General features: G+C 40.8%; 1 protein-coding gene and 1 pseudogene across 1 annotated transcript; one reads left to right on the top strand and one right to left on the bottom strand.

Moving 5' to 3' along the window:
* Positions 1 to 3,641: 3,641 nt before the first annotated feature.
* On the bottom strand, positions 3,642 to 3,807 carry LOC134365680 (small nucleolar RNA SNORA70; annotated as a pseudogene).
* A 10,734-nt stretch (positions 3,808 to 14,541) lies between these two features.
* On the top strand, positions 14,542 to 25,454 carry MIS18A (MIS18 kinetochore protein A). Its single transcript, XM_063079200.1, has 5 exons — positions 14,542 to 14,872; positions 19,007 to 19,073; positions 22,142 to 22,264; positions 24,427 to 24,523; positions 25,342 to 25,454. Exons 1-5 carry the CDS (start codon positions 14,542 to 14,544, stop codon positions 25,420 to 25,422), a joined length of 699 nt encoding a protein of 232 aa, XP_062935270.1. The 3' UTR covers positions 25,423 to 25,454.
* Positions 25,455 to 60,948: the final 35,494 nt, after the last annotated feature.

Raw genomic sequence — 60,948 nt, 5'->3', positions numbered from 1 at the left:
CAAGGGTCCTCCACGATCCCTGTGTGGGCCAGCTACCACTGCAAAAAAAAAAAAAAAGGAAAGGAAGAAAATAGGCAAGCCACATACTAGAAGGAAATATTTTAAAAACTATGTATCTAATAAAGAATTTATATCCAGAATATTTAACTCAATAATGAAAAGAAAAATAATCCATTTAAAAAATTGGCAAAAGACTTGAGCAGATACTTCACAAAGTAGCCAATAAGCACTTGAAAAATTGTTCAACATCATTAGTCATCAGGAAAATGCAAATAAAATCAGGAGATACTTCTACACCTAACAGAAGGGGTAAAATTGAAAAGACTGATTATGCTAAATGTTGGTGAGTATGTAGAAAAACTGGAAATCTTTTTTTTTTTTTTTTTTTAAAGATGACCGGTAAGGGGATCTTAATCCTTGACTTGGTGTTGTCAGCACCACGCTCAGCCAGTGAGCGAACCGGCCATCCGTATATGGGATCTGAACCCGGGGCCTTGGTGTTATCAGCACCGCACTCTCCCGAGTGAGCCACGGGCCGGCCCAAAAAAACTGGAAATCTTAAAGATTGTTCATGGAAATGCAAAATGGTATAGCCACTTTGAAGGAAAGAAGCCAGACACATAATAGCATCATATATATCATCATATAGTATGATTCCATATATGACATGCTAGATCATGCAAAACTACGTGAAAAATATCTATTAAAAGTGGTTGCCTCTGGGTGTGGCAATTGGAAAGAGATTGGGAAGTGATGGAAATATTTTATATTTCAATACAGGTATAAGTTACATGGGTATATGCATTTTTCAAAACTCATCAAATTGTATACTTAATATTTACGGTTTTCACTATATGTAAATTTTATCTAAAAAATCTGTAAGCACCCCAAATAAATACTGTTTAAAAAGGAGCATTACAAAAAAAAAAAAAATCCCAAAATGTGAAGAAGCTTGGGTCAGTTGCCTCTTTCTATAGGAATTGCATTTGTAAATTACTGAAATTTACACTGCCGTTTTAAGGAATTATTCTTCAAGAGTACAATTCATCTTTTTTTTTTTTTTTTTTTTTTTTATCTTTTTCGTGACCGGCACTCAGCCAGTGAGTGCACCGGCCAGTCCTATATAGGATCCGAACCCGCGGCGGGAGCGTCGCCGCGCTCCCAGCGCTGCACTCTCCTGAGTGCGCCAAGGGCTCGGCCCTACAATTCATCTTTAAGGTGTGACAGAGCCCTGCCTGACGCTGACCTGGGGACATCACTGGGTGCCACCCATGTGGATGAGTCAGAACCTGGTCTCTTTCCTGCGGCCCACCTGTGGAGAAGTGAGGCTGGGCCATAGGACAAACCTTGGACCTAACTCTTAGGGTATAACACAGATTTGGCAAGGTGGGGAATGGCTCAAGTGCAGGTTTTCAGAAGTTTATAGACTTTCCTAAAAGTTGTCAAGTTTAGGTAACTGAGTAAGTCTATGATTGAAATTAGGAGGTTAGCTGGGATTTAGAGGAGGACTTTCACATCTTTATGTAACTTTTTTTAAAATTGAGGAATTATAGAAAAATTTGCCATTTTCTTCTTTCCTTCCTTTCCTCCTTTGTTCCTTGCTACATTTTCCAATTGAGCATAATTTAATTCATTTAGTTTGGAATTTTCACTTCTACCTGACAAAATACTGATTGTTAAAGTGAATTTATTGGTCTGGTAATAATCTTGATTTAAAAATATCCATGAAAGTACACTGGTAGAAAAACAATTTTAAAACATGTTTTCTACTTTGCCATTAGTAAGGACTAATACTCCCATCAAGGTCAGCTCTCTGAGATAATAATGACATACTTATATTACAAATACCTTGAAGACCTTGACCATTGTTTTTCTTCCCCCTTTAATTTATAACTCACAGCTTGAAGGTGAAATTGTTTTTTCTTGGGTGAATTATATTACAGGAAGTGTCCACACTCATTAGCTGTCACTGTGACTGTAGAATGAGTACAGGGGACAAGGTAAAAGGAAGAGATATAGAAAGGGAGGGGAACAAATGTTTGTTAAACAGTGACCCGAACAAGGTGCTTTACATGGTTTTCACAATACTATGCCTCAGATGCTGGGAACCCCATTTTCCAGGTAAAGAGCTGGTGTGAGGGTTAATTCTAGGTATCAACTTGATTAGATTAAGGAATGCCAAGAAACCTGGTAAAGCTATCTTTTTGGGTGTGTCCATGAGGGTGTTTCCAGAAGAGATTAGATTAGTATAAGAGCCTGAGTGGACTGGGTGGGAAAGACCCACCCTCAATGTGGGCAGGAACCATCTAGTTTGCTGGGGGCCCGGAGAGAACCCTGTCTTTTGTTCTCACACCTGAAAAGATAGCTTTACCTCTTTTCTCCTGTCCATTGACATCAGAGCTTTTCAGCTTTTGGGTTCCAGGACTTACACCAAGGACACCGTTGGCTTCCTTGGATTTGAGGCCTTTGGAGTTGGACTGAGCCATGCTACTGACATCCAGTTTGCAGATGGCCTATCGTGGGACTTTTCTTCACAATTGCGTGAGCTAATTCCCCTAATAAATCCCCCTCATGTATTTATAACATATCATGTTGATTCTGTCTCTCTGAAGAACCTTAATACAGCTGGGATATACAGCCAGATCCAGGTCACGCTATGTCCAGTTACACCTGGAATTTGCAAACTGGGGTGCATAGTGTCCTCTGGCTGCTGCAACAAATGACCACAACCTTGGTAGCTTAAACAACACAGATTTATTCTTTTACGCTGGGGGAGGCCAGAAGTCCGCAATGAATCTTATGGGGTTAAAATCAAGGAGTTGCTAAGACTGGTTCCTCCTGGAAGTCTTAGGGGAGAATCTGCTTCCTTGCCTTTTCCAGCCTCTGGAGGCTGTCTTCATGCCATGGCTCGTGGTCCCCCACCACATCGCCTTTTCCCCTGCTTCTGTCAGCACAGCACCTTCTTTTGTAGTCAAATCTCTCTTCTTCCAAATCTTCTCTTTTTTTTTGGCAGCTAGCCAACACAAGGATCTGAACCCTTGAGTGTGGTGCTGTAACACTGTGCTCTAAACACAGTGCTCTAATCAGGCAGCCCCCTAAATCTTCTCTTATAAGGACATGTGATTATGTTGGGCACACCCAGAGAATTAAGGATAATCTCCCCATCTCAAAATCCTTAACTTAAACACATCTGCAGAGTCCTTTTTGCCATATTAAAGTAAAATTCACAGGTTCCAGTGATTAGAATGTGGATATTTTGGGGGCCCATTAATGAGCCTACCACATGGGGCAAACTGTCATGTTGTGGGCACACAAATCTTCAAAATAAACACAGCACTTCTTTCTGGAATGAACCACTTCTCAGCCCACCTTGTCTTCAAATTCTTCTGCATTAAACTTGGGAAAGCCCTACTTCTTTGAGTTGCAGATCTTCTGGTGGCCAGGGAACTTGAACTTAGCCCTGCACAGGGCCTCAATCACATGCTCCTTGTTCTGCAGCTTGGTGCAGGTGGACAAGATGACTTGGCCAACGTGAATCCTAGCCACTGTGCCCTGAGGCTTTCCAAAAGCACCCCACATACTTGTCTGGAGCCTAGACTGGGGACAGCACTAGGTCAGAGACATGAACGTCCATTGGAAAGCACTGTCTCCAAGGTCCCTTAGGGCACCCCTTCCGTCAACAGGCTACGCACACTACAGGAGGCTGTTATTTGCAGCCATTGCACACTGGGAAAAGTTACATTTTAATATTGAGACAAACAAAGGAATATAACAGAGTAAATACAAAATTTGCATAACTTTTTGAAAAAGTGAATTTTTCTAATAGATAATTTCAAACATTTGCAAAAGCAATGGAAATAGCATAATAAACCCTATGTAACCATCTCTCAACTTCAACAATGATCAAATTGTGGCTAATTTAGTTTGGTCTGCACTCCCCCCACCCTGGACTACTGTGAAGCAAATTCTAAATATTTCATTTTATCTGTAAAATTTCAGTGTGTATCTCTGAAGGAGGACTCTATTTTTTTAAAAACAAGATCATAATACTATTATCTCACCAAAAAATTAATGATAGTTCTTTAACTGCATTAAATATTTAGTCAATGTTCAAATTTTCCCTATATGCCTCATAATTTCTTTTAGAGCTAATTTGCTCAATTCAGGAGCAAATAAGGTCCATGTGTTGCAACTGGTTGATAAAATCTTGTTAAATTTAAAGATTTCCTCTCCCTCCTCTCTCTCTCTTTTTATTTATTTATTCATTCTTCCTCTCTCTTTTTAATAGATTTTATTTTTTAGAGCAGTTTTAGGTTCACAGCAAAATTGAGAGGAAGGTACAGAGATTTCTCAAATACCCCCAGGCACACACATGCACAGCCTCTCCCACTATCAACATCTCCCACCAGAGGAGTCCATTTCTTTAAATTGATGAAGTTACTTTGGCATCATTATTATCTACACACTAAGTTGAGTCTTAGTGTTATACATACTATGGGTTTGAACAAATGTATAATGACAGGTATCCCCTGTATTATCAGAGTTTTAGTGCCCTAAAAATCTTCTGTGCTCCACCTATTCATTCCTCCTTCCCACAAAATCCTTGGCAACCATTGATTTCTTTTCTTTTCTTTTTTTTTTTGGCAGCTGGCCGGTACAAGTATCAAATCCTGGTCCTTGGTTTTATCAGCACCATGCTCTAACTAACTGAGCTAACCGGCCAGCCCAACCACTGATCTTTCTACTGTCTCCATAGTTTTGCTTTTTCCAGAACATCATGTAGTGGGAATCATGCAGTAAGTAGCCTTTTCAGATGGCTTCTTTCACTTAGTAATATGCACTTAAGTTTCCTCCATGTCTTTTTATGGCTCGATGGCTCATTTCTTTTTAGTGCTGAATAATATTCCATGGTATGAATGTATCACAGTTTATCCATTTACCTACTGAAGAACCTATTGGGTGCTTCCAAGTTTTGATAATTATGAATAAAGCTGCTGTAAATATCTATGTGCAGGTTTTTGCATGAACATAAGTTTTCAATTCCTTTGGGTAAATATTAAGCGTGATTGCTGGATCATATGGTAAGAGTATGTTTAGTTTTATAACAAACTGCCAAATTGTTTTCTAAAGTGGTTGTACCATTGTGCATTCTACCAGCAATAAAGAAGAGTTGATGTCGCACCAGGATTTGGTGTTGTCAGTATTCTGGATTTTGGCCATTCTAATAGGTGTGTAGTTATATCTCATTGTTGTTTTAATTTGCATTTCTCTAATGACACATAATGTGGAGCATCTTTTCATATGCTTATTTACAACCTGTATATCTTCTTTGGTGAAGTGTCTGTTAAGGTCTGTGGCCCATCCTTTGATTGGGTTGTTTGTTTTCTTATTGTTGAGTTTCAAGAGTTCTTTGCATATTTTGGATAACAGTCCTTTATCAGGCGTGTCTTTTGCAAATATTTTCTCCCAGCCTGTGGCTTCCTTTTTCATTCTTTTGACAGTGTCTTTTACAGAACAGAAATTGTTAATTTTAAAGTCTAGCTTGCCAATTCTTTCTTTCATGGCTATGTCTTTGCTATTGTATCTAAAGAGTCATGGCCAAACCCAGGGTCATCTAGATTTTCTCCTATATTATGCTCTAGGAGTTTTATAGTTTTGTGTTTTATATTATAAGTCTGTGACCCATTTTGAGTTAGTTTTTGTAAAGAGTGTGAGGTTTGTTCTAGATTTTTTTTTATGCATGTGGATATCCAGTTGTTTCAGCACCATTTGTTGAAAAGACTATCCTTTCTCCATCATATTGTCTCTGCTCCTTTGTCAAAGATTAGTTGACTATACTAGGGTAATTCAAAAAGTTCATGGAAAAATAGAGTTAAAAGAGAACATAAATCTTTCCATGGACTTTTTGAAGTACCCCATATTTATGTAGGTCTATCTCTGGGCTATCTATTCTGTTCCATTGATCTATTTGTGTGTTCTTTTGCCAATACCACACTGCCTTGATATCGTGGCGTTACAGTAAATCTTGAAGTTGGGTAGTGTCAATCCTCCAACTTTGTTCTTCTTCAATATTGTTTTGGCCATTCTGGGTCTTTTGTCTCTCCTTACAAACTTTACTTTTTTCTTTCTTTCTTCCTTCCTTTCTTTCTTCTTTTTCTTTGCACAATCATTTGCATAATCCATATAAACTTTAGAATTAATTTGTTGATATCCACAAAACAACTTGCTGGATTTTGACTGGGATTGCATTGAACCTATAGATCAAGTTGAGAAGAACTGACATCTTAACAATATTGAGTCTTCCTATCCATGAATATGGAATATCTCTCCATTTATTTAGTTCTTTGATTTCTTTCATCAGAGTTTTATAGTTTTCCTCATATAAGTCTTATACATATTTTGTAGATATATACCTAAATATTTCATTTTGAGGGATGCTAATGTAAATGGTATTGTGTCTTTAATTTCAAATTCCACTTGCTCATTGCTGGTATATAGGAAAGTGATTGACTTTCATATTAACCTTGTATCCTGAAACCTTGCTAAAATTGCTTATTCATTCCAGTAATTTTTTTGTCAATTTGTTCAGATTTTCTGCATAGACAGTTATGTCACTTGTGAGCAAAGACAGTTTTATTTCTTCCTCCTAATTAGTATACCTTTTATTTCTTTTTCTTGTTTTATTGCATCAGCTAGGACTTCCAGGTATGATGTTGAAAAGAAGTGGTGAGAGGGAATATCCTTGCCTTGTTCCTGATCTTAGTGGGACAATTTCTAGTTTTACTCTTTTTTTGAATTTGAAATTTGTTGAAGAAATAGCTTATTTTCCCTGAAGAGTTTGCCAATTGATCCCATGATGGTGTTAGTCATGTTTCCCCCTCCCTGTATTTCCTGGAAAGTGAAGTTAGATCTAAAAGCTGCATCAGATTTAGGCTCAATTTTTTGAGTGAGAATACCTGATAGGTGTTGTGGTGTCCTTTCCTCAGAAAGCTATGTATAGTCAAGTTCATGTTTTAAAGTTACTTGAAATAGTTCTTCTATATGGAGTTATGCCATCCACTAGATATATTCAATATTTCAGTATCTAAGATTGCATTTAAAATAATTATTTTGTTTTATAATTATGTAAAATAGTTACATGACTCCAAAGTCCAGTATACAAAACAGGTGTATTTGTTGATCTTTAGTTCTTATTTCTCTCTCTTCTTCCTGCACTTTCACTTAAGCACTTAAAAAAAAGTTTTTGGTGTATCCTTCAGTTTTAAAAAATATAAGTCAGTATTTACATATATTCATGTCTTTCCCTCTATCCTCTTTTTAAAAAATATATATTTTTAAAAGATGACCGGTAAGGGGATCTTAACCCTTGACTTGGTGTTGTCAGCACCACACTCTCCCAAGTGAGCCACAGGCCAACCCCCTCTATCCTCTTTTAGATGTGCATTAGCAAATTACATTTTTTAAAAAAACCTTGCATTTTTCACTTAACATAGGTTTGGACCCCCATACTGGCCAGCTGCCAAAAAAAAAAAAAAAAAAAAAAAAAGGAAAGGATGAGCAGAGGTCTCTCCTTCCAAGCTTCAGCATGAAAAGTTCTAGGGATGGACACAGACTGGCTCTAGTTCGGTCACCTGCTCACTTTGAACCAGTTGCTGTAATCAGGAAGGTGGTTGGTGGCTAAGACTGATTGTCAGGGCTAGGGCACAGCCCACCTCTGGGATAGGGCAGGAGTGAGGTAAGACCTTCAGGATGGGAGCCCCACCACACCCACACTGCTGGAGTGGGGGAAGGAACAGCTTTCCCAAGAGGGGAAGGGTGCTGGACATATATCAGCCCAGATGTCCACGAATCTAACATTAACTAGACCCGTGACTCTTAAACCACCCAGACTTCAGCTTTTCCATCTGTTGAATGAGACATGTGGATTAAGACGTGTGGATTCTTTCCCAGCTCAATTACTGTGATTTTGCTGAAAATCACATTCTTCTCTTTATTCTTTTTTAACTTGCATGAGAACCAAATATCTCTGTTAAAGACCAGAAAATCATGATTTCACACATTAAATAACAGAGAAAAACAGAACTATTTAAAGAGCTTCCTGCCTCTGAGGATTTTTAAGAAGGTAAAGCATATTCCTGTAGTTATTGTTTCACTCATGGAACAGAGATATAAATGTCTATCCCACTTTTCCCACAGTGTGTTTTATTCCCCTAAGGAGGGCTCTGACTGTGGCAGAAGGTCCCATGGGCTGAGTGTACAGCATGGCATCCTCCTGCTGCCAGCTGGTCGTGGAAGGCAGCCTCAGTGCCATTTGGCTCCCAGATATAGCTCTAGCATAAGAGTTGGATCAAATGGTACTCAAATGCAGCTGCAGCCAGCTCGCTAAATACTAAAGGAGCCAGCTTGTCATTCTTACATGTAAGTGTAAGAAGTGCATGCAATTAAAATCTAGTTCGCTACTGTAATCAGTAGCCATTAATTTCTCATTTTCCCCAATTGCCAGAGCACTTTTAAAAAGCCATAATTCTTCCAGCAAAATGTTCAAGATTTCATTCATTTCTTCTCCCCTTTCTCCTATTCCTTCTTTCCCTAGTTATATTTTCTCTCTCCCCTAGTACTTCTCTAGTACTAGGCATTGATATTAAATTAGATTACCTGGAGGGAGGGAAGAGAGTGAGGTGAGGGAATTTAGTCTCCTGCCTCCCTCCCTGTGAGGTCAGCTCAGCTGGCTGCAATGCATGAGAAAGGTGGTCCTCTCAAGGTGGTCTCCTTCCCCACTCTCTTTCCTTTGGGCTTCTAGTGGCATCCCTATGCGTCCAGGGAGGAGTGGTGTCGGCTCCAAGGCTGCTAACCCAGATTTTTGCACTATTCCTCACAGTTCTCTCCTACGTACTGTCTACACCTGTTATTTGACATTTTGTAAGAAACCCTCCCTATATTATCGGAATTTGAGTGTGCTTTCTTTGTTCTGCCTCCTTCTCCTAGGGAGTGGACAATTCTTTGTTTGTTTGTTTTTGGCAGTATGTGAATCCGAACCTGTGACCTTGGTGTTACCAGCACCACGCTCTCCCAAGTGAGCTAACCAGCAAGCCCGGGAGTAGACAATTCTGCAGCCATTGAATCTCAATGAAGAAATGAAGGTGTCCAGTCCAAGATACTAATGAACATTGCAATCTTCACTCCAGGATAAGAATAGTTTTCCCCCTGCCCCAGGTAAGGGGAAGAGGAGTGGCTGGCTTGCTTTTTCTCACCTCCACCCACCTTTCCATTCCTGCCTAGAGTGAAGTAGGAAAAGAAATTGGACAGTTTTCACTTGAACCTGTTCTGTCGTAACTTGGTTTTCACCCTCAGGCCTTGGTCATGGTTCAAACCAACTCTCTCTCAGTTCCTGGGAAACACCCTGCACCTTCCACCCCCAGCTGCATGCCCAAGACCAGGAAAGTCTCACCTTGGCTGATGCTTTCTCAGCCCTGGTTCTCCAGGGACCCTGTTCACACTTGAACTCACTGCTGGAGAGCCTTCACCCTTCCAGGTTATCTCCCTGGGCAGAACTTAATATTCCAGGTACCCTCAGCAGCAAAGTTCAAATCTGGATGACAACCTAACTGGCTCACCTTTGTTATGCCACTAAAACAGCTCAACATCCTGACTCCTGCTGGCCACTGTGTCCCCAAATGCCTGGGAAGCCATAGGCTCTGTAAATGCTTTCTCCAAGTTTCATTTTCTTTTAGCAGCTGGCCAATATGGGGATCCAAACCCTTAACTTTGCTGTTATAACACTGTGTTCTAACCAACTGAGCCAACTGGCCAGCCCTACTTCTAAGTTTCCTCGCAGTCAAATTGAGGCGAGGAGACAGATATCCTCCACTTTCTCTATTGGGGAGAAGGAGTGAAACTCACAACTCAGCCCATCTCCAAAGAAATCCTTCTTACAAAGTCATCTCGTTCACCATTTTCTCCAGTCTTTTATATCCTCACAGTGTGGAAGGAGGTTTAAAAGCAGGAGGGGATTAGTTCTCCAATATCTACTCCAAAGATTCCTCTAGGGAAGGAGGACAATCTGTTTCACTCATACTTTGGTATCTCATTTTCACCTTATCTTGGAGTTTCAGTCAAAACTTTTAACATACTGTTACAGATTGTTACATAGCTTTTCAATTGCTAGTAAAAACAAACAAACAACAGTTCAAACTAGCTTCCATAATAAAGAGAATTGGTTAGCTCACATAACTGAAAGAGTCAAGAGGTCTGGTGTTAGAGAACAAAATTACAACAAATTTAATTGAAAGATCTCAATTGGGGCCGGCCCATGGCTCACTCGGGAGAGTGCGGTGCTGATAACACCAAGGCCATGGGTTCAGATCCCATATAGGGATGGCCGGTTAGCTCACTGGCTGAGCATGGTGCTGACAACACCAAGTCAAGGGTTAGGATCCCCTTACCAGTCATCTTTAAAAAAAAAAAAAAAAATAATAATAATAAATAAATAAAGATCTCAATTAGCTTTATTGCATTTTAGAATTGGGCAACACTTTATTCCATAACATAGAATAAGTGTTCCAATGAGTTGAGCAAAAGAGGTTGGCTTTTGTACACAGAGAAGGGCTAAAGAAAGCAGAAGTGAAGAACAGTCACTTTTTTTTGTAAGGTTGGGATAGGGTACAGAACACAGGAAAATCACTCATTCCTGAACATCGGGTTACTACTTCAGGCTATCTCTTTTATGTACAGATTAAATCAGAGGGAACTTCATTATCTTGCCAATTAAGGACTTAAACTGGCCTGTTTGGGAAATTGTCTCCTGATTTCTTGGGAGGTCAGACAACAACTTGGTTTGGGTGTGGTGGAACTTTAGCATGGGTGACTCCATTTTGATTTTTAGTCTGGTCTGTTGGGGCCTACAGCAAAAACTGTGGAGTATACTAACATTTATAAAGCAAATGTATTTCATAGGGCCTAATTTCCAAAGCCCTGTAGTTTCAGGTATAACCCAACTTTTTAAAATTACATATAGAAATGTTAAGCTTGCAAAAGACAGGAAAATTTCCACAGGCTAAAGTCTCTGATGTAGATAAAGAATTGTTATACAGCAAAACTGCGGGCTCAAGGACAGACATCCTTGGAGCAGGTTAACCTAAAGTTGCTTTATTGTTATGTAAAAATACTGAGGAAACTGCTATAGGAAAAGACAATATTTGCTAAGAACAAGCTTTTGTTGGTGAATTGACTTAACCTTTTGCAAATTGCATTATGAAATGTCACTTTGTTATTTCACAGATGTTACCAGCCTCTATTGTTAAACTATACTTAGCCATAACTCCACCTATGTTCCTTTTCTGTAACTTTCTGGCCTGGAGAATAAATACTGAGACAGAACCCCAGTCCGGTGTTAATTTCCCGAGGAGGAATGCCTCTCTCTTGAAGGTTCCAGGAAATTAACCCTTTCGGGGTGTCTCACTACTCAGAAGAAATGGGCTTTGAGTAACCCTTTTGTCTCCGTCACCCAGGGGAGAGAGGTGACAAATACGTGTGAGGATGAAGGGAATGGAACACAAAACAATGACTTTCTACAATTTTTATTTAACCTCAATTTCTCTGTGATTCTCAGCTTTGTCCTTCCCCATGTTTACAAGATGCCTAAAGCAACCTGGGTGAGTGGGTCCTCATTCATATCTAGTGAACAAAGATCACATTTCTTCCCTCACCCACTAAACAAGTCTCCTGAGATTTACTCTGATTGGACAAAATTGGACAACTTAGATCAAGCTGTTACTCTGAGCCAATCTCAGAGGAGCACCAATCGCCAGGGGAGCACCACGCACTGACCAGCTTAAGCCTGGGGTAGGCTCATCCTTGCACAAATCACTATGGAAGACAGATAGGTTGTCCTGATTGGTCTAAACCTCTAGGTACCCATTCCTGGAATTGATGGAGTTGAATTCACCTTATCCAAATCTCCTAGTTGGATAACGAGGAGGAAATGGGAATGGCTGTTCAGGAGGCAGCTGCAAGCTACCCAGTCCAAGGTCAATTTGTCCCCACATAAAATATGATTTTGTGACTCCCTAAGTGTTTTATACTCATAATAAAAACATGCTTGTGCCTGTATAGGAGTTTATTTTGCATTGGGGCTGACTTCTCTGTGAGGCACAAGAGGCATAGTGCCTAGGGCTCATGATATATATATATATTTTTTTAAAGATGACTGGTAAGGGGATCTTAACCCTTGACTTGGTGTTGTCAGCACCACGCTCAGCCAGTTAGCGAACCGGCCATCCGTATATGGGATCCGAACCCGGGGCCTTGGTGTTATCAGCACCGCACTCTCCCGAGTGAGCCACGGGCCGGCCCCAGGCTCATGATATTTTTAAGGGCCCATGACAACGTTTTAATTTCTTTTAAAATTAAAAGAAAAAAATAAACTCTTAGGTTAAAAAAAAGTTTTACTATATAATCTTACTATATTTATCTTTATAGCAATACAACTGTGAAATATAACTTTTATAAACTTTTATGGAGGAAAAGGCCCTCCAAGGCAAAAGTGGCTGGGTCCCTGAATGTCATCATGTAGCCCTGCTTTGCGTCCCTTCTTTACTGGGACATCCCACCACACGATTTAAGTGTTGGCAGCAGGAAACCAAACTCTGAGGCAAAGAGATCTTACCTTGAATTCCAGAGTGACTACCCACATACTTAAAGATCTCATGCAGATTGTATCAACATTATACCAGAAAATATTGGGCTTGAAAACAACAGTCCAGGAAGGTCAGGATTGGCTCCACAAAAGAAGTGAAAGGATGGAAAGGAATTTTATGGGTTAAAAAAATAAAAACCCTGAAATACGTGAAGCATTTTCTTCCAGTTGGAAGCTAATTCACATGGGCCTGGTGCACCACAGTTAACAAAAATATTTTCATGCATTTTCTATCAGTTGATGCTCGCAAGAACCTGGTGCAGAACATCCATTTAATCCATGAAGAATCAGATACAGGGAAGGCAAACAGCCTTTCCGCGGTTTTCTACAGTTATTTCCTCGTGGAGGGAGAGGTAGGTCAGCCTAGGACTCCAAAGCTTGTTCTATTTACTAGTAGCCAGAGGTACTAAAACTGGAAGCAAATTTTATGCAAATAGTTTATCTAACTAAGCAAAGTGGGCATTGACTTGGGCAACTTCCAAACCCTAGTATGAACAGATGCAGGTCCTTGGGAGCAGCTTTCTTTCCAGATATGCCGCCAGGTTGTCTGTAGTGTGGCCAGTCGGTTCCACACCAGCTTCCCTTCTGAACTGTGATGTTTTAAACTCAGAGGCTGGCTTTCTGGGGTAGCTGAGGAAATGTGTCCTTACCATCCTGACCACATGCTCACTCCTGGCAAGGGCGAGTGGCTCCTTGATCTGGACAGCAGAGGCACTTTCACGTTTTCTAGCAGTACTGCTGCAGCCCACACCTGCTTCAACCTTTTCCGTGCAGCGCTAGTTTGAGTGATCTGGAACCCTTCCCCAGGGTTCCAGCGCGAGGCGGTGGCTCCCCAACTGCCCCTGCTTTCTCCACCTCAAGGAAAATAGGTCCCCAGGAGTTGACAAACTAGAGCAGTAGTAATCCAAAGTGGAGCTGCCTATACAACTATAATTTGTCAGTTTACAATTAAAAACTAAAAATAAAAATAGAAGTTTGGTTACTAATATTGACAGCATCAGTAGACCTCTCAGCTTGTTAGAAACGCAAAACCTCGGGCTAAACCCCTGCCCACTGACCCAGAGTCTGTGAAGGTGGCGCCCAGCAATCTGTTTAACCAGCTCCCCAGGTGATTCTTAGGCATGCTAAAGTTTCCCGGAGTTGTAGCATCATCTCTCCAGGGACAAGGCCATAGAAATCAGGAATGCGGGGGGGAGGGATTGTAGAAAGCAGGAGTGCGCTCCCACATCCTCTGTCTGGGAGGTGTGCGGCGGCAAATTCAGTGTCACTAACCATTGTGAGGGGCAAGGTGAGGGGTTGGTAATTTAATTTTGAGCCCATAACTTTCTTCAGTCTAACCTCTCCCAACTGAGCTATTCCGGCTGGCTCCTTATGCCCGTAACTTTCTTAACGACGCCGCCCCTCCCTCCCAACCCTTCTTCTTTTTTTTTAAGATGACCGGTAAGGGGATCTTAACCCTTGCCTTGGTGTTGTCAGCACCACGCTCACCCAGTGAGCTAACCGGCCATCCCTATATGGGATCCGAACCCATGGCCTTGGTGTTATCAGCACCACACTCGCCCAAGTGAGCCACCGGCCGGCGCCTCAACCCTTCTTAAGTAGACAAACCGCCGGAGCCGTAGCAGCCCCGACTCCCGTAGGAAGGAAAATCTGACGCAGGCGCAGTGACTACCAGGCCTGGCCCAACCCGACAGCAAGCATGCGCACTGGAGGCTCCTTGCCGTCCCTCCTCCCTCAGGCTCCGCTCTTCAGGCCTAGGCCAGTTGGCCTCTGCCGCATCGTCCCGCCCCGCGCATGCGGAGGGGCGTTTTCCCGTGACGCTCTGTGGCGCGGGCTGTTTGTCTGTCATGGCGGGCTCTTGGTCCACCGATTGTTGCTCTACTACTAGCTGTGCATGTGGCGACAAGGGCAGATGGAGTGACTCCTCTCTATTGGGCAAGCGGCTGTCCGAAGACTCTGGTCGCCACCAGCTGCTGCAGAAGTGGACGAGCATGTGTAGCTCCATGACCGGGGACGCGTCGGTGGCCGGCGAGGAGAAGGCGCGGCTCAGGGCGGCGGTGGAAGCGGCGGCGGCGGAGGAAAGGCCCATGGTGTTCCTGTGCTCGGGCTGCCGGCGGCCGCTGGGCGACTCGCTGAGCTGTGTGAACAGCGAGGACACCGACTGCATTTTGCTGCGCTGTCAGTTCGGGCCGGGGGGAGCTTGGGGGGTGCCTTCTTTCCAGGTGTGCCGCATCAGGGCGGCCTCGGAGCAGGCGGGGGGCTCTTTGGGGGTTGGCCAGGGGCTTTAAAGCAGAAAAATCTGAGGGTGAGCTGCCCCAGGAAAAAGGGAGGAGCAGGGTCACGCCTGCACTTGGGCTCACGAGTGACAGGTCCTTTTCTGGGGTCCCCCATCCTGGAAGAGCAGCGGTTGGATCAGCATCGTGAGCATTACTCAGAAACAAATGAACAACTACATTGTAAGCATTTGGGGTGCAGCCAGTACATATTACTCCCCACAGAAATTAGCAGGGTGTTAATTAGTAAATAATATTGTTCATGGCTTATTTGTTTATTTATTTATTTATTTGGTTATGAATATTCATGAGGTGCAAAGCTGATTGTCACCCCTCGTGCCCAAGATGTGAGGGCCAGATTCATACTGGCAGCATACCCATTACCACAAATTGAATTTGTACCCCGTGTTCCCCACCCGATTATCCCCGACCTCCCTCTCCCTCCCCCTTTCCTCCCCACTTCACTTTGTAGCTCAAGGAATGTTCTCTCGCTCTGCAAGTCCAGCGCACCACTGTGGTCTTTCCTTCCTTCTTTCTCTCTCAGCTCCCACATAGGAGTGAGTACATGCGATATTTATCCCTCTGTGCTTTGCTTATTTTACTCAACATGTTTCTCCAGTCTCATCCATGTTGTTGCAAATGGGAGAATTTCATTCTTTTTTATGGCGGAGTAGAATTCCATGTATATACCACAGTTTCCTTATCCAGTCATCCATCGATGGACATTTAGGTTGGTTCCATGTCTTGGCTATTGTAAACAGAGCTACAATGAAAATGGGAGTGCAGGTATCCCTTCAACGTGATGATTTCCATTCCTTTGGGTATATACCCAGAAGTGGGATTGCTGGATCATATGGAAGATCTATCTGTAGTTGTTTGAGAAACCTCCATGCTGTTTTCCATAATGGTTGTACTAATTTACAGTCCCACCAACAGTGCAGGAGCATTCCCTTCTTTCCACACCCTCGCTAGCATCTGTTATTCACCATCTTTTGATTATAGCCAGTCTAACTGGGGTGAGGTGGTATCTCAGTGTAGTTTTAATTTGCATTTCCCTGATGACTAGTGATGTTGAGCATTTTTTCATGTACCTATTGGCCATTTATATGTCCTTTGAAAAATGTCTATTCAGCTCCTTTGCCCATTTTTTAATTGGGTTATTTGTTTTTTTACTGTGTAATTGCTTGAGTTCCTGGTATATTATGGGTATTAATCCCTTGTCGGATGCATAGTTAGCAAAAATTTTCTCCCACTCTGTAGGTTGTTGTTCCACTCTGTCCATTGTTTCCTTTGCTGAGTGGAAGCTTTTTAGTTTGATATAGTCCCATTTGCTTATTTTTTCTTTTACTGCTTGTGCTTTCAGGCTCATGTTCAACAAGTGGTGCTGGGAAAACTGGATAACCATATGCAGGAGAATGAAACCAGATATACACCTCTCACCATACACTACAATCAACTCAAAATTGATTAAAGACTTAAGACCTGAAACTATAACATTACAAAGGGAAAATATAGGTGAAACACTTCAGCAGCTAGGTCTGGGCACAGACTTTATGAACATGAACCCGAAAGCACAAGCAGTTAATGGCTTATTTAAATGATTAAGCTTTTCAGTTACCTGCTTCCCGCCAAGATTGATTTCTCAGATCTTATCAGCTCTGTGAGTGGATGCCTTTACCGTGTCAAGTGTTAACAACCACAGAGTTGGCTGAACTCAGTGCTATGGGGTGGGAGGAGAGGAAACTTGGAATAAAAGCACCAAAAATCCTCATCGAAATTAGAGAGGAAGACGGATGTAGTAGAAGGGTTACAAAGGCAGGAGTTCTAGCTTTTAATCCTGGTTCTATTAGTTACCTCTGTGTTTTCCCACCGTTCCCTCATTTTGTTGTTTTTACAGTATAGTCATGTGTGGCTTAACTACGGGGATGTTTTCTGAGAAATGGGTAGTTAGGCGATTTCGTCCTTGTGTGAACATCATGGAGTGTACCTACATGAACCTAGGTGGCATAGTCTATTGCTCCTAGGCTGCAAACCTGTGCAGCATGTTACTGTACTGAATACTGTCGGCAGTTGTAACACAGTGATAAGCACTGCATGTGTAAGTATATCTAAACATGGACAAGGTACAGTAAAAATATGGTATAAAAGATAAATGGTTTCTCTACATAGGGCACTTAACACGAATGGAGCTTGCAGCACTGGAAGTTGCTCTGGGTAGTCAGTGAGTGGTGAGTGAATGTGAAGGCCTAGGACATTATGCTACTTTAGGCTTCATAAACACCGTATACTTGGGCTACACTAAATTTATAAAAAAAATACAGTTACTGCACTAGGATGTTACCTAAAGTTCCCTTATCTTATGGGACCACCAACATGTACACCGTTTGTTGTTGACCAAAACGTCATTAGGTGGCGCATGATTGTACCTTGGATTCATTTGCATTTCCCTCCTGACCCAATTTGAGTTAGTTTAATTTTTACTTTGTCAAGGTTTATAATACTTATGTTCTTTTCTGTAGCCATGACATGGTCATTTAGCCTTAATGTAATGTTTATATGAATTCATTTCTCAACTCCAATTCTCTTATTAACATAAGAAAACTTATTAATAGCTTTCCCATACTTGAGTTGTTTGATTGATAATCATCAGTGGTCTCCCATCTTTGAGAAAACTTCAAGTTTGAGTGCTTGAAAGTGTTTTTCTGTTTTTGTACACAAATGCCATATAGGCTGCATGTGTAATTCTTGGGTCATGCTTTTTTCTTTTTCTTTTTTTCTTTTTCTTTTTTTTTTTAAAAGATGACCGGTAAGGGGATCTTAACCCTTGACTTGGTGTCAGCACCACGCTCAGCCAATGAGCGAACCGGCCATCCGTATATGGGATCCGAACCCGGGGCCTTGGTGTTATCAGCACCGCACTCTCCCGAGTGAGCCACGGGCCGGCCCGCTTTTTGCTTTTTCCAGGCATGTAGCAGTTAGTGCAGAGGACTTGAGTCTAGTGTGGTGAAAGAGTAGAATAAAATGGGCTGGCCGGTTAGCTCAATTGGTTAGAGCACGCTGTTATAACACCAAGGTCAGGGGTTTGGATTCTCTTGCTGGCTAGCAAGCCATCAAAGAGTAGAATAAAGATCAGATTTAGGAAGGAAGGAAAGGGCTGGAAAATTCAGGGCCTTATAGCCTCTTCTAAAGAATAGTGGTCTATTCTAACTAGTGAGGAGTTTAAGCAGGGGAGTGATAAGACCTTGTTTTTTTTCTTTGAAGAAAAGATTGAAGTAGGAACAAGTGTGGAAGTGGGAGGTCAGTGAGGAACTGGTGCAGTAGCCCAGGCGAGAGGTGGTGCTGGTGGTTTGGTGGCTGAAGTGAGATTTGTGAGGTTGAATTGACTAGATGTACCAGTGAAGTGGATATGGGGGAACAGGTTGGGGAGGTGGAGAATAAAGGATGACACGCCAGTTTCTGATTTGAGCAACTGGGTAGATGGAGGCCCCACCCCTTCCTTTAGTGTGTCCAAACCTGTATTGTTTGGAAATGTTTCCTGTTGCTTCTGGGATCTAGCTGTGACCCCTGTCCATGTCATCGCCCAAGTAAAAGGTGTTCGTCTGGGATCCTGAGGACCCTCTCAATTACTTTTAGAGAAATGACCTATTTTTGAGATCTGGAGTTGTATGCACTGGCTTTTAGCACTTTCCTTTGTTTTTAATCCCAATTTCACTGTCTGGCAGATATTCTTTGTAGTCTGTGATTTGAGGTTCTAATGGTTCCAAATCTCACTCTTGATTGAATTTTCCCCTCTAATTTTATTCATTTTGTCAATGTTGGTGGTTTTCAGGGAAAGGAAGGAAATAACTTTTATTCGCCATCTTCTTCCATAAGACCCCAGTACATTTAGTTTGAACCACCGTTATGTGTGTGTGACATTGGGCTCTTATTTTTCCTCATCCTCTGAGTTCTCAAATAAAAGTTGTACTAGAAGTTCTCAAAATGTCTGCATGAGTATTATAGCAAACCTCATTAATAAATTTTGTTACTTTCTCTCTAGGTGTTTCCTGTAATGTTTCTGTTGATAAGAAACAGAAGCTATCCAAATGTACAAAGGAAAATGGTTGGTGAGTAAGGCTGTATCTGTGTGAATGCGTATATTGAGAAAATGTTTGTTTTTAAATTAAAAATCTTTAAAAAGGTCATTACTAGTTTGATTACTTGGGGTAAAACTGTTTTCATGGTAATCAGTATAAAATCAGGCATTTATGTATATTCTTTTTTCTTTTTTGGTGGCTGGTGGGTCAATAGGGATCGAACCCTTGACCTTGATGTTGTGAGCACCACACTCTTAAGCATCTGAGCTCATCTGCAGCCCACATATATGAATTCTTGAGTGGTTGTGGTTGCCTTTAGATACTGATATGTTAGAGTTTCTAGATTTCTAAAGACATACTGTGACATTCCCTTTGTGGGTTTTTGGGCTTGGTGTTGAAGAAAATTGAAAATAAAAATAGAAAAAGATATGTATCATAAAATCTCAGAGGGTGCCTTAGACCAATGCTACCCACCTTTTTCATGTCATGGCACACACAGAAAATGCTAGTATCATACACATTGCCTATTCAGTAAACAGACAAGGCTGCTTGGGCCAGATGGAAGCAATCCCAGGCACTGTGTGGCCACTTCAGGGGTTGAGGGGACAGATAATCTTGCTGTAGCTGCCACCCATGTGCTGCAAGTGGCATTCTCAGCAAACTGAATCGAGGCCCTGCCTTATATAATTGTTGCCCAGAATGTGAAATGTATCTTACTGACATATATGAAATAAGTTTAGGTGGTACACGAGCAGTTAAACAAAAATTAATAATTACATATATTAATGTGTTTTCGAAATACTGTTTTTTTTAATTTTTATTTTTAGTAATGCTAGAGTGCCCTATTCAAATAAAGTATGTTTCAAGTAAAAAAGGTTACTCCATAACCTCATAACCTAATCCTCTCCTAAAGAACCCACCTCCTAATACCATCACTTTAGGGATTAGGATTTCAACATATGGATTTTTGGGGTACACAAACATTTAATACATAGTAGCTCCTAAAATCCTTTTAATTTCTTGAGTGATAGGAGCATTTTTGTTACAATATTAGTTTTAGTCCTGGGCTCCTGATTTAGGAACTTAAGACTGTTGGAATCTCTGAAGTGATAGGAGTGTCCTTTTGAATGCTAATGAGAAGACTGGTACCTGGGGGTTCCAAGGTAGCTTCACAGTGGGGGTGGGGGAGGGGTCAGAAAGACTAAGGCATGATTAGAATGTGGGAACTTTCAACTCCACACCAACTGCCCCGCCCTGCCCCCAAACTCCAGGAAGGATAGAGGGGCTAGAGATCCTCTCCTGGCTGATGACACTTGCGTTAATGTTAGTTCACAATCTTGATTATTGTGTGAGGCCACCTCGTAGTGAGGTTTGATACGTAGTATGGAGATGTGCCTTTTCACTGTTGGTAATATAGGTGGGGTTCCCTGCTTGGGGTTTACTAAGATGCTTTTGTATTTCTTACATAAAAGCTTATACGTATTTTCAAATGTCCAGAAGATAGGAATGCAAATGTTCTCAGCACGAAACAATAATAAAAGTTTGTGGCAGTGGATATGCTGATTATCCTGATTTAATCATCACACATTGTATACAAGTATCAAATATCACTCCGTACCCCATAATATGTACAATTATTATGTACCAATTAAAAAAAAAGTCAGAAGATTGCTTTTTGGGGAAAAAAAAAACGTTTATAGAAGCTTATAAAAGCCCATAGAGCTTAATATATAATCAGTGACATATAATCTAGCTAATTATATCACCAGTGAGAACTTATAATTTATCAGGTGGTGATCCATTTTGTTCTTTGTTCCATACATTGCTGCAATAATTAAAAACATTTCGGTATCTGTATGTAAAAGTGATGTGATGTGTAATATACTGTTTGAGTTTTGGATCGCTCCCTTTTGCTTGATAGCAGGAGTAGATATTTAGTGATTGCAACTGGCTCACATGCTGAGTAGGAGTTACAAAACTTTTGAAATAATAATCTTTTGTAGTTTTTGTAGTGTATTTTTCACTACTGTGATCAATACTAGATTTAATCTCCAGTTATCAATTTGCTATGTGCTGGGATTGTAATTTTAGTATAGATATTTATACGACAGTAAATTGGGTGGGTCAATTTGACAAGGCTTTTGGGAGACACTGGATTCTAAGCTGGAATATATATATATATTTTGGGGGTTGGGTGGGGACAGCATCTGGCAGGTACAGGGTTCCAAACCCTTGACCTTGGTGTTACAGGGCCACTCTCTAACCAGTTGAGCTAACTGACCAGCCTCTAAGCCAGATAACCAAATTTAAAGAAGACATGAATTGGTATGGGATGAGAGTATATTCACACGCGTGGAACCTAAATTGAAAAGTAACTAGAATGAAAGAACAATTATGTGGAGAAACAATGATGGATCAGTCTTTCTGCAAGTCATCATTTAATTTTAAGAGAGTCTTTTCTTACTAAGCGAACAAAGTTACCTTCCACTAGAACAAGGATAGGCAAACTATGGCCTGTGGGCTGGGGACACCTTTTTTGTGAATATGTTTTTATTGGAACATAGGTTATGCACTTACGTATGGCCTGTGGTTATTTCCGTGCTACAGTAGCAGAGGTGAGTAGTTGCGACAAACACCATATGGCCTGCAAAGTCTAAAATATTTATTCTCCAGTTCATTACAGAAAGAAATTGCCTACCCCTGCCCTAGAGTGTAATGACCTTTGGTGGGCTTGTTGGACAATGTGACACTAAAAGGACATGTAGAATCTTTTTACCTTATTTCCAACTTTAGATATTTTTTTCTTACTACCAAATTGAGTTTACATTCTAGAAAAACAGAAAAACACCACCTCAATATCCTTTCTGCTCACTTTTGTATATGTCCCTTGTCATTTGATGCCTAAGGCAGTGTGACCTGGAGATGATTGTCTTTACATTTGTATTGTAAACATCTTCCTATCACTTTTTCCTCCCATATATATGTGACTTAATATGGTCACAATAACATACTTTAGAAACATTAAGTGGTTATGGATTGTAACAATTATAACGAGTTACTACTTTGTTTCCTAAAGCAGTGACGTTTCTTTATTGTAGCCTTCTTGAGACTTTGTACTGCACGGGGTGCTCACTCAATCTTGGCCGCGTATACAGATCCACTCCCAGGAATCTTGACTACAAGAGGGACTTGTTTTGCCTCAGTGTTAAAGCCATTGAAGTGTGAGTTTGATACTTAAATGATGATCTCGTAACTGATTTGTCAGAAAGTTAAATTTGCAGAGAAATTGGTATGAAAACATCAAAACTAAATCAATACTATTTGGTTAAAATATATTTTCAAGTAATACCTTCTGATAATAAAGCTAGTGATTTTTTTTGCTTTCACATTATTTATTTGAAATTGGGAAAGTCAGGTACTCTGAACTGTAGAAGAAAACACTGACAAATATTTTTGAAGTAAATTTTGTTCAGTTTTTAAAAATTGAATGTAGTTTAACTGGATTTTTTAAGCAATGTTTGAACCAATATATATTGTCCAGCCTCTCATCCCCTCAGTTTAGCCTCCTAGAATATCGTGAAGAAATAGAAATTTCAAAACTAGTTAGAAAAGAAGTCCCTTTAGTGTTCTGGAAAAACAGAAATAAAAAGTCCAACTGTTTCCTAAAGTAAAGTATTGTCTGCTTTTTTTGAGAAATGCAAGGAAATGCCTTCATTCTTCAAGATTTCTAAAAAGTATGTGTTAGAAACTGGTGACAGACACCAGTTGAAGAATTTCGGATATCTTAATGGTCTACCAATTCATTGGCCTTTTTTAATAGGAACACAAAATTAAATAAATCAGTTGACCCCTGATTTTTACTTATCCTGCAAAAGATATAACCCTCAAGACTTTAAGGATGCCTAAGAAACCTTATATATTAGGAAAAAAGAACAATTTAAGAAGAAAAGAAAGTGCCTACACTTTCATTATTTGAGGTATTTTATCACACCTGTCGATTTTCTTAGATTTTTCTCTTTAAAAATTTTAAAACAATACTCTTTTTACTATAATTTTTTATCCAGTTATTCCTTGGTAACTGCAGTTTTGCCACTTTTTTTGAAACTAGATGGGTTTAGATCAAAACTATAATCTGCAAACTTTTTATACCTCTTACACAAAAGAACACTCTAACAAGTCCTGTTCCATGTTATAAAGCATGTAAGTCTGTCTGGAGAGATATCCGTTTTGTTTTTAATGTACGAATAGAAGACCCAGGCCCAGACAAATGCTCCCTCAGTCTCCATGAGAATTTTACCAAGGTTTGTGAAAAGTAAGGGAGAGTGTAAGTATAAAAGACATGAACTCTTAACCCAGTAGAGTTGGTGCAAAACTTTTAAAAGTGATATTATCTGTAAAGAAGAAGATGTATGGAAGATTTTGCCCTAGGAGATAATAGTATTAAAGCTATTTTTCCTGAACCATTGAATTTAGAGTAAAAGTTACTTCTTGGAGGAGGGTTTCAATGCCAAGGGATCTGTTTTTGTTTTAGAAGTGGATGTCTTCTGTAATTTTTTTTCCCCGAAATGAAATATTAATCGCCGTTTTCAATTTTGCCTACCCTGCTGTTTTTCAGGAATGTAACCTATAGGGTTTCCAGGGAAGACTGTTCTGATTTGACAAAAAATGTGACATACTGAAGTTGCTACATGTGATAAAAGATTTCTACTAAAGAAATGCAAATGAATCAAGTTTTTTTTGAGAAATACATTTTCTTTCTTACTTTTTAGATTTATTTGGTTACCAATAGTGGGCCTGTTCTCTTTCTGTTGCCAGGCCAATTTTTATTGAATATTTCCTAAACCATAATATCTCATAACCCTAGAGAGTCCAGCAAAACATAACTCAGAGGAGAACTGTTGAAGTTGCCCAAATTTGGGTAATCAAGAGTTGGCTTCACAAATTATTTATTAAAAGTCAAATTCCAAAGCACATGTTTCTGAAAAGTTATGTAAAACAAGAAAGCAATGACTTCTTCAGGATCTTTAAACTTTCCCTTAGAATTTTGAGCTATGAGGAAAAATGTCTTGCCTCCCAGCTTACTAAAGAGCAAGTTTATTCCAATAAATTATAATATTAGTAAATATGTAAAATATTTGGACAAAACTGTTATGGAGAAAGACATGACTTTATGTAGTACAGCTTTCTAGGTAGGTTGCTATTAACAAAAATAAGGGTTTTATTCATATACTTGGTATTGCTATACAGTGTAATATACTTACAGTTTTAATGTTATTAACTGACACAAATTTTTTTGTTTGTTTTTGTTGGCTGGCTGGTAAGGGAAACTGACAAGTTTAGTTCTTGTTCCCTTTTCATATTTTAACTTTGTACTATATTTCAGTTATATTTTAGGGTCCTCTGAAAAGCAAATTGTGTCAGAAGATGAAGAGCTTTTTAATCTTGAAAGCAGAGTTGAAATAGAAAAGTCTCTGAAACAGGTAATTCCATTCTGTACATTTTAAATCATTGTATGAACAATTTCCTGGCAGTAAACAAGTGCTCCTGCACAAATACTGATTCTTATAATTGTCATCTGTTTTGATCATAGCACTTTTGTGGTAAGAGAGTATTTATTTCAGTTGTTAGTAAAGCTGATTTTTTTGAAACCAAACCATAAATTAAGCTAAAGCTTTATTAACAAAATAATAAGGAAGACATCTTTGGCCAAAATTAAAACAGTATATATTCTTTTTTTTTTTTTTTAAAGATGACTGGTAAGGGGATCTTAACCCTTGACTTGGTGTTGTCAGCACCATGCTCTCCTAAGTGAGCTAACCGGCCATCCCTATATAGGGATCCGAACCCATGGCCTTGGTGTTATCAGCACCACACTCTCCCGAGTGAGCCACGGGCCAGCCCAAAACAGTATATATTCTAAAACTGTTAAACTAGAAATATATCTTTGAATCAAATCAATATTTCATTCAATTCAATTATTATGGTATAAACAGCCTTATTATTGAATGTTAACATCTTCTCATGGCCAGATAGGCAAAATGGTGATGAGTGGATAAAAGAGCTATAGATTATATATTGAGAACTACTGTTAGTTAGAGTTATGTCTTATTTAAATAAAATTTACTTTATGCCTCTAAATAGTTTTGTTAAACAATCATTGAATATCTACATTACTATGTGTAACATTTAACATGTTCAAAATTACATTAACAATGTATTTTAATCATATTTAGCAATGTATAATTTCTAATCCTATTCATATGTGTGCTTCTTTATGTTCTTATTTTCAATTCAATAGATGGAAGATGTCTTGAAAGCATTACAAACGCAGCTATGGGAGACTGAATCAAAATTGTCCTTTACCAGTTGCAAAAGCTGAACTCTTTTCTGTGTCCCCAATCTGTCCCTCATCCCCCCCTTATTTGTTAAATAATTGTAGAATCATTTTTACAGCTATGTTTTATGATAAAGAAGTAATTGTTCTTCAAATCTGAATTTTAAAGCCATTTTATGATACTTGGTGGAATTGGAATTTAGGAATTTTTATTTTGATAAGAAACTGGGATAATTTTCTAAACTGTTTTCTCCCCTGTATCAAATTCATTATTCTTTGCTTTCTGTTTTTTTAAAACTTTATTTTGCCTTTAATACTTTGGACAATATTTAATATTGAATGGTAAGAAAATCTTAGAGATTTTCTACCCACTGTGTGGTTGAATCTTCTCTGAAAACTAATGCATTAAGCTGTCTGGAGAAACTGGTGAGTTGAATTATTTGTCAGAATTATTTGAAGACTTGCACAAGAGCAAAATAGCATGTATGTATAGTAGGCTTCCACTTTACCCTGTTTATTTACTACTATAAGCTTAAAAAATCTGAAAGAATACTTAACTGAAGAGAGTAGTTGTAGTCATCTCTGAGGGAAGGATTCTGGGGAATTTTTGGTTTTTCAGTTTTCTAGAATTTAAGACTTTTATAGTAAGCTTGTATTATTTTTATAATAAGGGAGAGAATAAAGATTAAAACAAAGTGCTTTAAGATTGATTTTTACAAACTGAGTTGTGGTATTTAACTGAGATCAGAAATCCTGGTACCATGAAATCCACACATTTAGTAAGCATGGCACTATGGTAGGCCTGCTCAGGAATAAAAAGGTAACCCCAAATTTTCCCAGGCCCCTTTGTGAGTACAGTTGAGGTCACATAACAGGACTCAGTATGTGTAAGTAGCTCACTCAGCTTCTGCTCAGAAGTTCCCTAATTATTTCTCAGAATACTAAAGTTACAGCAGAAGGTCCCAAGTCAAATTGACTTGATGATTTGTGATTATTTTGTTGATGATCTCTACTGATTGAAAATGAGTGAGCCCTCTAGGTCTTCTCTCTTACAAACTTGCTTTCAGGTAGAATATGTTACCATGGAAAGCAAGTGTCAACACCTGCTGGCAACAAGACAATTATCCTGCCTCCATAAGCTTGGTGACGTCCCAGGTGTCCGTTCTCTTAAGTGCTTTGGTGATACTTTATGTGAAAATTCATTCAGAACAGATGGGAGAGTATTTTAGCCACAAGATGCAGCTAAACTGGTTGCATAGGTAACTCCAACAATTGTGTTGGGTACCATTCCAAAGCCATAGGTAATCGGGCTCCCTAATTCCTTGTACCCTGTCCATCCTAGAGCAGGAGGGGCTGTACAATATTTGTAACCAGTCCACACATCTTGAAAGCTAATTTCACCAATGAGAAGTAATTTCTAATAGTCATGGTGCTAATTAACTAAGCCTCTATTGTGGATCAACAGGTAAATGTAGCTCACCTATACCCTGGCTACCTCTAGAGTGGAACTTTGAGTAGCTTTCCATCCCCACATTGGTATTCCCGGTTAGGATCCTTCAGTAAAGTTAACTGACCACACCCTAGGGTGCAGATGGAAACCAGCTACACATTTATATCACATAGTCTCTGCAAAAGCATCTAAAAGTCAATCCTGGGAAATATTGTGTCTCAAGGCACAGTCCTCATCTTTGGCCTGTCCCTGTGATGTCACTGAAGAAGTGGCTTTGTCACCATAGTGGGAGAGGGATCCCTGAGGCTCCCAAACTGCTCATCCTGAAGGGTCCAGGTTGGAGTGCTTTGCCCTCTCGGTGCTGCACAGTGACATTTGCAGGAGAGGGGCCTTTTCCCCACTTTGGGCCACCTTCTCCTAGGGCTGTTTCCTTGAAGCCTGGTGGCTTGGCTTTTTCTGGTTTTGCATGAGGTCTTATCAGAGTGCTGTTTTTCATTTGTTTGTTTTTAACTTGTATATATCCACACATTAAAATCTACTACTCGAGGCAATGTGCTGCTGTTTCTGGTTAACAAGCCCAGGTAAAGAACTTCCTGTGGGCTGGAAAGAGGACTCAGAAGCAGGAAGTAGACATTCCAGCCCAAACCACACAGGACCCAACAGAGGCTTCAAAGATCTTTCAAGAAATTGTTCCTTCAGCCATCCTCGTAAAGGCTACTCGGTAGGGAGAAGCTATGGAAACTGATATTAGAGCCTGTTACGTAGCCTTTAAAGATTGTTATAAATAGACGTGTAGAACATTGTTCATGGTTTTCATTCCAAAGTGGGGGTTCTGTGGTTCTGACCAAATTCTCCTGTCATGTTCATAAGTTACCAAGCTAAAGTCCACCATGGGCATCATTCTGTGTAGCATCAAGGCCTGGACATAGTGTGCCCTACCTGGATGATTCTGGTCAGGTTGGGGCATTTAAAATGGGCAAGACCAGGAGAATGCCTCCTTGTAGAATCAGGTCTAGGTGTTCAGTAGGAACTTGAATGAGCGAAGCTTCCCTCCGCTTGTTTTTGAGGGAAGGTCTCAGGGGTTATAGTCAGAAATCTGGGGTCAAAGTCCCAGTTTAACTGCTTTATCAGCCATGTGACCTGGGGCGAATCATTTAATCATTTTGAGCCTCTGTTTCCTCATCTGTAAAATAAGGCTATAATACCTGTCCTTTTTTGCAACAAGGATGATGAGATTAGATAATGCATATGACAGTACTTTGAAACCGGTAAAACATCACAGAAATAAATGATAAAGATCTACCATATGACCCAGCTATTCCACTGCTGGGAATATACCCAGAGGAATGGAAATCATCATGTTGAAGGGATACCTGTACTCCCATGTTTATTGCAGCACAATTTACAATAGCCAAGAGTTGGAACCAGCCCACATGTCTGTTATCAGATGAGTGGATAAATAAAATGTGGTATATCTACACAATGAAATTCTATACTCTGCTTTAAAAAAGAAATGAAATACTACCATTCACAGCAACATGGATGGACTTAGAAAAAATGATATTAAGTGAAATAAGTCACAGAAAGGGAAATACCATATATTCTCACTTATTTGTGGGAGCTAAAAATAAATATACAAACAAATGGGGGAGGCGGGGAAGAAGACACAATATTCACAATTCCTTGAACTCATTAAGACACGCGAACAGATATGATGTTGATGGGTGGGAGGGGGGAGAGGGGGGAAAGAGGAATCAGTAAAGGGACATGAAAATCAACTACATTGTCATTGATAAATTAAAATAAAAGATTTAGCTTTAAATAAAGTTGAGCTGATTCAGTCCTCTAGCCAGTTGTATGGGCATAAAAGAATCTGAAATGCCATATTTTTTACTTTTTAAAATATATACTATTTATTGATTTATTTTTTCCAACTGTAAATATAACAAACATTGCAGAAAATTTGAAAAATAGAAGAAAATAAAACCCACACATAACCATTCAAATAAAAGAATTAGTTTCACATTTTGGGGTTTATCCTTCTAGTCATTTTTATATGCAAATTTGGGATCATACTGGACATACTGTTCACTTAAAATATTTTCTAAATATATTTATGCATTATTAAAAATTCTTGTGTAAGCTTAGTTTTAAAAATTTATTTTAATTGACACGTTGTAATTGCACATTTATGGGGTACAATCTGATGTTTTGATACATATATGTGTTGTATAATGATAAGGTCAGGGTTGTTAATGTATGCATTTACCATTTCTTTGTGGCAAAAACATTCAAAAGCCTCTCCTCTGGCTATTATGTCATATACAAAACTTAACTGTTAACCATAGTAACCCTACTGTGCCATAGAACACAGAACTTATTCCTTCTGTCTAATTGTAATTTTGTACCCTTTGGCCAACTCTCTCTGTTTTCCCTTCCCTTCTCCCCTCCCCAGTCTCTGGTAACCACTGTTGTACTCTCTTTCTCTATAATACCGACTTTAAAAATAAAATTCCACATGTGAGTGAGATCATGTGGCATTTGTCTTTCTGTACCTGGCTTACTTCATTTAACATAATAACCTCTAAGCCCATCCATGTTACCACAAATGACAGGATTTCATTCTTTTTTTATGGCTGAGTAATATTCCATTGTGTATATATATTGTATTTTTAAAATCCATTCATCTGTTGTTGGATACTTAGGTTGATTTCATATCTTGGCTATTGTAAATTGTGTTACAGTAAACATGGGAGTGCAGATATCTCTTCAACATACTGACTTCATTTCTTTTGAGTATACATCCAGTAGTGGGATTGCTGGATCAAATGGTAGCTCTATTTTTAATTCGCTGAGGACCCTCCATTCTGTTTTCCATAATGGCTGTACTAGTTTACATTCCCATCAATAGCATACACGGGCTCCATTTTCTCCACATCCTTGCCAACACTTTTTTTCCTTTGTCTTTTAGATAATAGCCATCTAACCGGAGTGAAGTGGTGTCTCATTGTGGTTTTCATTTACATTTTCCTGATGATTAGTGATGTTGAGCATTTTTTCATATGTCTGTTGGCCATTTGTATGTCTTCTTTCGAGAAATATCTGTGAAGATCCTTTGCCCATTTCTCAATTGGGTTACTTGATTTTTTGGCTTTGAGTTGTTTAGGTTCCTTACATATCTTGATATAAATCTTGTCAGATTTATAGTTTGCAAATATTTCCTCCCATTCTGTAGATTGTCTCTTCACTCTGACAGTCTCCTTTGATGTGTAAACTGAGTTTTTTTTTTTTTTTTTTTTTGGTCTTTTTGTGACCGGTGTACCGTGCTCAGCCAGTGAGTGCACCGGCCATCCTTATATAGGATCCGAACCCGCGGCGGGAGCACTGCTGCACTCCCAGCGCCACACTCTCCCGAGTGTGCCACGGGGTCGGCCCATAAACTGAGTTTTAATGATTCCCTAGGATGAAGCACTATATTTAAAAGCTTGTTTAAGTGTGGTTATAGGTATGATCACTTTAGTCGTTTAACAACTGAGTTTACTTGTCAAATAAAAGACAGGGTGTGAAAGAAATACTGTACCAGTCACCTCTTTGCCTAGCTCCTGTGGTCTGCAGGAGCCAGCTTTCGAGAGCCAACTTAAGTTTTCGGGAATTTTGTGAGTGGGTTGTTAAACCGATGGTAGCTTGAAATTGGCTATGGTGGGGGTATTTATACCAGAGAAATCAGATACTGTTAAGCCCCCTTCCCCCTGAAAACTGGTTTCCCAGCCCATTACTGTGTATTTTAAATCTCCTTCTGTACTGTTTGACTTAAAGTTTAAAGGAAAAGAGAAAGTGACTTCTTTCTTCAGTACCCAAAAGACAAAATCTTAACATCTTTTCATTTAAGTCTAAAATGAAATGGTGCATCTTAAGACTTTAGGGATTACAGTCCCATTCTTCACCTTTTCTGGAGAGAAAGCAAAATACCTGAAAGCAAATGACTTAAAATTTTATATAAATAGTTGATGTTAGGCACATCTATTTTGTTCTCCCTGAATGTGATAAGCAGCGGGCAGCCGTTTGCCTCCCAGTGAGCAGACAGTTCATTTGTAGTCACTGCTGAACTGAGGGAGAATAACCTGTTCTTTGATCTTACCCGGATATGTTTTGGATACTGATTTATTGTTTTTTTCAGGGAGAGCTCAGTTCCATCTGGAGGCTGGCTCATTGTTTGGGCAGCTGATCCATGAGGGTTGGCTTGTAGTCGAGGCCAGTCCATATACTTGTAGTTTCTTCAGGATGTTTACACCTGCCAAAATCCTTGTGATAAACTGGAAGGCAGCAAGTGTGAGGTGAGAATGGTCTGAGAAGGTGATGAGCTGGGGTCCAGAGTTTATTGGCCCAAATGCGATTTCAAATAGAACTGGCCTCTTTTCATTCAAGTCATCCAGCTCCTGTTGACCTCCGCTAACTCACTTGACAAAATTAAATGAACTCTAGAATTTTTTTTTTAAAACAATTATCACCGTGGTTTTTAGATATCCTCTATGTAATTTTAAGGCAGAGATGGACAGGTGACCCCTCAAGGGCTCTCCAACTGTATAGCTCACATAACCCGAAATGAAATGAGAAATAGTTCGAAGGAGGGAAAGGAGAACCCATGAGCCTACTTTGAAGACATGCGGAAATGGGATAATTTAGTTCTCTTCATACTGCTGTCACCACGTCTCTCTCCGTCAGCCATTGCCACCGTTATCAGGAGCTGGGGGCTTGTAATTTTGAAGGCTTCTTGAGAACAACAGAAACTTTGAAAAAGTAGGGTATGTGTTTGATTGAAAAATATTTTTGAAATAGAGAAGAGTATATAACCATTTTGAAGAGAAATCTTTCAGAGTCTCCCAAGGGATTTCCTTGAAATGGGACAGCTGCTTTTGACTGTCATAACTGCTTCCCATTGGGAGGCTTTTCTTTTCTAAGGTAACATTTAATGATCATTTACTATATACCAAGCACTGTGCTAGAAGCTCTGCACATATTAATCTCACCCCATTCTCACAAAACCCTCTCTTTTTTTAAAAAAAATTTTTTTGTCCTTATGCAATGTGGTTGATTATTGTGGCCAATTACTGAAACCTCCCTCCATCTTCCCTGTCCCCCCTCCCTCCCAACAATGTCCTTTCTGTTTGCTTGTCCTATCGACTTCAAGGAATTGTAATTGTTGTGTCTTCTTCCCTCCCCCCCCCCCCCGGTTTTTTTGTGTATTTATTTATTTTTAGCTCCCACAAATAATAGAGAACATGTGGTATTTCTCTTTCTGTGCCTGACTTGTTTCACTTAATATAATTCTCTCAAGGTCCATCCATGTTGTTGCAAATGGCAGTATTTCATTCTTTTTTATAGCTGAGTAGTATTCCATTGTGTAGATAGACCACATTTTCTGTATCCACTCATCTGATGATGGACATTTGGGCTGGTTCCAACTCTTGGCTATTGTAAAGAGTGCTGCAATGAACATTGGGGAACAGGTATACCTTCGACTTGATGATTTCCATTCCTCTGGGTATATTCCCAGCAGTGGGATAGCTGGGTCATATGGCAGATCTATCTGCAATTGTTTGAGGAACCTCCATACCATTTTCCATAGAGGCTGCACCATTTTGCAGTCCCACCAACAATGTATGAGAGTTCCTTTTTCTCCGCAACCTCACCAGCATTTATCGTTCAGAGTCTTTTGGATTTTAGCCATCCTAACTGGGGTTAGATGGTATCCCAGTGGGGTTTTGATTTGCATTTCCTGGAGGCTGAGTGATATTGAGCATTTTTTCATATGTCTGTTGGCCATTCGTATATCTTCCTTTGAGAAATGCCTACTTAGCTCTTTTGCCCATTTTTTAATTGGGTTGCTTGTTTTTTTCTTGTAAAGTTGTTTGAGTTCCTTATATATTCTGGATATTAATCCTTTGTCAGATGTATATTTTGCAAATATTTTCTCCCATTCTGTTGGTTGTCTCTTAACTCTGTTAATTATTTCTTTTGCTGTGCAGAAGCTTTTTAGTTTGATATAATCCCATTTGTTTATTTTTCCTTTGGTTGCCCATGCTTTTGGGGTCGTATTCATGAAGTCTGTGTCCCGTCCTACTTCCTGAAGTGTTTCTCTTATATTTTCTTTAAGAAATTTTATTGTTTCAGGGTGTATATTTAATTCTTTAATCCATTTTGACTTGACTTTAGTATATGGTGAAAGGTATGGGTCTAGTTTCATTCTCCTGCATATTGATATCCAGTTCTCCCAGCACCATTTGCTAAAGAGGCAGTCTCTTCCCCAGTGTATAGGCTTGGCGCCTTTGTCAAAGATCAGATGGCTGTAGGTGTGTGGGTTGATTTCTGGACTCTCTATTCAATTCCATTGATCCATGTGTATGTTTTTATGCCAGTACCATGCTGTTTTGGTTATTATAGCTTTGTAGTATAGTTTAGAATCAGGTAGTGTTATGCCTCCAGCTTTATTTTTTTTGCTCAGCATTGCTTTGGGTATGCATGGTCTTTTTTTATTCCATATAAATGTCTGGATAGTTCTTTCCATTTCTGAGAAAAATGTCATTAGAATTTTGATGGGGATTGCATTGAATTTGTATATCACTTTGGGTAGTATGGACATTTTCACTATGTTGATTCTTCCAATCCAAGAGCATGGGATATCTTTCCATCTTCTTGTATCCTCTCTAATTTCTCTCAGCAGTGGTTTGTAGTTCTCATTACAGAGATTTTTCACATCCTTGGTTAACTCAATTCCTAAGTATTTTATTTTTTTTGGTGGCTATTGTAAATGGGCAAGCTATCTTGATTTCTCTTTCTGCATGTTCACTATTGGAGAATAGAAATGTTACTGATTTTTGTGTGTTGATTTTGTATCCTGCTACTTTGCTGAAATCATTTATCAACTCCAAGAGTTTTTTTGTAGAGGTTTTAGGCTGTTCGATGTATAGGATCATGTCATCTGCAGACAGGGACAGTTTGACTTCATCTTTTCCAATCTGGATGCCCTTTATTTCCTTCTCTTCTCTGATTGCTCTAGCTAGTACTTCCAACACTATGTTGAATAGGAGTGGTGAGAGTGGGCATCCTTGTCTAGTTTCTGTTCTTACTTAAAGGAAAAGCTTTCAGCTTTCCCCCATTCAGGATGATATTGGCAGTGGGTTTATCATATATGGCTTTAATTATGTTGAGATAATTTCCATCTATACCTCACTTATAGAGGGTCTTTTTCATGAATGAATGTTGAATTTTATCAAATGCTTTTTCAGCATCAATAGAGATGACCATATGGTCCTTGTGTTTGATTTTATTAATATGGTGTATCAAATTTATTGATTTACGTATGTTGAACCAACCTTGCATCCCTGGGATGAATCCCACTTGATCGTGGTGAATAATTTTTTGTATGTGTTGCTGTATTCTGTTTGCTAGTATTTTAGTGAGGATTTTTGCATCTATATTCATCAAGGATATCGGCCTGTAGTTTTCTTTTTTGGTTATATCTTTACCTGGTTTTGGTATCAGGATGATGTTTGCTTCATAGAATGGGTTTGTGAGATTTGTGTCTGTTTCAATCGTTTGGAATAGTTTGTAAAGAATCGGTGTCAATTCCTCTTTGAATGTTTGGTAGAATTCTGCTGTGAATCCATCTGGTCCTGGGCTTTTCTTTGTTGGTAGCCTTCTAATAACAGCTTCAATCTCCTTTATTGTTATTGGTCTGTTCAGATTTTCTACGTCTTCTTGGCTCAGTTTTGGGAGCTTGTGTGTGTCCAGAAATTTATCCATTTCCTCCAGATTTTCAAATTTGTTGGCATATAGTTGTTTATAGTAGTCTCGAATGATTCCTTGTATTTCAGATGTATCAGTTGTAATATCAGCTTTTTCGTTTCTAATTTGTGTTATTTGGATCTTCTCTCTTCTTTTTTTAGTTAGCCATGCTAATGGTTGGTCAATTTTATTTATCTTTTCAAAAAACCAACTTTTTAATTCATTGATCTTTTGTATTGTTTTTTGGGTTTCAATTTCATTAAGTTCTGCTCTGATCTTAATGATTTCTTTCCATCTGCTAACTTTGGGTTTGGATTGCTATTGTTTTTCTAGTTCTTTAAAGTGAAGTGTTAGGTTGTTCACTTGCCATCTTTCCATTCTTCTGAAGTAAGCATTTAATGCAACAAATTTCCCGCTTAATACTGCTTTTGCAGTATCCCACAGGTTTTGGTATTATGTATCATTATTTTCATTTAATTTTTTGATTTCCGGTTTGATTTCTTCTTGGACCCATATGTCATTAAGTAGAATGCTGTTTAATTTCCATGTATTTGTATAGTTTCCAGAATTTCGTTTGTTATTGATTTCTAATTTTAATCCACTGTGGTCTGAGAAAATGCATGGGATAATTCCAATTGTTGTGAATTTGTTGAGACTTGATTTGTGACCTAATATGTGATCTATCCTGGAGAATGATCTATGTGCTGATGAGAAGAATGAATATTCTGAGGTTGTTGGATGGAATGTTCTGTAGATATCTGCCAAGTCCAATTGGTCTGGTATGTTGTTTAGGTCTTGTGTTTCTCTGCTGATTCTTTGCCTAGATTATCTGTCTGATATTGACAGTGGGGTGGGTGTTCAGGGCCCCTGCTATTACGGTATTAATGTCTATTTCCTTCTTTAGGTCTAATAGAGTTTGTTTTATAAATCTGGCTGCTCTGACATTGGGTTCGTATATATTTATGATTGTTATGTCTTCTTGATGTATCAATCCTTTTATCATTATGTAGTGTCCCTCATTATCTCTTTTTATGGTTTTTAGTTTAAAGTCTATTTTATCAGATATAAGAATAGCTACTCCAGCTCGTTTTTCTTTTCTGTTTGCATGGTAAATCTTTTTCCATCCTTTCACTCTTAGTCTATGTGAGTCTTTATGGGTGAAGTGGGTCTCTTGAAGGCTGCATATAGCTGGGTCCTCCTTTTTAATCCAGTCAGTCAGTCTGTGTCTTTTGATTGGGGAATTTAAGCCTTTTACATTAAGAGTTGTTATTGAAAAGTGTTGATTTAATCCTAGCATTTTATTGATTATTGTTTGGATGTTTTAGGCATCTTTTGTTCTTTTCTTTCTGATTTACTGTTTGTTTTCTGTATTTGTTGGTTTCCTGGGTTGTAGATAGCCTTTTTGTTTGTATGTTTTCTCTTCATGAATGCCATTTTTGTTACACTAGTGGGTTTAGATTTTTCTTGGGTTTTTATGGCCGTGGTAGTTATTTTTCAGGAACCAAACCCAGTACTCCCTTGAGGATTTCTTGTAAGGGTGGTCGTGTGGTTATGAACTCCAGCAGTTTTTATTTGTCTGAGAAATACAGTATTTGCCCTTCATTTCGGAAGGATATCCTTGCGGGGTAGAGTATTCTTTTACCTGGCAATATCTGTCTTTTAGTATTTTGAATATATCACCCCATTCCTTTCTGGTTTTTAGGGTTTGTGATGAAAAGTCTCATGTTAGTCTGATTGGGGCTCCCTTATAGGTGATTAGATGCTTCTCTCTTGCAGCTTTTAATATTCTCTCTTTGCCTTTGAGTATTGCCAATTTGACTATAACATGTCTTGGATAAGACCTTTTTGGGTTGAATATGTTTGGGGATCTTTGAGCTCCCTGAATCTGAAGATCTGTGACTTTTCCTATACCTGGGAAGTTTTCTGCCACTATTTTGTTGAATATGTTTTCAATGCAATCTCCTTTTTCCTCCCCTTCTGGAATACCCATGGCTCGGATATTCGAGTGCTTAAGGTTGTCTGATATCTCTCTCAGATTTTTTTCAATGCCTTTAATTCTTTTTTCTTTTCTTTTCTTTTCTTTTTTTTGTCTGCCTGTGTTATTTCAGTTATTTCAAACAACTCATCTTCAAGGTCAGAGGTTCTCTCTTCTACTTCTGCAAGCCTGCTGGTTAAACTCTCTGTTGTATTTTTTATTTCGTTGAATGAATTCTTCAGTTCAGCAAGCTCTGCTACATTCTTTTTCAGGGCATTGACTTCCTTGTACATTTCTTCTTTCAGGTCCTGTATACTTTTCCTTGTTTCATCATGTTGTCTAGCTGAGTTTTCTTGTATCTCTTTCAGTTTCCTTAGAATTATCACTCGAAATTCCTTGTCAGACATTTCAAGGGCTTCTTGTTCTATAGGATCTAGAGCTTGAGAGTTTTTACCCTTTGGTGGTGTACTTTCTTGATTTTTCATATTTCTGGTATCTTTTCTTTGATGTTTAGTCATTGTGGCAGGGGGTTTCACAGTCCACATGTGTGACACTATTGTCCGGCTAGGATGTTGCTGTGGTTGCCAATTTGGTATGGCTACCTCAGTGTCTGCTCAGTTGGCCACTAGTGCCATGCGTGTGTGGTTGCCTTGGGTCTTGGGCCTCTCCGGGGAGCCACCTCTCTGCTCAGCATGCACTCAGCCAGGCCGCTGGTTCACATGGCAGCACCGCAGAGTGTGGTCTCTGCCGAGCCTCCACCTCCCCTGCTGGACGTCTCCCTGCTCCATGCGCACTGGGCCGGGATGCTGGGTCGTGCGGCGGCACCATAGGGCATTTGGTCTCTGCGGAGCTTCTGTCTCCCCTGCTGGACGTCTCCCTGCTCTGTGCGCACTGGTCAGGGCTGCTGGATCATGTGGCAGCGGCACCGCAGGGTGTGTGGTCTCTGGGGAGCTTCCAGCTCCCCTGCTGGATGTCTCCCTGCTCTGTGCACCAATGCTTAGGTATTTTCTATATAAGCTATAATAAAATACTGCTTTGTGAAAACAGTGTCCAAATTATGCTCTTGAAAAAGCAACTCGTTTCTGTAAAGTAATCCTTTTGCAGTAGTCATGCAAAAATGATGCTCAGTAGATCTTGAATGGCATTAACTGGCAATCGTTTAAGGTCACCTTGCACAGATCCATCAGTTTACAGCCTTATGAAATGTAATTCTTTAATAATAAGACTTGAAAGTTGAAATTATTCCTTGATCCATGGTCTTGATGTATTAGTTTTCTATTGCTTCTCTTGCGGACCTGGCTCAGGTGGGAAGGTAGAGGAGAAACCTGCAGGGCATGGGAGGACAATATCCCCAACACGCGCCCCCAGTGGCCTTCAGCTGGCAGATCCAGGATGCCTACCTCAGGACACCTGGCTCGGCGCAGTGCGGCTGGCAGGTGGGGATGCAGCGGCCGCTGGGACCTGCCGGGGTGCGGCAACAGTGACAGCCCGCAGTCCGCCTGGGTGGGGCCTGCTGGCTGGACCCACCTGGGTCTAGCAGCCGCGCTGCTGCGGCACCAGGAGGGGCTTTTAATATTTCAGGATTGACATATAAGAATAAAAAGAAACTACCCCAAGTGCTGTGGTAGTATGGGGTTAGAATAAAATGTTAACTGTGCAAACAGGAATTCAAGGGAAAATTACCAAATCGAGCTAATTTACACGTGTAATTACCCACCTGTGATCATTCTACCATCTGTCTATTCTATCTATTTCCTCCCTCACCAAGTTAAAAATACTTTGTGTTTAAAATTTTTTTCTTAACCAAATACAATGAATTCTTGGAATTGGGGAGGAGGGGCTTAAATGCAACTCAGGATGCTCAAATTACAGCGGGCCTTGTCTCGTGCAGTCTGGGTGTGAGCGAGCAGCAGATCCGCGGCATAAGCTATGTTCACGTGCGCACATCACAAGGGGAGATTTGGAAGTAAACGGCCTTGGCAACATCCTGTTGCTTTCAGTGATTAGGAAAGTCATGGACAAAACCATGGTTTTTATTAATGTGGAAGCCAGAAGGTGCAGTCAGGTTCCAGCCTGGAATAGTCACTTTCTCTGATAGGAAGATCCAGGATGGGATGGAAAGGTGTCAGGGAGGTGGGCTTTGTCTCCTACAAAGAACAATCTTTCATGGGGGGAAAAGTTGACCTAGAGCTGGGGTACAGAGGCCTTAGAGCTTGAAGAAGGAAAAGAAAAGTGGTTTCCCTGACTTCCCAGTGTTCCCAGGGAGGCAGGAGGGAGGCTGGAGATACTCTCTAGGGGCTGCGGTCCATAGAGTGAAGAGGCCACAGTGGAGCAGGCCTGGGCCACCCAAAGGGCAGGGGCCTCCCCTTGAACCTGGGCAGCTCTCAGGGTGGCATTGCTGGGGGCTTGTTGGAATGCAGACCCTCAGCCTCACCTGGGCCCCACGTGTGATCATGTGTGAGACCAGCTGGCTTAGGGGACAATTCCACTCGGCTTTCTTAAATAAAATAGTCTTTTTGTACACTCATCCATGTTGTCCTTAATTCCCTGAGTACTGTAGTCACTTTTCAGCACCACCAACTGACACCCTGTAAAGTAGGTTAGTACTACTCTCTAGCTGCGAGTTGAATTTTTTTTTCTGAATTGTACCACAAGGGGCTGCATTTCACCACATAAATATTCAGCGCGTCTGGCCTGTTCACAGCCATGGCGGGAGAATCAGTGGCTGCAGACTTCTCTTCCAATAGGTAGGTTGCCTCTGCAACCTGGAGTTTATCCTTCCACTCTTGTAACCAAGCTCCTTAATTAAAATAATAGCCACGCCCTCCCCTGGACCCAGCCCCACACCAGATTGCTAGCAGCTTGGGTTATTCAGTATTCATTCCTAAAATTGTTTACACCTACACTCCCACAAGCATTTTCCCCAAGAGACTCAAATTTTACACTGCAAAGTTAAAGATGTTTTCTCTTTTAGTCATTCCCTGTGTTTCCATAACTCGGGTTCATTACTAAGTCCCCTCCCCCAATGCTTTCTGACTCCTCAATGCTGTGTTTGCCAACTCAGTTTGGAATTGCCAACTGAGAGGTGTCAGACTTCCGGAATAATTTCAGTTTTGATCACCTTGCTAATGTGTCTGACTCACAAGAGACTTCCCAGGAATCCTCCCTAGCCTGGATTAATGCCACTGATTCCTTTGGAAAGATTAAGGAACAGTATTATCTCATTATGGGACAAGGCAGCCAAAGCATACTATTCAGATTAGAACATTTTCCAAAACTTTAAATTCAGACAACTGCATTTTATGTCAGACTTCCATTAGCTAAAACAGACTTTTTATATACATGTGTTAAATTATTATACTCAGTAGAATGTAGCAGAGGCAGTGATAGTTCTGTGAGGTCCCCCCAGACTGGGAAGCCTGAAGCCTCGGGATCTGGAGCCTACTGTTCTTCTAAGGAGCAGAGCAGTTCACATCCCTGGCTGCCCATTTCCCGCCCTCGGTTTCCTTATTTACATAATGAGGATGTTGGACTAGAATGATCTGCAAGTTTCATTTTTAGATTCACCTAAAAAAGCAATCAGAAGTGGTTCATTGTTTTAATTAAGTATTGATTTGAAGTGGAAACCTTGATGAAGAGCTGATAGAGAATCATGCAAAGCACCTGTAATCTGGTGGACATTGACAATATTGTGCCCTTCAGGGAACCAAGACCACAAAGGAGGCTTAGAGTAGAAGTGACACCCACATCAGCTGCTGCTGCGTAACCAACAGTTGTAGGTGGCTGGCAGGTGGCATGTCTTGAAGAAATTCTTGAATCAGCTCACGGAATTCTAAATAGAATTAAAGCAGGGGGAAGGGCAATACTTTAACAGCATCTCTGGTCACCAGCATTTCATCAAGAATCATAATGATTATGGCTGGCCGGTGGCTTGCTTGGGTGAGCATGGTGTTGATCATACCACAGTCAAGGGTTCAGGTCCCTGTACTGGTCAGCCACCAAAAGTAAAAAAAAGAACCTTAATGATTAAAATGCATTGGTGATTTCTTTTGTCATCACTTGAGCTGCTTTCAGTGCAAAAGATACTTGTCTTGCTGTAGTCATTTCACTGGCTCAAGTTGTATCCCTCAATCACTGTATCCCCTTAGCAAAACCATACCAAACCCAAATGTAAATTGGTCATCTCTGGATCAGCCATAGAGCAGGGCGAGGCAGATCCTATGATGCCAGCCCACTGGGCAGTTTCCAAGGCAACGGCTGCTGTCTTTCTTGCCACTGAAGGGAAACCTGGGAGAATCCAGTCCTGATGTGGCTCTAAAGAGAACCAGGGTGGGGGAAAGCAATCTGTGAATGAGGAGATTGTGGTTCTAGCCTTTTTTTTTTTTTTCTCTGTATGGATGATTATTATTGACATTTTTTTCTCTACTCTGAAATAAGGATTTGAATTAAAGTGTTAGTGATAGACAGTTAAAAGCATATTCAGAATATACACAGACTACCAGACTGAGAATCACTGCATGATTGTCTGGATTAGGAAGTAATGGAATCAAAATTCTCACAGGAAAAAGAAATAATTTTTGTCACCAAATATGGGAAAGATTAACATGAGCCAAGATGCAGAGGCAGAAAAAAGGGTAAAGTCCAGAACAGCTCCGATCTTGCATGTTCTCATTGTTAGTAGTACTATAAAATTTATTGTCCAAACCAGGGCACAATAGAGAATGAAAGAGGGAAATTTTGATAATTAAGCCAGGATGACGGACATGAACTGTCCCAGGCAAACCAGCACATCATCACCTACCTTGTGTGTCTCACAGGAGGGAGTCTTTTGAACAAAGTCTTCCTCAGCTAATGGACTTTGAAAACCACTAGCTACGCTCCAGTGATAAAGAAAGATTCCGAGTCATCTGACGAGATTCAGTCAGGTGGGAATGGAATAGAGGGATGAGAAATGTGGGTAGGTTTGAACGGCAGCTTGGAGAAATTTGACAGGGAATCAAACAAATGAACTAAAGGACTTTGTGATGGTCGGACGTCTTGGAGGAAACACAATTAGGAGTGGTCAGGCCGGTCCCGTGGCTCACTTGGGAGAGTGCGGCGCTGGTAGCGCCAAGGCCGTGGGTTTGGATCCTGTATAGGGATGGCCAGTGTGCTCACTGGCTGAGTGCGGTGCGGACCACACCATGCTGAGGGTTGCGATCCCCTTACTGGTCAGGAAAAAAAAAAAAAAAAAAGGAGTGGCCAAACGGTGGTTTCACAGCTTTGTCCAGTAAAGAGTACAGTAATTATGATTTATGTTTGAGCTATAATACACAAGATTTCTGGGGGAAAATCCCAACACAATAAACATGAAAAAAATATTTGTTACTTATGATAAATCTTCTGTATACTAAAGAAATTCACTAAAAGTGGACATTAGTAATCTTATGAAACATGTTTATTGTTATGCTCAAAGAAGTAAACTGAGCTTACCATCCATAGTAAGTTAATGATAAGATAAAATAAATTGAAAAAGGTGTCCTTTTATACTATTAAGTGTATTTACCTCAGGTGGAAACACACATGTATGTTCTTTAACCAGATGAAGCTTCCTGATGAAATAATCTTAAAACTTTTATTTATTTATTTATTTGTTTGTTTGTTTGTTTATCTATCCATCCATCTATTTATTTATTTATTTTTTTGATTTTTTTAAAAAGATGACCGGTAAGGGGATCTTTAACCCTTGACTTCGTGTTATCAGCACCACGCTCTCCCAAGTGAGCCACGGGCCGGCCCAAAACTTTTATTTTTTTGTCTTTTTGTGACCAGCGTACCTCGCTCAGCCATTGAGCACACTGGCCATCCTTATATAGGATCCGAACCCGCGGCGGGAGCACTACTGCGCTCCCAGCGCTGCACTCTCCCGAGTGCGCCACCCAAAACTTTTATTTTTTAAAAATTTTATCATTACACAATGTAAACATTTTTTGTGGCCCTTTAACAATTTCTCTCTAACTCCCCCTTCCCTAATTTTAAAACTTTAAAAAGCACCCAAGAAATGTACTTTTACTGTAGAGAAATTAGAAGATACAGGTAACCGAAATGAAGACAATAAAATCACCCGTAATGCAAGCATCCGTCAGTAACCACTATTAGCATTTTAGTATATATCCTTCCATGCTCTTTCCTATGTGTGTAATTATTACAATGACAGCTTGCTTTACTTATTTGATGTTATCATATTATGAACAGTTTTCCATGTCAATAAATATACTTTTAAACTTTGTTTTAATGACTGTATGATATTTCACAATATTGAATAGTTCATTTAATCAAACTCCTGGCATTAAGTATGAGGTTGTTTCCAGACTTTTTGTACTATAAACAATGTAGTTTTGAGCATCTTCTATTGGACTTTGTGCACATATAATGAATGAATCTGGACTGTGTGAGTCTGGAGGAATATCTGAGATCTGTTAAATCTAGGCTCTGTTTATAATTCACTTGTGGAATGAACGCACAGCAAGAATAAAAGAGGAGACACAGGTCCTAGTTCTGTCCCCCAAGTATAATTCTGAGCATGTCACGTAACTATCTATATTTTAGTTTTCTTATTTGTAACAACATTACAAAAGTCAGAGATAATTAATGAAGCCTGCCTCTTGAACTGGATTACTGAAAGGATTAGATAAGGGTGTGAAAAACAATTTAATGTTATAAAGCAATTTACTTCTATAGGGATCTATTATTTTCTTTTCAAAATGATATTATAAAAAGTTCTATTAAGTCAATTAAAACTATTTGCAATTTTTCAAATCAGGAAAACTGATTTTTATGAACCAATCAACAAGTGTTCCGTAATTTGGAAGTCGTGATGCCTGTGTGGGCACTTTTAGGGAGAAGCTACCAAAAGCGTTTTGGGCTAATTAGACAGCCTTCCTGCCCTCTGAATGATCACAAACCAAAGGGTCCCACTCGGTGAATCTGGAAGTAACACTTGCTGTGTGACCCTGGTGATGGTGGGTAGTTCATACACCCACGCACCCGCCCCCTCACTCCCCCACTCCCCTCCCTGAGCTCCCACCAGCCTGGAGTCTGTGCTAAAGGCTGCTCTGACACTGCAGTATGATTTGGGCCTGATGCTGGGCAGCCCCAGAGACAGAGGCCAGCCCGCTGTCAGAGATAAAAACGGCTGTTGGAAGGGGAGTCTGGGGAAAATATTTTAATAAAGAATCCTGGGAATTCCAGCCACACTTGGGAGAGGGCCCAAAGGGGGCGAGTAGGGAATGCGAATGGAAAATTTGCAGCCTGAATTAGCCCGAAGAGACAATCCTACAGCTGGAAACTACACAAACCTCCCATATACCTGTCACTCATCAACAGGATGGAAGTGCAATGGGGGAAATGCCACTGACCACATACAAAGGGGTCAGAGCCATCCCTCACTCCCACGCTGTCCACAGGCTATTAACGCACAACTCTAGCGCTGGTGGCTATGGTGGAGGCACCATCCATGTGGTGTTCTGTGGGAATGGCCCCCTGCAGCACACCCCCTTCTCCCCTCCTTGCTAGGGAGGTCCTGAGGATGGCCCCCTTCTTTAGCTGCCCTAAGCCTAGGAGGGGAGATCTGGGCATAGAGCAGAAGCTCATTGGGTGCCCACTAAATGGATGAGGGAGCAGTACTGGGCTCAGGGAGGGGAGGCTGAAAATCTGCTGCCCATGGGAGATCTTAGCACCACCAGCCTGCCAGCAATGCTGCTTGCAGGAATTTCACAGCATTGCTTTGGGGTCCCTAAACAAAATAATTTTTATTTCCACCCATATAGGAAGATGTCCTGGGTTGGAAGGAAACAGATAAATCCAAATTTATAAAGACAGCACTTTTTAGTTTTCTGAAAGGTGCACTGTAAAGTTAACATATTTTTCTTTCCTGGATAGGCCCCCAAACTTGAACTCAGTGTGGTAAGAAGTCAATTCAGTTAAGTAAGAGAGAAAGGAAAGGGTCTTTCTGGCAGTGGGTACGCTGGAGCCGAGGGGACAAGAGTACAGTCGTTCTGCTAGAGCAGAGATGGATAAATGCTGGGTTTTTAAAAGACTGTTCTTTGCTTCCTTGTAGTTATTTCTCTCTTCAAATTATTTAAAATTCTTTGGTTATTTTAAGTATGATATGTAATGCTGACCAAATAAATGTACCAATACATTTCCCCAATTTTCTTAAACTATGCTGATGAAAATGTAGAAGAAGGGGAGCCCTACTAGTAAAACTGACTTTTATTTTAGTTGCTATTAAAGTCCAAGGAAAAAAAGAAAAAAGAAAAAAAAAGTCCAAGGAAAGGAGGACAGTAGCTGATAACTATGAGGCAGTATTATATTATGGACTGTAAACAAAAAGACACGAACACTTCTGTGAGTAATTAATCCCTTGTGCACTTGGAGACAGCCTCCCACCTTCAGTAAATAGAGTCTGGAAAAAGACATTGGTTTGGATTAATAAGCTAACTTTTTGGGTTGCCTTCAAGTATGAAGTTTCTATTTTTGTTTAATGACTGCATCTTTTCAATGGCTGGCAAACCATCAAGGGAGGGACAGATTTTATTTGGGTTTATCCTCTTAAATGACAAATTCAAGAGACCTGAGGAAGCTCCGTCTGGGGGCTGACTGGGTTATAGGTCAGGCCTTGGCTTTGAGCTGCCTAGACTCTGGCATGAGGTGGGGGAGGGGCACGCTTGTTTCCTAAGGGAAAGTGGTGGTTAGTGATCTAACAATCTGGGGGTAGCCAACCTGTAGAGAGGGGAGCCACAAAAATCCTCCTGAGACTATTTTCTCGAGGCTGTATCCATGCAGGTGAGAGACTCACTGATACTTCTGCATTACTCTTAAGAGACAGCCTTGGAGGAATCTGTTTAAAACCCTTCTTTGTACCTCCAGAGCTCATAATTCTATTGATTTTTCTCTTTTACTTTTTTTGGTGGCTGGCTGGTACAGGGATTGAACCCTGGACCTTGGTGTTATCAGCACCATGCTTGAACCAACAGAGCTACTGGCCAGCCCCTGTCAGTCTTCCTCATACTGAGAAAGAGGTGAGAGGAGAGGTTGCCCAAGGATTTTACCAGAGTGGCCTGGCCAATGGAGTCAGAAGGCTAGAGAGAAAAGATGACACAGTCTGTCCAGTCAACCTACAAGAAGCCAGGCTCCTTCTGGAAGCTCTGAGGGCTCTCTGGCTGCCAGCCAGGGGAGCCAGAGCTGGAGAAGGAGGGGGGGGCAGCCTCCCCATGGGTTGCAGTGGGCAGCCTGTTTTGCAGGCTTCTGGGAGACTCTCAGACATAAATGGGGACAGGAGAGAGACATGAGGTCCTGTAGTTATGTGGGTGGGGGCTCAGGATCCAGGCAATCTGAGTCATCAGAGTAAGGGTGACCTTGATCGGATCCTAGCCGGTCCAAAGAGAAAATGGAGCCACATCTGTGTGTCTCTAAAGATAACAGGGGTCTTTAAGGGTTCGTTACAGGGACAGAGAGGGTTGGTTGGTAGAGAACTTCTGTATTATTCAGAAATTTAGGGGCCGGCCAGTGGCTCACTGGGGAGCGTGTAGTGCTGATAACACAAAGGCCACAGGTTCAGATCCCGTATAGGGATGGCCGGTTAGATCACTTCGGAGAGCATGATGCTGACAACACCAAGTCAAGGGTTAAGATCCCTTTACCTACCAGTCATCTTTTTTAAAAAAAATTTTATTTTACAGGTGTGTATTTTATTATTAGGAAAAACCCATCTCCCAATACAGATATTTCCATTTTGGAAAAAAAATCGGGGCAGGAATCAAGGCTCAACTATGTTCAAATTTTGGTAGTAGGTGAGACCCCTGCTGCCGTTTGGCTCATGGACTGGTCATTGTGTAATAGGAAGAATGTGGAGTCTGAAGTCAGAGGAGGGGACTTTGCTTCTGTGCTGCTCCTTTCTGTCAGGGGGCAGCTGTCTCCTGAGCCTCAGTTTTCTCTGTGAAATGGGGGTGCCCAAAATGTCCCCCCCAGAGTGGTTGAGGGGCTGAATGAAAACTCCCCATCAAAATTACTTTGTAAATTGCCATGTAAAGGTTAGTGGCTAGAATTTTAGAGGCCTGACCAGCCAGTAGGTGTGTTTTCTCCCCCTGCTAATGATGCAGTATCCATGCTTCCTCTCTGCAGTCTTCACCCCCAACACATAGTTAATTACAGCTTACGTATAACAGAAACACAGACACTGTCAGTGTTCAGCACTTGCTTGCGTGGCATTTTATTGCATTTCTTTCCTCACCCAGCAATCCCCTTTCAGAGGGTAGAAGACAAGGAGGCACAGGCTACATGTCTGTATCAAGTGCTGTGCATAGAGTGTTACATGGTGGGGGAAAGGACACCCAACTCAGTCCCCCTCCTCTTGTCGGTAAAATATCAGAGGACAATGCTGTGTGCGGCCCCCTCATTGCTCTGTGATGCTGTGCTGAAAGGCCGGGCCCCTCCTGCACTTGAGGCATCCATGCTGGAGCACAGGATGGGGGGGCCGTACCAGCTGCCCTTGTCTCCTCCAGCGAGGCCCAAAGTCTCAGTCAGCCTGGGACGTTTAATAACAGCTATGCAAGTGATCTTGGGTTTATTTTGGGGCCTTTCCAAAGCAAGAGGGGAAAAGTAATTTTATTTTTATAAAGAAGAGAAAAATACTCAGAAACCTTTTGCTAGCTGAGCCCTTCATCTTTTTTTCTAGCTTCTTGATTTCTGTAACTTCCTAAGCCTCGGATAAGGCAAGTTTACTGTTCCTAACAAAGAGTGGTTTATATCCCTTTGCTACAAGACAAATGGGAGAGAGAGAGGAAGTCAGAGAGATTCACGGTTTAGATCTTTCTTTCTGGGTGATATGAAGTTCTGCTGGGGAAGTAGCTGCCCTGGTCTGTTGGTCAAATAAACATCACACAGATGGGAAGAGTTAGAGAAGGCATGTGAATTCAGTGAGGCCAGACTGTCTTGGTGTTACTAAGTGAACCAAAGAGTTTTACCAGAATCCTGGGTTAAGATCTCATTAGGTCTGAATGAAGAAGGGTAGAAAGGTGAATACATTTCTTTTTTTTTTTTTTTTTTTTTTGACCGGTAAGGGGATCGCAACCCTCGGCATGGTGTTGTCCGCACCACGCTCAGCTAGTGAGCACACCAGCCATCCCTATATGGGATCTGAACCCGCGGCCTCCACGCTACCAGCGCCACACTCTCCCGAGTGAGCCACGGGGCCGGCCCGGTGAATACATTTCTGACACTGGTTTTATTTTCTTTTTGGCTCCAACTGTTTGAACAGGCAGCATATTTGTCTATGTTTTGCTCTATAAATGAAACATATGTCTTGTGTGCTCAATTTGACTTAACAAGCTTTTACTGAGTTGCTGTTATATGCCTGACTCCTAGTTCAGTACTACAGGGGGACACCAAAGAAGTGTAACATCAAGGACAGTGCACAGACTGGAAAGAGTGTGAGAACAAATCCATATTTTTACTACCTGTGGCCTTGGGCTGGCTACTTAATATTGTTGCATCTCAATTTCCTGGTTGGTAGGATGGGGCAGTAATGCCTCGGGGAGAAATTAAACTGCATAAAGTAATGCCTGTAAATGTCACGGTTAAAGTCCATTAGGTTGCAAGTAACAAAACCCACTTCCAACAAGTGTAACCAAGACAGGGAATTTTTAGGAAGGGTGATGGAGTCTCTCTTGGAATTCACTAAAAAGTTTAGCATGGGGGCCACAGGGAAGGCAGCGTCCGGGGCTGCTCTGGGCATCTCAGCAGCAGGAGTGTCTTCACTCCAGAGTCTCTACTTGCAAGACCCTGCTCCCAGTGGCTGTGTCTCTCTTAGTTCCAGTTCTTGACATAAAGAGTCTGTTTGGCTTGGTTAGCTCTGGCCAGAGGGGCAGGCTTCCAGTCTAGAAGCATGGGTAGGACAGGGAGTGGATTCCTGTATTACTTTGCCATGGCTGATATAACAAAATGCCACAGATGAGGTGGCTTAAAAAACAGAAATCTATTTTCTCGGTTCTAAAGGCCAGATTTCTGAGATCAAGGTGTTGGCAGGATTGATTTCTCCTGTGGCCTCTCTCCTGGGCTTGCAGATGGCTGTCTGGTCCTTGTGTCTTCAAATGTCTTCCCTCTGTGTATAGGTCTGTGTCCTAATTTTTTACTTATTTTTATAAGGACACAAGTTATATTGGATTAGGGCCTACCCTCCTGGTTGAATCCAAATTTATGCATTGGAAAAAGCCAAGAAGTAATTGCTGACTAAGAAAAGAGCTAATGTCACTGACTCCAAATGTCTTATGACAATGATTACTATCTTTGGTGGTCTTGTGATGCAGGTAGCTGGACCAGCTGTTGTTACACCAGTACTTAATCATTAAGTTCCTTCTTTGTAATCAGCAAGCTGTTTCTACCTATTGCTCTAACTACCTTGCCCCTAGTTACTGTATAACTTTTGTAGGCAGGAGTCACACAAAGGAAACAGCAAGTGGTAAAGGTGTTCAAGGTGGAGTAAGTTATGTTCACAGTCTCATAAGACCCTATCTCCAAATATGGCTACATTCTGAGGTGCTGGGGGTTAGGACTTCAATATATGAATTTTTTTGTGGCCCAATATTTATCCCATAACAATGCCCTCCAACAAAGAGGCTTGTTGGGAAGATGTTCCCAAAGGTGTCCACTCTAGTCATGTCCCTAGTCCAGGGACAGGAAGATAGTGGACTCTTTTCAAATGTTGTTCCTCTTCTCTTCTTCTCTCTGAAAAAAACTAGCTTTCTGCCATTAAGGAACTCATCATTCTCCAAGGTAGATGATGCCTGGAGCCATGACACAGATCCGGAGCCATGGGAAGGGTATACACTTGGGACTCAGGAGGTCAGGGGTCTGGGTCGTGACACTGCTTATAAAGTGGGTTAGAGATGTCACCTTTGGAGTCAGTTTCTCAGGTGTGAAATGGGATGGGTGGCAGACGTGATGCAATGATTCAATGACTCTGAGCCTTGCATTGGTTAAGGGCAGAGCGCCAAAGTGAGGGGTAAGTAATTGGTCTTGGCTGGAGTTACTGGGAAAGGTTTGTGCTTGCTCAAAATGGAGTGTTTCCCATAATCTTTGTCTGGGCTGGAGCCAGTTATCATCCATGACCGGCTGACTTTTTTTTTAGTCGAAAGCAACTCATCACTATTTTTTCTGGCAAAAAAGAAAATTCTGCCCTTTGGAGCCAAAGCAGCACATGTTTTGGAGGGAAGTCTCAAAGAAGGCACTCTCTGCTCATTTCCCTCAGTCATCACCCTGTCTGCCCAGGCTCTGGCTCTGGCAGACACTGCTGGGGTCTCTTTGTACAGCTCCGGCTGCTGTTCTCAAAATTCTGAAGGCCACTTACTGAGAGAGAAGGCACTGAAAGGGGTCTGTCAGGACTATGGTGACAATGTGAAGGAGGTGAAATGAGAGTCAGACAAAGACAATCAATGAGAAGGAAGATTTCCTCCATTCTGAGTTCTGGAACGGATGCTTCTCAGGAAGTTCCCACAAGGACATGGCCCTTGGTTTACTGTTTACTTGGATGAATCTTGGGGCTTTCACTCTACACATTTTTACTTTACACAAACCTCTTGTTGAGGTTTGAAGAATCATACCACCTTCTCCCTGCCAGAACCCTAAACCAACCGAACGATAAGACAGAAGGAAGGAGGCTATGCCTCGGGGCTGAGCATTGAGTTTCCTAACAGAAGCCACAGAGTTAGACAGAGGCTTGCAAAGCAGATGATGAGGAAGACAAGCCAAATGGCGTAGTCCCAGATCTAGATCTAGCTGGAGAGAAAAGGCAAGCGTAGGGGCAGGGACTGAGCTATGCTGGCCCAGTTGCCCTTTCCAAGGAATGAGAGAGGGTGACTGAGGGCACAGGGAGGCCCAAGTGTTAGGCTAATGGATGTCCTGCCTCATGAAAGGGAAGATCTGGAGTAGGGAAGAAAAGCTTCCCCCCAATGCTCTGTTTTCCTCCAAGTGACCCAAGATACTCAGCTGTGAAAAGTCTTCATTGAAGGCTTGGTGTGGCAGAGGGCAGGGCCACATTGCATGACACCGATGGCTTAACAGTGAATATTAGCCATTGGCCACTCTTGTCTTAGGAAGTCTTTGGCTTGCCTGCCACCAGGGAGTCGTCCCCGGCCTCCTCCAGCCCAGCCTACAGCTTCTCCCTGTGTTGCTGGATCCTCTCCTCATGGACGGTACTTCTCTTGTGTAATTTCCCTTATTTTGCAGACAGGATTTTAACTCTTCACCCCCTCCATCGGACATCCAGGGAACGTTAAAGGGCTCAGCTTCACACATGATCATCTGTCTACTTTGGTTTCATCCTCTGGCATCTCAGAAGAGCTAGCAGTACATTTGACGTTTCAGGGTTTCTGTTCTCTCCCTTCTGTCTGTGTAGGTGGAAGGAACCACTTAGATATTTATTTTCCCACTGCAGTGAATAATGTCATTTCCCATTAGAAGGCAGAAGTGACTATAATCAGTTTGGGTGTTCAATAGCATTCTTTTAATTTATAGTAAGACCCTACCATAATGCCATAAGTTGTCTTCTAAACACTTTTTTCAATTTTATTTATATTTATTTGTGTGAAGTACAGTGTGTTGTTTCAATACATGCATATACTGCACAATGATTCACTTAGAGTAGATAGCATAGTCCACCCCTTCTCCTCCACCCCGTCCCCCACCCCACCCAGCCTCTGGTAATCATTATTCTACCCTCTACTTCTATGAGAGACCATGCAATATTTGTCTTTCTGTGCCTGGCTTACTTTGATTTCTTGCTATTTATTTTTAGTGTGTCCCTTATACATTTTTGCATTATGGTTACCATGAGACTTACAAAAAACTTGTTACAGTTATAACAGATTAGTTTAGACTAATGACAACTTAACTTTGATATGTAAGAAAAAAGAAAGAACGAAAGCCAACTCTACGCTTTGGTGTTATTCCCCCACTTGTTGACATTTCATTGTTTCTAGTTACATCTTTTAATACTGCCTATCTCTTGCATGTTGTTGTGTTTATTGTTGTCTTGTTAGGTTTGCCCTTAGTCTTCATACTAAGAATGTACGCAGTTTATTCACCACCCTTATGGCATTAGAGTATTGTGAGGTTGTCTGTGAACTTACTTTACTAATGAGCTATGTACCTTCAAATGTTTTCTTGCTGCTGCTTAGTGTTGTCTTCTTTCAGACTGAATAACTTCCTTTAGCATTTCTCTTAAAGCAGATCTAGTGTTCATGAATTCCATCAAGTTTTGTTTGTCTGGGAAAGGCATTATTTTTCCTTCATATTTGAAGGTTAGTTTTACTGGATACAGGATTCTTGGCTGGCAGTCTTTTTCCTTCAGCATTCTGAATGTATCATTCCATTCTCTTTTGGCCTGTAGGGTTTCTACTGAGAAATCCACTGAGAGACATATGCGGCTCCATTGAATGTTATGTGTTTCTTTTCTCATGCTGCTTTCAGTATCCTTTCTTTGTCATAGATTTTTGATAATTTGATAATGATGTGCCTTGGGCTATTCCTCTTTGAATTGAGTTTGATTGATGATCTTTGACCTTCCTGTACCTAGATGCTGTCATTTTTCTCTGTAATTGGGAAATTTTCAGCCATTATTTCCTTGATTATGCTTTCTTTTTTTTTAAATCATAGATATAATTTTAAGATATACAACTATATATTACTATACTATTACATGCATAATAGTATATATAAAAATATATGCTATATTACATAATATATATATTACTATTACATTTGCATACAAATTTTTGAGTGGGCATAGGCTTACTTTTCTCTTGGGTAAACACCTAAGAATAGGATTGCTGGGCCATATGGTAAATTTATGTTTAACTTTATAAGAAGTGTCTGGATATTCCATTTTCTCTACATCCCCATCAGCACTTGTTACTGGCAGATTTTTAATTTTAGCTATTCTGATAGGTGTGCTGTGGTACCACATGGTCATTTTAATTTGTATTTGCCTAATGACTAATGGTAAATGTCTTTTCATGTGTTTGTCACCTATGCATACTCTTTGGTAAAGTGTCTGGGTCAATGTTTTGACCATATGTGTATATATATATATATATATATATATATGCATTTTTTTTAATGACTGGTAAGGGGATCTTAACACTTGACTTGGTGTTGTCAGCACCACGCTCTCCCAAGTGAGCCACAGGCTGGCCCTTGACTATATTTTGAAAAAAAAATGAATTGTTTGTTTTCTTACTGTTGAGTTTTGAAAGTTCTTCATATACTCTAGATGCAACTCCTTTGTCAGGTGTTGTGACTTTCAAATATTTTTCCCAGTATGTATCTTGTATGTTTATTCTCTTAACTTTTCACAGAGAAAAATTTTTTCATTTTAGTAAAATCCAATTTAACGATTTTATCTTTTTTGGTGTCACATCTAAGAACTCTTTGCCTAACCCCAGATCACAAAGATTTTCTCCTATGTTTTATTCTAAAAAGCTTTAAGTTTTTCACTTAAGTTCATGATCTATTTTGTATTATTTTTTGTATAAAGTATAAGGTTTATGTTGACGTTTTATTTATTTATTTTTGTCTGTGGATGTCCGATTGCTACAGCACCATTTGTTGCAAAGGCCCTCCTCCTTCTATTGATTTGCTTTTTACCTTTGTCAAAAAACAATTGGTCATATTTGTGTGTTTCTATTTTTAGTTTCTCTATTCTGTTCTGCCAATACTATGCTGTCTTGGAGATATTGATAAACAAACACATAGTCTACTCGTTCGTTAGAACCTAGCTCCCAGTTCTATCGAAAGAAGAGTTTTAAAACATTACCAGGTCCAGGTGGCCTCCTTACCGTTGGGTCTCTGCTGTCCTGTACATCTATCATAGCCCTATGGCACTGTGAGCTTCTTGAAGACAGTGATGGTGACATTCTTTTTCATAAGCCCGGCATAAGGCCTGCCACATAATGGGTGGTCAATAATGTTTGCCAAGAAAAATGCCTCACAATTTCCTGGCTGAATACTGCCTGTATTCAAGAAGATGGACAAGAAGTCACATTTAGAAAAGGTGTTTTGCTCACAGAGTGACTACTTCACAAACGAGGAGCAGAGACATTTTGCTATGCTGCAGTGGTCAGAAACTTTTTTTTTTAAAGTATAATCTAATTCAGGTGAAGAAAATATACGTATGGGCAATGACATTTTTTCTCAATCAAAATGAAATAATTACATTAAGTCCCATGGAAAACAATGATATATTTTTATACCTAGGATTACTTATTTTACTCAATAAAAGAAGGTGAATGAGGAAATGAGCACTGCTTTTCATCACTGAAATATTCATATTCAGGTGTCTTTGAGCGGTGACAGTCATGGGAGCCTTGTCATCCTTCATCTTGAAGTGGATTCTGTCTTGTATTGGGAAACTCAGTCTCAGGCTGCTTCTTGCTGCTGTAGAGAGTTTTTCTGGTAAGGAATTAATTGTGCAGAGATCAACACAGCAGAAATTCTTTGAGCCTTCTGTGGAACGGGAACTAGCACGGTAAGGCAGGTTTTCATAATGGTGCTTTTCACAGGGGAATTTTACCTGCTTTGACACTGAGCTGCTGAAGGTTGACATATGTGTCTCTTATGACACCTGCCAGGGGAGGAAAGAGTGTCAGAAATTCAGCCTGAGGATCCCCAGTTCCTTCCGTGATGTTTGGTTTCTCACATCTCTGCTCTAGACAGTCTGATTTAGTCGACAGGAGACAGGACTGGAGAAGTTAGCTCTGAGTCTTCCTAAATTCTCAGGGACTCATGTCCGCTCCTTCCTAAGAAAGGGAAATACTCAGGATATAGTGTATCATCCTAGCACACCATCTTCACTGACGCAGACATCAAGGGGACAACTGCGTGTGGGTGGCCATTCTGGTGTCACATCTATAAGACTTGGGCCTCTCATCTTCCAGAGCATTTCTGACTGTCAAGTGGGCACTTTGCTTCTTCAAATAAAGCAGTGCTCCACTGGAACATTGCTTGGATTTTAACTGTGTTTTCTCCGGATGGTGAAGAATTTGAAGTTCTACTTTCGTAACAACCACACCAAATAATTTACTTAAGCCCGAAAGTAAACAGCCAGTTACATTTAATTTTCAGAGCTATGAAATTGTGTATGAAAGTTATGAAAAGGTAAGTGTCATCTATATTGACTTTGAAAAAAATATAGATATAAAATCACGATGGCCTCTCTAAAAACATCAAAAGCTAAATACAACCTTAACATTTCAATGTGACTTTGAGGGATAGGATCACGTTTTAGCAGCCTGACAGGCCTTGGTTTCAGCTTCTTTCTTTAAAGAGAAATTTCTAAATATTTAAACACCATCTGTCAAGTCTCCCGGAGGTGAGCATGAACGAAACTTCCTGTATTATGGGGATTGTCATGGCTGCTAGAAAAGTAAACTGCAAATAAATGAATCCAGGGAAAGGGGTGTAAATACACTCTGCAGTATCAGTTCCCTGAGAAGTGACCACTGTACAAATTTTCTGGAGTAAGTCATTAAAAAACAAAACAAAAACCAAGCAAACCTTTTGGGCATCGATGTTTGTGGCAATTTGTTCCATACACGGATATTTGTGTATAGACCGTGCATAAAAAGATGAGGACATTGATGCATAGACATAAGTGTGGCAAAGGGGACGGAGTCGACATTTACTGTATGCTTGAGTCTTATTTAATCCTAACAACAATGTTGTGGGCTACTATTATCATCATCTCACAGATGGAGAAACCAAGCTTGGCCATATCCCCTGATTTTGCCCGATATCACTGTTTTAGTCCATTTGGGCTGCTATAACAAATTGCCTTAAACTGGGTGGCTTATAAACAACAGAAATTTATCCTGCACAGTTTCAGGGTTTGGGAAGTCCAAGATCAAGGCACCGGCAGATTCAGTGTCTGGTGACGGCCTGTTTCCTAGTTCATAGATGGCACCTTCTCAATGTGTCCTCACATAGCAGAGGGGACAAACTCTAGCCTCGTTAGCCTCTGATAAGGGCAATAACCTCAATCACGAGGGCTCCACCCTCATGACTTAATCACCTTCAAAAGGCCAAATCATCTAATACTATCACATTGGGGATTAAGTTTGAACATATGAATTGAGGGGTGGGGGGACACAAACATTCAGACCACAGCAGTCCCATAATCGGTCAGGGTTTGTCTCCAGAACTTCCCAGCACGATGACATTGCTATCACTGTGTGTTCCCCCACAGACACGGGCATATCATTCCTACATAATTCCCAACACTAAAATACAATTCTAACATTACAGATGCCAAATTCCTTAGTTATAACTTCTTTTGCTCCCACAGTACCAAGAAGAAGCTTTTGTCAAATCACACCATATTCTTCTTTGAGACCTCTAAAGATTTTTTGCTTAGGAAAGTGCCCTCGGTGTGTAATTAATGTGCCAGTCCTATAGCACTTCTCCACAGAGGGCTACAGTTTGAGCTTCCTTTGTTTAAAGCGAGCACCAAACCTAAGCACAGAACTCAAGCTGAGCCCTTCTCCCGTCCTGTTTTCTTTCTCGTGGCTCTTCTGTGGCCTGAACATTATAAAACCCCCCTGTGGCTCACAATCAGCCACAGATTTTTTTTCTCTTCCAGGGCACTCACACACCCTTGGCTGCCATAGCCCCGATGTGGAGAAACTTTTTGTGGTTTGAATTTTACAAACAACAGAGAAAGCAGCACGAGAAAGTCTTCAGTGATGGAGATTCTTCTCCCTCTTCAGCTTTCTTCTAGGTGAGAATGATTAAGATTTTATTTTCTGTCAAACCTTATCAGCATCAGCTAGGCTCTGAACAATTTTTAGGCCAGCTAGAAGATTGCTTCTGGGAATTGAAAGTTGCATAAATAATTTCTAATTTTAGGTAAAATATTCTTCCCCTTGTCCCTGGCTCCTGCCTCCCTACCAGATAACTAATCCCTAATAATAATAATAGTTGATATTTGTGCTGGGAATTAACTTCTCAAGGTCGGCCCAAAAGCGAGTGTAGAGAAGTGATACTTTGGGGTTGAAAAAGCTGACCTTTAAAATAGTCCCTCCCCTCCTTTATTACTGAAGGATTCTGTTTGTACATTGAGAAGAAAATGAAAATTACTCATAATTTCATTGCACAGGTATAAGCACGGTTAATATTTTTCTAGGGTTCTTGTCCAGTACACACACACATATATATATTTTTTTCTTATTCGACTGATATCATACAGTTGATGTTGTATTAACAGGAAGAATCTGCATCTCTTATGTAAAGCTAAGAAAAGTGGTGCTTCCCCGCCCCCCACCTCCCCTCCAAGAAACTAATCTTCACAGTGTGAGGTCAGAATGATTATTTAGACACTTTGGGAAAAATCATGCTTTGCCTTGAAATGGGAGACTCCTGATGTCCTTCTTTCTCTATCAGTGGTTCCCAAATCTCATCCCTCCCTCTTCTGGACAGCAACAACAAGCAGAGGCAAGAATGCCTTTGAATTAATAGAAGTCACTGGAGGGATGCAGTCTCTAAGATGCAAGAAGGGCTGGGGACCCACCAATATCTGAAGAAGAGAGGGGTGATGTGGGCCAGAAAAACAAGGGTGTAGAGGCGATGGTATTAGGAGTTGATTGAGGCAGGGGTAAAGGGTAATGGAGGGAGTGGTGATTATGGGGGCCAGTATGTCAGAGACAGGGTTTTGCCTGTCCCTGCACGTTTTCCAACTCACTTGCAGCAAGGCAGCTTCATGAGACAAGTTATAATTAAAGTAGGTAGAAGAAACATAAATTACTTCCAGATTGAAGTGAAAAAGAGCTGGTGTATGACTCTCCAGATGCCTCATCCCTGGGGAACTGGGGTGCAGTCTGGATCCCTGAGAGACCTCGTGGACTTGTGGCATGAGGGTGTGAAACCAACACAAATTGTATAAAGCCATTGAGATTTGTGTGTTGTTTGTTACTGCAGCATCACTTACCCTATCCTGACTAATTTAGCATTGCAGATACCCACTATGGAGGCTGCAAGTGCCAGAAATTTGCCTTCTTTGTCTTGTTTGTGGCTAAGCATGGGCAGAGTGCCCCTGTGACACAGATGGGGATCAGTTGTGGGACTTCAGAAAATGGCTTTCTGGCCTTAGGAAGAGAGATGAGTGAGAAGAGGGTGTTCCTCTCCTCTTTCACCAGATGCTGTCATATTATGTGGCTATGACATGTGGAGCTGTGCCAGACTCTTTTGACCATAAAGGGAGGTGTCCCTGGCATTATAAGGATTGCAGAGCAGAAAGATGAAAGGAATCTGGGTCCTTAATGACACTACAGAGCCACTGAGCCAACCCTGGAGCTTCCCTCATGCCACATGAGGAAAACAGAATTTTGTGAACAGTATTATAGTCTCCCAGAGGCACTTACTTGGAGTATTTGAGCTTCAGGTCCTCCCAGTCTCCCCAAGAAGATGCCATTCCTCTGAGGCTGTTACCTGCCTGCCTGGCTCTGTGCTAGCTGTGCCCCAACATTCATTCACTTTTCTCTCATAGCAATTGAATGCTCAATTTTTAGCTGGACACATGGCTCCCAGATGAAACCCTCCCTTCCCCAGCCTCCCCTGCAGCTAGGTGTGACTGTGTATTTAACTTTTTCGTCAAAGGAAAGTGAGCCGAAGTAGTGTGTGGTTCATGCAGATTGTGCTCTTAAAAGGAAGAGGCATAACCCCCTCCTCTACCTTTCCCCACTTCCTGATGACTAAAATCCAGACATGTTGGAGAACCACAATGGTCTCCCCGGATAAGTGATGCTCTAGAGATGACAAAGCAACAAGGTAGTACAGGTCTGTACCCTCTCAAGAGCTATAGCCATACCAGCCTGGACTTTTACATAAGAGATAAATAAATAAATTGTGATTTTTTGGGGGGGCGGGGGGAACTACTATTATTTTGGGTTTCTATTTCATCAGTCTTACACATTTCCTACACAAATATAATCTCTCTCTCTTTTAAAAATAAAACTCAGCTGGCATTAAACAGTAGCAGCAAAAAAGAAAAAACAAAAAGCCAGGGTATACTCAGTAGTAAAGATGCCCAATGCGGGGTAGTTCCCTGATGACACTTGTAGGGATGCTCTTAACACAGTACACCTGCTCCTTCAGTGGAACACAGCCAAAGAGAGTGAGAAATGACTCCCACTATCAGACACGGCGGCTTCTGGAAGCAAGGACTGTACTCCTTAACTTCACCTTGTCCTGTTTTGTCCTGCAGACATCCTTCCTGTTGAAAATCTTCTTTTGAATCGTGGACTGACGATGGGCAGTCCAATGATGGATGATGGATGGACAGATCTCCAAACCATGCCTGGACCCTGTGTCTCAACAAAGAAGTCACAAGGTTGTTTATTCTTCAGAGGCTAATGGTTGAATTGGCAGGTCATTTAGGCTTCTATCTTCTTTGCTGATGTTTCCCTTTGTGCTAGCATAATTTCTTCTACTTGTTAGTATATTCCCAGTAGAGATGTCAAATAGATTTTACCTCATGTGTCAACCCTTATATATCGGTAGTGGCTGCATGGGCCACTGTGTGGAGAAGGATTCTGCATCACAGGTCATAGGTTGGATTCAGATGCACTGGGTGTATTGAGAGAGGGTTCTCTGGAGAAAGAGAGTGAGGAAAGCCAGGCAGGGTGGGGGAAGGAGCTACGTAAGGACGTGGGCTCTGCTGCAGCCTAGCTTCAGCCTAATCCCACGGGGGCTCCAGAAGATGAAGCATACATCAGAGCTCTGGACTTTTGCAGTCCCTTATTCATCAGTTATTGATTGTAGGTGGCCTCAGGTGAGGTGCCTCCCATTTCACCGAGGGCAGTTCTCTGGAGATGAGGGCAGCTGGGAGCCTCTAAGCAGTTGCCATTCATGGCAGCTGGAAGATGAGTGCACTTGCTGATAAAGGGGATCTGGGTGGATACCAACAGCGGCTACTCTGCATTCATGCTCAGGGAACAAGTGTTGTGATCAATTGTCAGTGTCTGCCATGGGCATGGGCGCCGTCTCTGTAGAGGCTCATGCAGCAAGGAAAGGAAAGGCTGAAGTAGGTGTTGCTCCGTGTCAATAGCTCTGGTAAAAATTTTGCTTAGGCAGAGTAGAATAAGGCTTGTGTTATGATCGTATCAAGAGCTGGCACACCTCTTTCCTAGAGACTTGGAAGCAGAACTTGGTGGTAAGATAAAAATTCTGTAGCTTGGTTGTAAGCTACAGAATTCATCCCCTGGGTAACTTCAGGACTATGGGAAGGCAATTGGGGGAGCTCGAGGAATCAGATAAAGATCATGAAGCTGAACAGGAATTGGGGCTACTCCAGAAACCTCATATGGATCGATTGCCAGGGTGGTGCCCCAGCTCTCAGCAGAATCATATGGATCGATTGCCAGGGTGGTGCCCCAGCTCTCAGCTCCACCCAACTCTGGTCTCTATGTGTCTGTCTGTCTCTCTTATCAACTATTTATTTTAGAATAGTTTCAAATTTACTGAAAAGTTGTAAGAATATTAGAAAGAGTCCCTGTTCCCTGTTTTCCCTATTGTATAACAGTCACAACTAACAAAAATATGTTGACACATTATTAATTGAACTACAGTTTATTCAGATTTCCTTTGTTTTTACTTCATATCCTTTTTCTGTCCCAAGATACCATCCAGGGCACTGTATTATATTAAGTAGTCATGAGTCATTAGGTTTCTCTAGACTGAGTTTCTCAGACTTACTTTGTTTTTGATGACCTTGACTGTTTTGACTATTTTGAGGAGTCTTGGTGAGGTATTTTGTAGATTGTTCCCTTTTAATATGGGCCGAGGTTAAGTCTGGCATTTTCTTCCCTGGATCAGTTGGCCATGGCCAGTGGCAGGGTGAGGGCAGAGCAAAGCCATGGGGGATCCCTGTGAACCCTAAGCCCCCCCCCAGCCATTTTGTGCCTATAACCCTGGTGATCAATCAGGGTCCCTCCCTGCAAAATTAGATGACCTGCGTTACAGCTCCTAGGAGGACGATTACGTATGCCCAAAATGGTAAAATAAGAAGCAGCACAGAACTGATGGCCAAGGTTAAGCAATTATAGAGAAGACACCTGAATGACCAGAATCAAAGATGTGGCTGCTACATATTTTATTCTCTGTGCCTAAGCTTAAAACAGGCCAGTATGCCTGAAATTCTTTCTCGTTTGCTAGTCATTGGACTTAGCAATTTTTTTCCACCAACAAGATGGCAAACCCTCACATTGTACAAGATATAATTAATTTGCTATTTCTTTTGTTTCTCTCCCCACTCCCACCCTGAAGATTACAGAAC

Source organism: Cynocephalus volans, chromosome 1, assembly GCF_027409185.1.
Source record: "Cynocephalus volans isolate mCynVol1 chromosome 1, mCynVol1.pri, whole genome shotgun sequence".
Classification (NCBI taxonomy): Eukaryota; Metazoa; Chordata; class Mammalia; order Dermoptera; family Cynocephalidae; genus Cynocephalus; species Cynocephalus volans.
Note: the sequence above shows the minus strand (reverse complement) of the source record. Positions and strands in the feature narration are given on the sequence as shown.

Coding starts and splice junctions, on each gene's coding strand:
- MIS18A (XM_063079200.1), top strand. CDS start 14,542: ATGGCGGGCTCTTGGTCCACCGATTGTTGCTCTACTACTAGCTGTGCA. Junction 22,265..24,426: donor AGTGTTAAAGCCATTGAAGT/GTGAGTTTGATA, acceptor ACTATATTTCAG/TTATATTTTAGGGTCCTCTG. Junction 24,524..25,341: donor TAGAAAAGTCTCTGAAACAG/GTAATTCCATTC, acceptor TCAATTCAATAG/ATGGAAGATGTCTTGAAAGC.